This window comes from Cryptomeria japonica, chromosome 3 (genome assembly GCF_030272615.1).
Source record: "Cryptomeria japonica chromosome 3, Sugi_1.0, whole genome shotgun sequence".
Lineage (NCBI taxonomy): Eukaryota > Viridiplantae > Streptophyta > Pinopsida > Cupressales > Cupressaceae > Cryptomeria > Cryptomeria japonica.
In genome coordinates, this window is record NC_081407.1 from 224,432,150 (window position 1) to 224,504,238 (window position 72,089).

Below are 72,089 nucleotides of genomic sequence, written 5' to 3' on the forward strand. Positions count from 1 at the left end.
TTATAATGTTGGATTTCCCAACACTCACTGAGTTCACAGAGGTGAAGGATTTCTAAGGGCTATCTGGGATCTGATATGGTAACGGTTGCTGATATGGTAACGGTTGCATGGGTATCTGCCATGCGAGTAGCGGTAACCAGAGCTAACCATTATATCAAGAGGGTTCACTGGCAGACACCTTGCATGGGGTGATCAATGCCAAGTGTTACCCAGGATTGTGAAGAAGATAGTTGGCAATATCCCTAAAGTCACTGTGGGGTATATGTCAGAAGATACTTCTTCCTGATTGAACGGGCTTGTCGTGAGTGGCCTATAGGCAATTGAGTCAGAATCAAGTGGGATAGGTTGTTTCACTACTTGTGGAAATCCTTGAGACTGAGGATGAACCCACAGTGTAGCATGGGATGCACTGAATCCTCTTCCCAGTTGATTGATGGTATACTTGACCCTGTTGGGTTAAGGATGGACCCATAGTATAGTATGGGATGCACTGAATCCTCTACCTAAATCCATTGGTGCAAATGATCACAGAGAAGAATGGGACCCATGGTGTAGTGTGCAGTGCACCGACATTCCTTCTCTATCTAAGATGCACTATGGACGGGAGATAGTTAGCCATTGAGGATGAGTCAGTCATATTGTCTTTGTGATGCCTATAGAAGCCAATCACTATTATATGTGGTTTTTGTACTTGAGTCAATCACTATTAACTTGTGATGCATGAATATGAACCATTCACTTATCCGTGAAGCTTGTAAATGAGCCAATCACTTATATCTTATGATGCATATATATGAGACAATCATCGTCATTCGTAATGCCTATATGAGAAAATCACTAATGTTTATGTGATGTATGTGTGATCTACTCATTAGGTATTTGATGTATGCTGGAGCTAGCCATCATGTGAACTTGTAATATCTACAAAATATTTCTTTGTATATATGTGATTGTGATAATGTGATAATCCCCGAGTGTAGGAGATGTGATATGACCCTTGCATAAATGTCTACATTGAACACTAATGTTTGTATGCTCATGAATATGGAACCAACACTAGATGGAAATGTTTATCTCTTCTTGCAATGAGGTTAAGTTAAAAGGTTCACTTAATTAATTGTTGGGATTAGAGAGAGATCAAGATCTCTTCAAGAGGAGAGAGTAGTCTCCTGGATGCAAACTACATAGCCTTTGCCTTTCCTTGAGAAGATTTGTAGGCTAGGGCATTAGGAGTGAACCCTTGAGACTAATGTTTGGGTCAGGAGATGACCCTATTCATGGAAAGCTAATACTTTGATCATAAGAATATAACTATAAAGCATCGTCGAGTTTCCACCACTATGGTGATTGGAGGAGTATTAGATTTAGCACTACTAAATCAAATGGAAGATGATCATTCAATCAAGTTTGTAATGGATGCTAAGAGTAATTTAGAAAAATAAAAAATTTCGTGTCCAAGTAGTGGATATTATTGGTGGTGGCACTTCTAAAACAGATTTTACATTTGTTGGGTCAACAAAAAAGCCTCAACTAGAGAAAATCAATCCTAGATGCTTTCTAAATGTGACACTAAAGTCACAATTCTTATGTTATGCCATAACTTAGATTTGTTCAAGCTCGAGAATATATAGATTTTCTCTTATTTTTAACTTAGCTAGCATGTCATCTACATACTCTTATAAGATTTTCTATAACATACCATTGAATATGGTCTTATAATTTCTCTTTAATAAGTTGCCCTACCAATTTTAAGTGGGAATCACATAATCTGATTATTAAAACAAAATTTAAATTTAATTATATCTTGAAACATTATAAATTATAATTTAATTATATCTTGAAACATTATAAATTTTCTATTAAAACCCTTTCCAAAAAATTTAGGAAAATAGAAACTAAAATTATTTAAAATGTTAAACTAATAATAATTATATATTTTTTTCAAACAATAATGAAATACTTAAATTAAAAATAATCTTCTTATTAAATATTTAAAATGTTAAACTAATAGTAATCATATATTTTTTTCAAACAGTAATTTTGGAATTGTTCTCACTCTTAAAAATTCGCTTAAAAGATAAGTGGTGAAATTTTGATTTGAGAAAATAGCTGTCATTCCGTAGTTTAATAAATCTAGATAATAATATTTTATTTATACTTTTGTATTTCAATTAGTGGTTTTTTCTTTCAATTTTTGTGGGAGATTTTCTATTGTAGAATCAAGAGTTTCCCAAAGAGGATATAGGCAGAAAATATTGAGAGCTTCATTGAAAGATGATTTTTTGAAAAACTTTTAACATCAAGAGATTTTCAATATTTGTTGAAGCATTTGAGGTATGATCTTAATGCAGTATGGAATGCGCATTATTAATATTTATTTTTATAATATTTATTATAATTTATTACTAAATTTATTATGGATTAACTTGATGTTGAATGTATTTTATTTATGTCTATTTTTGGATATGGTGTTATTATTCATTGTGGATGGGTTGTTTTCTTGTACATGTTTTTATTCTATTTGTAGATTTGTGATCTTAGTGATATGAGTATTTAAATGAAGGTTCTAGTGTATTCAATGCTTCATTAAGTGTTTCTACATTTGATGTGTTAAATCACAAGATTTAAAATAAGATAAAATATCATAAAATTTTAGTCATGGTATTATGAAAGGTTTGAATAATGATATAGAGCTATAATGAGATTTGATATGGATTTTATTTATACCTTCCATAACACCATGGCTAAATTTTTATGATTCCTGTTGTCGTGTGTTCAATAGGTGGATTACAACTCAAAGTAAAGGAAATGATTAGAATATTATTTTTAATTTAATTAATTCATTACTTTTTGAAAACAAAAAATATGATTATTATTAATTTAACATTTTTTGGAAAGGTTTTTTAAGAAAATTTATAATGTTTTCTAGATATAATTAGATTTAAATTTTGATTTAAAATAAATAGTCTTCTATTTGTTATAGTGTTTATTTTATGCAAGAACAAATCATGCAACTGGTCATCTCTTGATCTATAATTAAAACTCAACATCAGATGATCTATAATTTGATTTCCCTATTCTTATATTTTTGTTATTCATAACTGTTAACACCCATATATTTTTCATAAAATAAACATTATAATAATTAGAAAACACTTACATATAAAACTAATCAAAATGAGGGTTTAATTTTTTACAAAGACAGGAATACTCTACTTTTGAAGTGGATCGAAAGATTCAATTAGTACGAACCTCGACAGAAATAAAACAATCAGATATTGTACCATTGTAATACTAAAAATCTTGAAAATAAAAAAAAAGAAACACATCATATATAAGCTAATATCTATTTTGAAAGAACATGAGAAAAAAGACAAGAAAAAAAAGAAACAATGTGATTCAACTATCTTTAATTTAATAATATGGAATAACAATGCAATGTATTGGTTAAGTGTATAGCCTAAATATAGTTATTAACAAGATTTAAATAGTTTATAAATTTTCTTAATCTATATATTTATTTTGTGGTATTAATGATGTTGAAATACATTTTCCATACATAATATTTAAATACATTGAAGAAAAAATACAATAAATGCCTTCTTTACAAAAGAAATATAAATCACGAAACTAGTAAAGATTATTTTGTCTTAGTTTTCTATTTTTCTATTACAATGTTTGCTCGTTGTATTTTTTGGGGGGTTCAATAGTGCTATGCTTTATAGAATTTCATTTTACAGTTAAATAATTTGTTAGACAATGCTTTGAAATCTATATAAACATTAGACAATGAATGTTTGTGTTTTGATCATAAGTTATGCTATGCTTTATAGAATATCATTTTGCAGTTAAATAATTTGTATTTTAAAAATTGTCTAAATCCTAAACGAAGATGGCCCAGCGACACTGGCAGAGAAGAGAGTCTTTTGGGTAGAATTAGATGGAGTTTTATCTCAATTCCATGATGAGACAATTTTTATTGTGGGGGAATTTGAATGCAATCAGGAGTTCAAATGAGAAAATAGGCGGTCTGACTAGCCTTGGAAGATCCCAACAAGATTTCAATGACTGATTGACAGAATGGAATCCTTGAGGTGGACTGAGGGGACAATGTATTTACTTGGACTAAGAGGAGGCTAGGCTTTAGCCACATAGTAGAAAAGATTGACAGGTTTTTTGGAAAGGGCGATTATACTTCCTTTCTTTATGCTCTGGATTGCAAAGTTCTTAAATGCTCAGGGTCAGAGCATTTCCCATTTACTTTGACTATTCATGGTTCTCTAGGATTCCCAAAACCTCCATTTAGGTTTGAGATCTTTATAAGAGGCTAGGTTTTAGCCACATAGCAGAAAAGATTGACAGGTTTTTTTGGATGGGCGATTATACTTCCTTTCCTTATGCTCTGGATTGCAAAGTTCTTCCATGCTCAGGGTCAGACCATTTGTCACTTATTTTGACTATTCAGGGTCCTCTAGGATTCTAGAAACCTCTATTTAGATTTGAGAATATGTGGATGAAAGATCCCAATTTCTGAGTCCTCATAGATCAATGGTGGAATGAGGAAGCTGGAAGATTTGAATAAAAAGGTTATTAAGGATGGTATGACTCAAGAGGAATTTGTAAAAGAAAAGGAATTATTAGCAGATTATGAGGATATTCTCTCTAAAGAAGAGTTTTTCTGGAAATAGAAATCAAGAGAGAGTTGGCTTCAAGTTGGAGATAGGAATACCAAATTTTTTCATAATGTTACCAACCAAAGAAGAAGAATAAATAGCATTTACGAATTGGAAAATCAGGGGCTTCAAATAATTGAAGACTAGCAAATGATCTGTGATAATATTATTCTCTTCTTCTCCAAGCTACTAAACAATGAATCAGGCTTTGTCCTAGCATACCAAAAGAAGTTTCTTTCAACTATTCCCAAAACTATAACTAAAGAGGAAAATAGCAAATTAAATGAAAAAATAACCGTGGAGGAGGTCTAAAGAGAACTTGATCAATTTCCATCGGACAAGGCTCCCAGCCGAGACGGGTATTTAGCTAGCATTTTCAAGAAATGCTGGCCAGAGTTGGTGGATGCATTGGAGGCTTCAAGAAAGTCTGACAAACTTCTTAAGGAAATTAACAATACCTTCATTACCATTATTCCGAAGAAAGAGAAAGCCATCAAACTTGGGGATTTTTTTTCCTATATCTCTTTTCAACACAATCTATAAAATTTTGTTCAAGGTTATGACAAATAGATTAAAATCCCTTATGAATAGCATCATTTTGTAGGAGCAAATAGGTTTTGTCCTAGGTAGATTGATCTTAGATGGGGTAATTGTTGCCCAAGAAACTATCCACACTTTGCAAAATTCCAATAAAGAAGAAATGATAATAAAATTAGACATCTCAAAGGCTTAAGATAATGTGGATTGGTGTTTTCTTTGTAAAATAATGCAAGCCTTTGGCTTTAATAACCAATGAATCAATTGGGTGTTTGAATGCATTTCCACACCAAAATTCTCAATACTAATCAATGGCATTCCACAAGGATACTTTGCAGCCTCAAGGGGGATCCGAGAAGGAGATTCAATTTCTCCCTTTCTTTACATCATAATGGAAGAAGGATTAGGGAGAGCAATCAAAGCAATGCACCTGCAAAACAAAATCGAAAGTATCAAGATAACTACAAATTTCTGTGCTACTCACCAACAATTTGTTGATGATAACCTTTTGTTTGGAGCAGCTAAAAGAATAGAGGCAACTCCGGTTTCAGAATTATTGATCTCATATGGTAAAGCCTCGGGTCAATCTGTCAATAGAGAGAAATCGGAAATTTTTTTCTTCTCAACCTCCTCTAAGATAGAAGAAATAATTCTTAAAATTCTTAACTTTAAGAGGTGCCTTTTGCCCATTAAGAAACTCAAAACTATGGGACCCCTTGAAAGTTAAAATGGATAAGTCTATCAACTCTTAGAAAGGGAAGTGGCTTTCCTAGGCGGGCAGGCTTGTTATGCTTCATTCGGTTATTTCAGCCTTGCCCATTTATCTTCTCTCCTTTTTGGCTCTAACTACAAGAATGCATGCCTTCAAAATAAAGAAAATGAGGAACTTCTTTTGGCAGAATTCTGAAGTAAAAAACAGAATTGGCCTTGATTGCATGGGAGAAAATTTGTAAACCAAAGGCTTTGGGGGTCTGGGGGTTCGAGATCAGCTTCTCTAGAATCAAGCATTAGGTGCAAAACTTGTTTGGAAAATGATAAAAGAACCCTTGACCAGGTGGGTTAGATTATTGCAAGAAAAATATTTGAATGTAGAAAACTCAAATAACCTTATGAGAGAGATCAATCCTCCAAGGGGTTCCAGGATATGGAACTTCACTCATAAATGCAGACACATAGTGGTAGATTTTGTGTCTTGGGATGTTCATGATGGTCTTTCCTACCTCTTTTGGGAAGACTCCTAGGGAGGGTATCCGAGCTTGGATAGCATAACCTCAATTCAGTCAACCAGATCTTGGTTAAAGCAACATTGGGGCTCCTTAATCAGAAACTATTTAGTTTTCTCGGAGGAGGACTCGTTAATGAGTTGGTCCTGGAAGAGCTTTCTAGGTTTACCCCTACCTCTTAGAGAAATTGAGCAGCTGGTGGATATTCTTAAGGATAGACAATTGGCCTTTAGGAAAGCACATGATTCCCTCATCTGGCTGCCTTCAAAATTGGGTCAATATAATGTTAAATAAGGCTATCATCTTCTCGCTAATCAAATGGAGAATTATGATTTAGGTATTCCCCCAAAACTTTTCTGGAGTAATAATCTGATCCCTAAAGCGGGGCTTTTTGCCTGGCTAGACACTAGAAGGAAAATATTGACTTCGGATAAGTTTAGCAGAATGGGTTTTCAAAGCCCATCAAGATGTGTTCTATGTAAAGCCCAAGAAGAATCAGTGGATCACCTTCTCCTTAATTGTCCCTTTACAGCTAAATGTTGGAGATGGCTTTGTGCTAAATTAGGATGGATAACAACATTACCCAATGATATTGTTTCTGTTTTTCAAGGTTGAAAAAAATGGTAATCCCTAAATTTTAAGGTGTTGTAATTTTGAATAAGAAAGTAGTTTAACATAGATAGAGAGAGAGGTGATGAGAAAGTAGAATACGTAATTCTGAGGCTTCTGTCTTTAGATATCTGATAACGCTATAACTTCACAGATTCAAAGAGATCATCCGCATAACCAAGGCAACCTTAAAGTTTCAAAGAGATCACAGAAATTGTCAAAAACAAAAAGATTGCAGTAATGATTAAAATAACAGGTCAGAAGTCAGTGAATGACATCCTACATCCAAAATAAATATGAAGAGTAAAAGTTCATCAAAACAGATTACTGTGATACAGGAAAGCAATTGTAAAATCTAAAACCTGACTGACAAAAGAAGGAAAATACATACCTTCTAGACAAATATCAGCGTGCAACTTTCTGTTTGTTAAGTGAAAGAGGACTGTGCAATGTTAAACAAGCATGTGGAGCAAGATAATAAGACAGAAGCCTCAGAATTACGTACTCCACAAGGAACTTTCCCATCACCGCTCTCTCTATCTATGTCAAACTACTGTCTTATTCAGAATTACAACACTTTAAAATTTAGGGATTACCATTTTTTTTACCAATTTCATGTTACATAATGTCAATGTATTTCTCCATGAGGGATTATGGAAGTCTTCAGATTTGCTTCAAAATGATTTTTAGTTTAGTTAGACACCAATGGAAGTAAAAAAAATAACAATATCTCCGAAGAGTCTAAATTTTATTATGTCATAATGAAAAATCCAAAACTCAGTCTAAATTTTTTCTTCTCTTATAAACCTGGTAAAATTTCTTGATCTGCCAAAACCGCGATAATGTTTCTTGACCAATTGTATGTTTCTAAGGAGAACATAAAAATAATTGATCATAGTAAAATAGCACATTCTATCATTCCAGATAAGAGTCTGAAATTTTCAATAGAATAAAACTAATTCATTATAAGACTCACGCAGGCTCATCTTGACCCTTCATGTAATGTTATTGTTTTTCTCAAAATTATTTACAATAAATTTCCTCCATCGGGATGGGGTGGATATAATTAGAATATTTTTTTGCACTTCTACTATAAACATCTTCTACAATAAATTAGGTTTTCATCTCACCCTTGGCATTGCCCAGATCAGGTCGATCATTCCTAGTGGAGCCGGATCTGATTATGACCTCCATAAATCTCTTGCAAATATCATGCGACCAATGTTTCCAGTAGATTCATCCTACCAAATTCTTCGCATTATGCAACAATTAGTAAATAAATATTGGTCACAAGACATGGGACCAATATGTTATGTAGTATTTAAGTATTTGGTCGGATGAATCCAGTAGAAAAATTGGTTGTATGATATTTACAAGAAATTTATGCATAATCAGGTCATAATCAGAAAATTGGTTGTATAATATTTACAAGAAATTTATGCATAATCAGGTCATAATCAGATCTGGCTCCACTAGGGGTTGTAGACCAGATCTGGGCAATGCCAATGGTGAGCTGAAAAACAAACATAAACCAATGCAAAAGACTGTTTAGTTGTGTGTTGCATCAAATAACCTTCTCAGCAAGCTAGTTAAGCTCAAAAACCATCCATGATGTAAGAATCTCTGCAAACCCACCTTTATTTTGTGCTTCCTGCATATGCATGAGATGAGTTAGCATATGTAAGTTTAATAATACAATTATTTAAAAAAAAGAATATTAAATATATTGGAAAGAAAAAGTATCATATAGAGGGGAGAAACAAAAGAAATAAAAAAATATCATTGTAATGTGAAAACATAGAAAAAGATGAATCTAAAAGCGAAAGGATTATTAACTCACATGTATACTTTCCTCGATCCATTGGAAGCTTTTCATCATCACAACCTTACAACATAAAAATTTTGAACACTCTCTACTCTTAACCCACAAGGTTACATCTTCTAGACCATTCAAACAAGTGAAGGCTATGAAACAGAGGAGAGCACATTGAAAAACAATGATTAATAGAACAAAATAAATAGTTGAATCACTAAATGGAAATTACTCAAATAAATAATTCAGCATTACTAAATAGTATGTTGTTTCAGCATTACTAAAATAATATCTTTTTTCAGCATTACTAAAATAATATGTTGTTTCAGCATTACTAAAATAAGTCCAGATATTAATCCGTCAGTTAAAAATGTTATATTATAAATTTTTAAATTGAACTGTAAAATAGCTGAATTCCAACCCTAAAAAGTGAATAATCTTTGTTACCTGGACCAAAAATGCTTTTATTGATAAGCCAAAAATGCTTTGTTAACCAATATTTTAAAAGCAATTTTGTATGAATTTGATGAAGTTACTAACATTTCCACCATCTCTTCCACGGCATGTGAGATGAAGTTGGTTTCATTTACTAACATTTCTGCCGTTAACGTTTGCAGCAGGAAGCCTTCTTCCATATTCTATGGATGTAGAATTACAACACATTAAAATTTAGGGATTACCATATATTAAACCAATTAAGGATTTCTAGTTTTAGTTATACACGAATTGAAGTATAGAAAAATGATATCAAAGGATTGAAACAATCTCTGTCGAGAACTGGAAACACATTTTATTTTGTCACAATGAAAATCCAAAACTTACAGGGGGAGGAAATCTTTGACAGAGAATCTATCTTTACATGGAGAAGAGGAAGGATAGATAAAAGTCACAAATTTCATGAACAACAATGAAAATTCTTTATGGAAGGTTAAGGGCATTAATGCCCCTAACAAAAGCCGCTTGGTCAAAAGAAGAATTCTTCTGGTTAATGTCGAAATTATAGTGCTCCAAGAAACTAAACTCTCTCTTCTTCAAGCTGAGTTCTTTTCTCAAAACATAAAGAATCATTACTGTGGCTGTAAAGGGGAAGCAGTTCAGGCGGAGGGTGCCTTGGGGGACTATTAATCTTATGGAAACCTTCAGTGATACAAGTTCAAAGAGTGGCTTTTGGTAAGAATTGGATGCTGGTTGTTACAATTCTTCCTCTTAATTTTCATTTCTCTTTGATTAATGTTTATGGCCCAGCAATAGTGGCAGAGAAGAAAGTCGTTTGGGAAAAAATAGATGGAGTTTTATCTCAATTCCATGATAAGACAGTTTTTATTGGGGGGATTTTAACGCAATCAGGAGTTCAAATGAGAAAATAGGCTGTCTGACTAGGCTTGGAAGATCCCAGCAAGATTTCAATGACTGGATTGACAGAATGGAATCCTTGAGGTGGACTCACGAGACAATGTATTTACTTGGAATAATAGGAGGCTAGGATTTGGCCACATATCAGAAAAGATTGATAGGTTTTTTTGGATGGGTGATTATACTTCCTTTCCTTATGCTCTGGATTGATTATACTTCCTTTCCTTCCTTTCCTTATGCTCTGGATTGATTATACTTCCTTTCCTTATGCTCTGGATTGCAAAGTTCTTCCATGCTCAAGGCCAGACCATGTCTCACTTACTTTGACTATTTAGGGTCCTCTAGGATTCTCAAAACCTTCGTTTAGGTTTGAAATATCCCAATTTATTAGTCCTCATAGATCAATGGTGGAGTGAGGAAGACTTTGCAGGCTCTAAGTTATATAAGCTAGTCTCTAAGCTGAAATTCATTAAGAGAAAACTGTTAGATTGGAATGCGGAGCATTTTAGGAACATATTTGAGACCAAAAGAAATCTGGAAAATATTTTAGGAATTATTATCAAATTATGAGGATATTCTCTCTAAAGAAGAGCTTTTCTGGAAGCAGAAATCAAGAGAGAGTTGGCTTCAAGTTGGAGATAGAAATACCAAATTTTTTCATAATGTTACCAATCAAAGAAGAAGAATAAATAGCATTTACAAATTGGAAAATCAAGGGCTTCAGATAATTGAGGACCAACAAATGATCCGTGATGAAATTATTCTCTTCTTCTCCAAGCTACTAAACAATGAATCAGGCTCCGTCCTAGCAGATTAAAACAAGTTTCTCTCAACTATTCCCAAAATTATAACTAAAGAGAAGAATAGCTAACTAAATGAGAAAATAACCGTGGAGGAGGTCAAAAGAGCCCTTGATCAATTGCCATCGAACAAGGCTCCTGGCCCAGATGGGTATTCAACTAGCTTTTTAAAGAAATGTTGGCATATTATTGGGTCAGAGTTAGTGGATGCATTGGAGGATTCAAGAAAGTCTGGCAAAATTCTTAAGGAAATTAACAATACCTTCATTACCCATATTCTGAAGAACGAGAAATCCATCAAACTTGGGGAATTTTTTCCCATATCTCTTTGCAAGACAATCTATAAAATTTTGACCAAGGTTATGACAAATAGATTGAAACCCCTTATGAATAAAATCATTTTAGAGGAGCAAACAAGTTTTATCCCAGGTAGATCGATCTTAGATGGGGTAATTTTTGCCCAAGAAGCTATCCACACTTTGCAAAATTCCAATAAAGCAACAATGATAATAAAATTGGACATCTCAAATGCTTACGATAATGTGGATTGGTGTTTTATTTGTAAAATAATGCAAGCCTTTGGGCTTTAATAACCAATGGATCAATTGGGTGTTTGAATGTATTTACACACCAAAATTCTCAATACTGATCAATGGGATTCCACAATAATACTTTGCAGCCTCAAGGGGGATCAGACAAGGATATCCAATTTCTCCCTTTCTTTACATCATAATGGCAGAAGGATTAGGGAAAGAAATCAAAGCAATTCACCTGCAAAAAAGAATCGAAGGTATCAAGATAACTACAAATTTTTGTGCTACTCACCAATAATTTGTTGATGATGACCTTTTGTTTGGAGCAGCTAAAAGAATAGAGGCAACTCAGCTTTCAGAATTATTGATCTCATATGGTAAAGGCTTGGGTCAATTTGTCAACAAAGACAAATGAAAAATCTTTTTCTTCTCAACCTCCTCCAAGATAGAAGAAAGAATTCTTAAAATTCTTAACATTAAGAGGGGCCTTTTGCCCTGTGTTTATTTGGGAATCCCAATAGACAATTAAGAAAATCAAAACTATGGGACCCCTTGAAAGTTAAAATGGATAAGTCTATCAACTCTTGGAAAGGGAAGTGCCTTTCCTAGGCGTGTAGGCTCATTATGCTTCATTTCGTTATTTCAAAATTGCCCAAAAGAACCTTCGGCCAGGTGGGTTAGATTATTGGAAGCAAAATATTTGAGTGTAGAAACATCAGGTAGCCTTATGAGAGAAATCAATCATCCAAGGGGTTCCAAGATATGAAACTTTATTCTTAAATGTAGGCACATAGTGGCAGATTTTGTGTCTTGGGATATTCATGATGGTCTTTCCTACCTCTTTTGGGAAGACTCCTAGGAAGGGTATCCGAGCTTGGATAACATAATCTCAATTCAGTCAACCAGATCCTGGTTAAAGCAACATTGGGGCTCCTTAATTAGAAACTATGTAGTTTTCTTGGAGGACTCTATAATGAGTTGGTTCTGGAAGAGCTTTCAAGGTTTACCCCTACCTCTTAGGGAAAATAAGAAGCTAGTAGATATTCTTAAGGATAGACAATTGGCCTTTAGGAAAGGACATGACTCCCTCATTTGGCTGCCTTCAAAATCGGGTCAATATAATGTTAAATAAGGCTATCCTCTTCTCACTAATCAAATGGAGAATTATGATTTAAGTATTCCCCAAAAAAAATTCCGGAGTAATAATTTGATCCCTAAGGCGAGGGTTTTTCCCTGGATAGCCACTAGAAGGAAACTACTAACTTTAAGTAAGTTTAGGATAATGGGTTTTCAAGGCCCATCAAGATGTGTTCTATGTAAAGCCCAAGAAGAATCAGTAGATCACCTTCTCCTTAATTATCCCTTTATAGCTAAATGTTGGAGATGGCTTTGTGCTAAATTGGGATGGATAACAAAATTATACAATGATATTGTTTCTCTTTTCCAAGGTTTGCCAATCAATCCACATAATAGTATCCTCAGCTCTTTATGGAAAGCCAACCCTTCTTGCCTAGATTGGGAGGTCTAGAAAGAGAGAAATAGGAGAATTTTTTAGAATAAACCAAAGAAACTGGGTTCAATTATGAACTCTCTCGAAGTATCTATTGTTGAGAATATTAATAACAGGTTTTCTTCAGATCTATCAGCTAGCAAAAAGAGCTTCACAGAAAGTGATGCTCAGATCAGATCTAGTTGGCCAGGGATCAAGATTCCTTCTTTCTTAGGGGTTCTAGGGACAAGTAAAAGTGAAGCAGTTTGGAAACCTTCCTGATGAGGGTTGGCTGAAGCTTAATTTTGATGGATCCTCTCAAGGAAACCTTGGCCCCTTGGGGGTTGGTTGTGTTATAAGGGACCATGAAGGTAGTTTCATTGGGAAGCTTGCAGTGCCAATCCTGAAAGATACTAATAATATGGCTGAATTTACGGCTCTGTTGATTGGCTTGCAAGAGTATCTCAAGAAAGGGATTAGAAAGATTGAAATAGAAGGAAATTCAACCTTAGTTAAAAATGAGATAAGGGTGTCAAGTATCCCAAACTAGAAACTCAATACTTTGCTAGAAAAATGCCTCTATATTCTAGAGAAATTTGACAATTTCACTTGTAAACATATTTATAGAGAAGCCAATTTAGAAGCAGATTCCTTATCAAAATTGGAGGCATAAGGTATTCAACAAACTTTGTGGATAGAGGATTTCGGCCTTAAATAATTGTTAGCAGCTAGGAATTTGGTTGACAGACATGTTTCTAGTAGCAAGAAGAAGCTTAGTTGAGGTCCCGCACAACTAGGTTTTTAGCAAGAGAAAAAATGAGGTGTTGGAAGTCATGTGAGAAGGAAACCCAAAAAATGGAATATAAATTTTCAAATGATGTTGTAAGATTTAGATTTACCCATGAAACTTCATTCGTAAGGTGTCACACAACTTTTTGGAGCTGAACTACGGTTCTTAAATGAATTGTATGCTTTTTTCAACAATTATTTTGGTCGGTATCTAAAGTTGACTACCTTACTTTATGCCATGGCTTTATTATGGTCCACTTGGCTGCAAATAGCATTTCATTTTCAGAATTATAAAAGGAGGTCTTTGGATGATGACTTCAAGGTGATTGTTGGAATCAACTCTCCATTGTGGGCATATGTTGTGGTCATTTTGCTTCTTAATGTGTCTAGGTCGTATGCTCACCTTTGGCTCTCTTTCATGCCCTTATGCATAATTCTATTAGTTGGAATGAAATTACAAGGCATAACAACAAAGATGGCCTTAGAAATTCATGGGAGGCATGTTGGAGTCAAAGGAATCCCACTAGTGCAACTGAGTGATGTATGGTTCTGATTCAATTGTCCAAAGTTGGTTCTCTCTATTATACATTTTACTCTCTTCCAGAATGCTTTCTAGATTGCTTTCCTTTTATGGATATGGTATAAGTTTGGGCTGAAGTCTTGTTTCCATTCAAATTTCCCTCTTATCATAATCAAAGTTGCAATGGGGATCGTTGTGGTCTTTTTTCTTCTTAATGTGTTCAGATGGTATGCTTACCTTTGGCTTTGAGTGATGAACAGTTCTGGTTCAATCACCCATAGTCATTTCTCTCTATGATACATTTTAGTCTCTTCCAAAATGCTTTCCAGATTGCTTTCTTTTTATGGATATGGTGTAAGTTTGGGTCGAAGTCTTGTTTCCATTCAAATTTCCCATTTTTCATAATCAAAGTTGCAATGGGCATTACCGTGCAATTTTTGTGCAGCTATATTACACTTCCTCTATATGCACTTGTCACACAAGGGTCTCACATGAAGAGCCTTATATTCAAAGATCAGGCTTGTGACAAAGATGGGGTCTTTCTTTTGCAATGTAAACTACTCAAATACTATCAGACTATTGAAGCCTTAATCAAAGATCTATCATATCCGTACATACCCTATCATCTCATGTTTTAATGTGATTGGATGAAGGTAGAACCTTAGCATCAATATTATGACTGTTCTTTGTAGCCAAGAGGCAAAGAGGCCTAACCACAGCTATGGCGGTCTGATTGTTACTATTCCTCATTTCTAATTGTTTGTAGCCTAGGGCTGATTTACAATCTGATCTAAGTCCTTATGGGATAATTTGTACACAAGACCAAAGGTTTTCTTCATTCGATTCTTTCCTTTCAATGCCCTCTCAACCCAATTTTTTAAAATATAATTTTATTAATAAAATTATTATACGGCTATGGCCTATTACTGATAAAAAAAAACTCAATCTACAATATTTTTCTCTCGTCTTAAAAACTTTTATCGATAGATGGATGATTTTCCTGTTTTGTCAAAAACCTGGTAAAATTTATTGATTTGCCAAAACCCCGATAATGTTTCTTGATGAATGGTATGTTTGTAAGGAGCACATAAAAAAGAGAAATTTATCATAGTAAAATTACACTTTCTATCATTCTAGAGAAAATTCTGAAATTTTGAATAGAATGAAATTAATTCCTTATCAGAAATAGACAGGCTAGCATTGACACCTATGTAATATCATTGTGTTCTTTCGAATTTTTTACAATAAACCTCTTCCATTTGGATGGAGAGGAAATAATTCAAAGAGTTTCTCCACTTCTTCTTCTTCTACAATAAACCTCTTCTATTTGGAAAGGAATTACTTTAAATAAACCTCTTCCACAATGAACTAGTTTTTCATCTCACCCTTGGCATTGCCCATATCTGATTATGACCTGATTCTACATAAATCTCTTTTAGATATCATGCAACCAATCTTTCAAGTATATTAATCCAATCAAATACTTTTCATTATGTAACAATTATGTTTCTCTACAGGGAAGGCAAGGGAAGAGATTCCCTGAGAAATATTTTGGCCCAAGCATTAAGTGATCATCTTCTCCCATAGAAATCTGCATCTGCAGTAGTTCTCCAAGACTAACACACAACAGCCAGACTGCACACATATTTCACTGTTGTGAAGGAATGAATTGTTTGAATACATATTTCCTCCTCTTGAGATCTTGAGTTACTATATCAGTGTTTTTCAAAATTTTAAATGAACTCTCCAATAGTAGTACCAGATCAATAGAGAAAAGACATTGACAATTAAATATGCTACTACTATCAGAGAGATCATTTTTAGTAACTCTTTGTAGTAACTTGAGATCTCAAGAGTGGGAATGAAGGATGGCGCTTTGTTGGAGGAGTTAGCAAAAAGAACAGTATTTCAACAATTATTTCCTTCAAAACGGTGAAAGAAATCTACTGCTGATGATTACACAACGCTTCAGCCGAAACATTTCTACTTCAAAGAAAGGTTGCATTATATCTGCAAGAGATTTATACATAATTAGGTAATAATAAGATCCGACTCCACTAGGAGTGGTTAACCAGATCCAGGGAATGCCAAGGGTGAGATGAAAAAAGAGACATAAACCAATGCAAAAGACTACTTAGTTGTCTTCTACAACAAATGACCACCTAGCTGAAGCTCAAAAACTATCATTGATTCTGAATTATTAAGAAAAAATCAATGATAAAAATGATAATATTAAGCTCCTCTATCAAGATGCAAAGAAAATAATTCTAAAGTTCTTAATTGAGATAAATCTATTATAAAAATCTTGCAAAACCCGCCAATTCTTTTCTCTCCCTGCATATGCATGAGCATCACTTAGCATATGTAAGTTTAATAGTAAAATATTTCTTAAAAATAAAACTATTAAATGTATTAGAAAGAAAAAGCACTAAATAATGAAATTTAGAGGGAAGGAACATAAAAGATTAAAAAAATCAAAAAATCATTGTAATGTGACAATATGTTAAGATGAATTTTAAATTGAAAGGCTTATTCATTCACCTGTATTGTTTTGTGTTGATTTGCCTTGGTCTGACCATACTATAGAGTGTTTAGAAGGGAAAAAATCATGCTAACCCTGTCCTTTTAAGAACCCTACTTATTTTGAGAGCAATACATTTTTTCATTGTAAAGTTCTTTGTTGTTTGAGCAATGTGATCCTGTTGAGTTGTATCTACGAGTATGTGAATCTTAATGCACCCTCGTGTGATAGTGATTTGTGTTATGAATATGTGCATCCCCCTATGAGGAAATCCTCATTAGAGCTATTTTTAGTCACCCTTGTATTTGTGATGGTGTAAAGGACTCTTATTTTATGTGATCATGATATCCTCAATAATCCTTGATATTGTGATCTTATGTTTATCGAGACCCTTCTAGTGTATGTGAGTAGAATACCTTTGTGTTTGTGACTACCTTGTGAGTGTGACTATGTAAGTGAAGTTGTGCCATTCATTAATGTATTATTCTATGGTCATAATATTATGTCCCTCTGCATATGTTTTCTTGCATAATGAAATGTTTGCATAATTCTTCTTATTTAAGAATATAATTACATTGCATTAAAATAGTAGTGATTGGAAGTAAGTAGAAATCATGATTGCATATATTGTTGCATAAATGTTTCTTAAAATGAAGTTTAGGATAACACAAGCATCTTTTGTGGTTAGTGTACGTTCTCTAACTCATCCTGAATATTGTACTCTCAGGTGTTCTGTAGTGGTTACTCCCTCATTTGTGGCTAATATTAGTCACTTAGTTATGTGAAATTCATTTTTGATTGATAATTTATCATGGTTTTAGCAAGTTCTCTCATGTCATGCATGGGATAGCATTGAAATTTTAAACTTTATTATGCCTAGAATCAGTCATCGAACTCTTCTATCCATCTATTTTGTGACACTTTTTGCACTTAATTTATTCCTGAAATTGCACACACTTCTTGATTTAATTGAATTGGTGAAAATACCCCCACTAGGGTTTTCTCTTTTACAAATATCAAGGTGACTATTCTAAAGGTTTCATGTTGCTAGTCTTGTTTGTGTTTTAAGTGTTGTATTCTATCATATTTATAATGAATATCTAATAGTATGTATAAGGGAGGACATTGGATACAATTTAACACATGTGATTGTTTTTTAAATAGAATTGTAATTCAACAAAAGGATTAAAAGGTGTTTATATAATTGATTGTAATTGAAATTATTTTGAGTATATGAAATGGTTAGAAATATGCGACTAAACAAACATGAACCTTCTAAATATTGCATTAGGGAAGATCATGATGACTAGTAAATTATGTTGTATTCAATGAATGATGACTGCATATTTTTGGTAATAATCCTTAAGCAAGAACACCTATGTTACATTCTAATGAAATATGTATTTGATGTTGTATTATTATTGGATTATGAACTAAATAAAGTAGGATCATCACATTGTGCTTACTATATTTTTGTATAAGCTTGTATTGGTAGCAGTACAATCATGTGAATTCTTCTTGTTAAACACTATTGTTAGTAGATGATTAGGTGTGGTTTTATTCACCTAGTACATCTATTTCTCTTTGTATGATCTCAATATCATGTACTACCTATGCTTGATGCCTTGTAATGATTGTAGTAGTATATATGTTACCATTCATCTTGTTATTTTGTTGCTTATGGGTACTCTATGTGTGACTTAAGATGCAAACTCCCTAACTACATGTATGGATGACATTGTCAAGGTATGGGAAATATCCTTAGATATAGTTTTGTGTCTTATGATAATATGTATATCTAATTTATGTTTATATGTATATGCCATTTTCTAGTTTTCATTTTAGAGATTGGTGTGAGTTGGAAGAGTTCTCTTTAGTAAGTTTATCTTTTCTATATAAGGTAGGAAGTAGATGTTGTGAGGAAACCTCTTGAGTTAACAAATTGGCCTAAGGAGAGATCAGAGTGGTGCAAAAGAAGAATGTTGGGATTGTTGGGAAAATGATGTCTCAACCTTACATTTAAATGAGGTTATTATTTGTAGTAAGTTTTTGTTTGAGCATGAAATCGCTCAAAATTTTCCGCAAAGCTTTAGGTTGGCTAGATAAGCATGCTGGTAAATCTTTGTCACAAGATCATTGCTAGTTTTCAAGATACTAAAGTTTTTGTTTTTGGAAGGTGCAATAAAAGGTTTAAATTTAATTTTGAGGACTTTAGACCCATCAAAATGTACTAAAAAGTGGGCATAATTAGTGTAGCAAGTTACAAGGTGATAGAGCATGTTGCAATATTTTTGGTGCTTCAAATGGTTCATCAATCGGACACCTAGTTTACAAGTTATGGCCTCCAAATGTTTGGAATCCATAAATAAGAAATATAAAAATGTATCAGACACATAAATGAGCTAATAATGGGAGGTACACATGTTGATGTGTTTTTTGACACATCATATGGCCTCGAGATTGGACATAAGGTTGTCTCTACTTAACTGGGTGATTTTAGCCCATGGTTTTGTACTACCATTTGATAGTTTCTTGTATTGTGTCTCCTATATATGAGGTGCATGAGATATAGGTTGTGTGTAAGAGTCTAATATTTATTGAAATACCTTTTAATCTTTGGTTGGTGCTACTCCTACAAAGAGCTTTCTTTGCAAGTATATTGTAATTTGTTATTGGTTTCTAAATAATATATTGGGTGGCCTTTTGAGTGCGGTATTTTTCTCCCGAAAGGGTTTTCCCCACGTAAATCAATGTGTTGTGGAATGAATGTTATTATTTCTATTTCTATTAAGTTTCTATAATTAGTTGTAATGTTCTATAAATTTATTTGCATTATCCTCCTCTCAAAATTAGTGTAGGAAGTTGTTCTACCACTTAACTTCTTTACAAGGATGCCTTGAGATGAGGAAGAGTTGGTTGAGTTGTGTGATGTGGTCTAGACTTATCGATGAATTGAAGGGTTTTTTTTATGTGTTGATATGATTGATAGGTTTTGTACGATATATGCCTTGTTCTTTTTTGTAGGCTTCTAGGAGTAAGCCTTGTTCTATGGGGGAGGATGTAGTGTCTCTCAATGCCTTGTATCTAGGACTTGTTGCTTTGACTTGTTAGACTATGTTTTGACTCTTTATGTGTTATTTATTTTGTTTCTTTGTGTCTATGGATAACTTTATGTGATTCATGTTATTGGACTAATTTATATGTTGTAAAATATTATTATTGTTATATTTCATTTGAGATGAATATATTGATGTTCGTGATGGTTTACTAAATGACTTAGATTATATATTGGTCATGTATTATGGTGTTGTATGTGATGCTAACCCATGATTAGATTTTATTATTTGATGATTGATTATTGATGATATTGATGTTTTTGGACTTTATGTGTAGAATATATCATTGTTCTATTGTTTTCTTCATGTAGGGTGAAAGGAATGATTTTGTATTACTAATTTAGAGCCCCATACGATATCATAATTTCCTTTCACTAGATGGGACTATATATATATATATACAACATGTTTTGGTGTAGGATGGTAGCTACAAGACATCGACTCCACCTAGCATGACAGGTTTGAGCATGTATTTCATTCCCAATGGTTGTACATGAGATAGTACAAGGCCCAAATGTACCTAGCCCTAACCATTGTCCTAATCTAGGGATAATTATTTTGTTTTTATTTTATTCCATTAAATTTGTCAGTGGTAGGTCTAGTTTTAATGTTGACATTATTTTATGGTGTATTTGAGCGTGTTTTTTATTATGGGAAAACAGGTTTTGAGGGGACCCAAAACCCCTTACAATAAGTTTTGAAGGGACTCGAAACCCTCTAATTTTACCAGGATCTGGAACCCACAGCACAATGCTGCCACATAAATCAAACCATGCAAACTAGCAACCCTAACACAGCTAATCTAGCAAAAGCCAGCCGAACACCAGCATTGCCACAGGCGAGAAAAAGCCAGCCAAACACTTAAGATATGATCAAGACAAAAAAATTGTCCACACCGAAAAGGATACAACCTTAACCTTAAGAAATAGTGATGAGGGTTACCAAGCACCCTTAACCAAACAACATGGATGTTCTCGACTCTCTTAACCTAAGATAAAGACTCCAGACACCAAAAAACTAGACTAGCCCATAACCAAAAAAAAACCATTGTCTAAACTGGGCCCTTGAAAACTATCAATTTCTAGCTAGACAAGATTAAACATAAAAGACAAAACACGCTGAAAAGAAACAAGGGGATTTTGGAAGGCTTCCGTAACCTTAGACCTGGCTTTTGAAATGGCTCCCAGAACCACAAAAAAGGGTTTTAAAGTGCTCCCTCAACCACCTTGGACTGAAATAGAGGCCTTCAAATACCATCATCCAAGCAAACAAACAACACTGAAATATCCACCTCTATAGGAGAAGACAAAAGAGAGATTGAAAGCATGGATCCATCAACCAAAAAATGACCTGCCCCAAGAAAACTAGGCTCCCATAGCTTGAAGAGATGGGTTTAGCAGTGGCACTCATAACCACCAGGACGAAGCCAGGAAGAAGAATAGCTTCCAACTGTAGAAGAAATTTAAGCAACGTAAGAAAAAATCCATTTCTCTTAGCTGGAACAGAGGGTTTTGGCAGACCACCATAACCTAAAGATCCAGAAAAAAGATCTCCTCTAGAACCCTAGCAATCCTGAAAAAGGACAACACCAACCATTCACCAACACCATCCAACCTCCATGGAAACACTAAAATTGACCTCAATAGGAGAGAAGTTGGCTCCAGCACCATCCTTCTGTGCCTCTGAATAAGGAAGGGCCACCTCAATAAGGCAAGCTAGAGAAAACCCAAGCGACATAGAGGGTGCGTACCAACAGAATTTGTAAATAGAAGAATGACTGGGATGAAGAGGACAACCCCTCAACATGTCTTCAACAAAGATAGATGAAGCATAAAATAAATAGATCACTCCCACCCTCAGGGCCTTGAGCCAAAGTTCCAGAAAGAACATCTCCTCCTTGGTAGAAAAAAGAGCAGCAACAGGCAAAAAAACCCAAACGCCTAGGCCCAGAACATTAGAAGTCAAAACCTCATCAAGGAGGAGAGAAAAAGCACAGAAAGGGGCTTCCCCAGCCTTGAGATTGTCTCTTATTGGAATTATTATTTTATTTTTTATTTGAATGGGAGTTAATCATTAGTTTTATTTTTAGTGGATTTTTATATCATTGGAATTAATTATCTATTGTTTTCTTTGTTGTCAAGTGGAAGTTGACTATTTTTAGAGGATTTGTAATTGGTGAATATAATAGTTATTTATTATTGTTTAATTTCTTTATGGGAATTTTATTTTTTGAGTTAATTAAATATTATTAATTTAACTCTATTTTTATGATTGTCGAATTAGTGTTTCTTGTGAATATTTTTAGTGAGATTTATTTAGGTGATTGAGTTTTATTTATTTTAGGGGGGAATTGACCATTTTTATTTATGAAGTTTTTTGGAGAAGAAATTTATGGTATTTTTGTGGAGAATTTGGGATGAGATTTTCTGTGTTGAGGAACTAGGGTACGGTTTGTAGTTTGTTTGCACTTTGACATCAGAATTGTATTGAAGAGTGAATTGGATTTCTTAAGCTTGATTGATTCATAATTTTGGTTTCTATTTTGAATACATTTTGTGTTTTCAAATTCAACATAAAATTCTCCTTCTCTCTTTCTTTCATAGGTTTCCAAGTAGGTTTCTATTTTCTCTATTTGATTTTAGTTAGATTTTGCAATTTTGAATATAAATAATTATTAGGAGAATTGGGATGATTTTTGGATTCTATTATTTATCCAAATTTAGGTCATTATTGTGATTTATAAAGAGTTGTGTTTTGTTTGAAATCAGGTGTAGGGATTGAATGTTTTCGTGAATCAAATTTTCTCCATGTTTTATTGGAATCTCCATTTGAATCTTTTTGGGCTATTTATTAGTGATTTTAAGATGTCTCTAATGGGTTTTTGTCAAAATTTGATTTTAAGTTGTTTTGTATGTTATTTCTCTATTTTCAACCACATCCATAGCTTTGGACACCAATTCCTTGACTTCCATAACCACCCGTGTGACTTCCATTACCACCTGTGTGACTTCCATGACCATCCTAATGACTTCCATGACCACCTACGTGACTTTTGTGACCACCCGCATGACTTGCATGACCACCCACACAACTTTTTCTAAGTTTGATTAGTTTGTATATTTGACCTAATTTGAGTTCTTAGTTAGTACTAGAGTCTTAGGTGACCATTTATCTTGTCAGTTTTGTTTTTCATGTCTTATTTGGCTTAATTTGAATTTTTTAGTGTTCATTTTCCCATTCTTGAATTGGCTTGTGAAGAGGAATAGTTCTTTTGGGATTATGACTCAGTTTCAAGACTTTATGTTTGGATTGGTCTATGTATGGAAGTCCTATTTATCGAATGTGCTATCCATTTTTTTATTATCGATTCTTGATGTTCCTATGTCTTATGTTTCATGATGCCTGTTTCAAGCCTTAGAGTGTAGGATATGTATGTGCATCAAAGGAGAGTGGCTCAATATGGTTGCTAAGGCACTAAGTGGCTACCAGGATAACCTAGAGGTGAGTATATTAATAAGTGATAACATTAATTAAACTTTGGGATGATATTTATTTTGGTTTTATAGAAACTGCTAAGATAATATTGTGCCCTACTCATCGTCTCGTGTGTGTGTATAAGAAAAAGGTGAGATTGGGAAGGCCTGTCCACATTTTGAGGTCTTGCATTGGCAAGCATGTCCATCTATAGAGTTATTGAGTTGGCCTGATTATGCAATAACTTGTCCACATGAAATGATTGTAGAGTTCTACATGAGTTATCCATGGGGGCCAAGGTTTGGAGTTAGGAGAGGAGTCAAACTACTAGGATAACCCATGAGAAGCTAAGTGACGACACTCTTGCCTTATGTATCCTAGTATCCCATTGAACCATTTGTTTGTGGAAACCTCTGGGAGTTTTGTAATTATGAATTAATTTTTTGGTAATATTTAGTTGTTATCTTTATCTTCTTGTCTTTGTGAAGTGTTGTCTTATGTATCTTGGTTTTGAGTAAAACTTATTTATCTCTTTATCAATAGTCTTCTTGTTTCTTGTTTATCGATTGGGGCCTTGTCTCTTTCTCCTAGCATGGGTGGTGGGCCTACAGGTTCCACAGGGTTGGGTAGCATTAAGTTTTCATCCTTTGGGAATATTTTGGTGGACTTTTTCATGTGCGGTTGGATGGATCTTTTCCATGTGCTTTAGAGTATCTTCATAATTTAGTTGCAAGATGATCTACCATTATGTTGTTATTTGTGATGTATCTTTTAGAGATGATGAAATGGAATTTGTAACTATTTATTTGTATTGGTAACTATAAAAGATATTTAATATTATTCTAAGTAGAAAGGATTGTAATAGAACTATTATACTAGATGTAATTATGTCAATGGATGCCTTGCAAGTGAAGGAGTTATTTGAATGACATATATGTTGTTATTCTTAATGAAGGTACAAGAATACAAAAATTCCAGTAGGAGAATATGTGTACGGGGAGAAGATTACAAGAATATTCCTTTAGGGTTAGGGTTATCCTTTGTTAGCCGACTTTGTATGTTGCCCTAAAATTGCATGTTATAAGCAACTAGAATGCATAAGGCAACGATATATTGTTGTACTAATTTACTAGATAATAAGAAAATATTGGACGACTGTGTTCTATGGATGTATCCCATCTTGGGTGAACCACGTTAAATCCATGTGTTTCTTTGTGTTGTGTTTTTTCTTCATCTTTGTGTGTATGTATTTTCCTTAACCCTAACAACTTCTTGCAGAAGAGAGAGAGTCAAGGAATATCTCTTAGGGTTTCTATTCCTTTGTTGTAATATAGAGAAGGTGTACAAAATATGAGGCAATAACCAACTATGCTAGGATATGAACAATGAAACCAACATAAAATAAAAATGTAGAATCTAATTGAATTGAAATAGAGAAAACGAAGACAAAGTAGGGAGGAGAATCCAGATGTGCACTTGTGCCTAAAAATTGGAGCTAACTAGGCATGACTAGGGCACTAGGCACCTTGGTCCCTGTCAAAACAAAGAGCGAAAACTGCTGGATATGGAATTTTGAAGACTTGAAATGCGTAACTGCCCAAAAATGTAGAAAAACTCAGAGGACTAGGGTGCCATACCCTAGTCCCAATAGGACCAGGGTGCCACACCCTATTCCTTGAAGACTAAGGTCAAATTATGAGGTTGGATACGTATCTATGTGTTCTGTCACTCTTGAAAGTCATGCATGCACTGGGTTCCTGTACCTGCACCTGCAACTTGAAAATGGGTGTTTGGGTAGCTATATAGGGTTTTGTCTTAGTCAAACCCCTTGTTTTGGTGGTCTCCACCTTCAAAAAAAGCCAATAATGTGTTGAAAATGTGTTTACAGGAACCTTGTGTGAATGCAAGACCCTAAATGAACAAGAAAGCAGATCTCTAGAGTTCTACCCTAGGCTTTGGAGAGTAAACCCTAAATGAGTGTAAATGTAAATGTAAATGCTTCAAATCATGAATGCAATAATGTATCTAAAGAATGAATATAAATATGAAAATGAATGTTATGAAGCTCATATGAAGACATGAAAATAACATTAAACCATACCAAACCCTAAGGTAAAGGTACAAGCCAATTGATAGTCGGTGATCTCCTATTATTCTTCAATATCTTCAAAGCTCCTAATTAATGTTGAAAATGATTGATGAAGGATTGATAAATACTTTATCAATGCTTGATTTTCCGATTGTAGATTCCACATAACCTGAACTTTCACTTCATAATAGGCTCCTTCAATTGCTAGAGAATTGAATCCTTCAAATGAGGAAATGAAAGGCTTTATGTAGGAGACTGTAACTTTGTTTTGAGTCATAGGCCAACCTAAAAATAACAATTCCCACCAATGTCTTCTATTTTGATATTAAAATACCACCAAAATATGCTCCCAAAATTTGGGAAGAAAAACTTGGGACCAGTTAGGTAGCTACCTAGTTTGAACAGACAGTCCAGCCAACTTTTTGCCAAATTTTCAGGGAAGCAAGATATTGTGATTTTAGAGAAAATTCCAGAGAGTTTTTTAGTGGCAAATCTTCACCAATTGGCAAATTCTATGTTTTTTTTTAGGAAATGGCGAATAGTCTGGGGCAACATAGTGATCAAATCGCCCATAATTTTGGGGTTAATGGTACACTATATTCTGGCTTCACCATTGACCACACACCGTTCGACCTCCATGCCCATAATATTCGCTTGAAATCACTCAGACATGGTTATTAGATCACCTTTTTTATTTGCCAGAAATAGTAAAACAACCAGGTATCCAGGACCTAATTCGCCAACGATAAATTAAATGTTCATTGCATGTATCGGCCAAATTTGCCAATATCAATTAAAACATTATAAGCATTCGAGGACCCATTTCACCCCGCTTAAATCAAGATGCATTTTGAAACATCCACATAATTCACCAAAAATGCAATCATGGATTGATATAAATACACTCTTTCTTACAATTTGTTCATGTCAAATTAGTAAATTTGGGAGATCTCGATTCGCATTCTGCAATTTGATTTGGAATGTCGAAGTTCATTGTAGGGCGGAGGGCTAGAGTTACAATCCTACAACACAAGAATTAGGGCATTTGAAATAAAAGATCAAAAACAAATTAGATAAAAAATTTGAAACTTGCTTGAGGTTGTTTGTAACTCAGTATAATGTTAGAGATTTTTCATATGATAGGGCACTGGCAATCTAGAATTCCATGCGTGGAAAACGAGGGCTGTGCAACACTTTAAAAGTTGGTGGTGCTAGTGCTAGTGCTAGTGCTAGTGCTAGTGCTAAGATAAATGATGGATTGCAGACTCAGAGTCAGCATGAAGATGAAGAAATGTTTGAATATGCAACTCAGAATGAAGATGAACTTGTTAGTACTAGTTAGTTTCCGGATCTTAAGTCCATTTGGGATATAGAAGCCTCGGACTGAGTCACTGGAGTGAATTAGCAGTCAGTTTATAGGTATTTATAATTATATTACAGTTCTTGAGTCATATTACAATTTCAATTTGCAATACTATAGTTGTCATTGATAATTTTTTGATATTGTATTCCTTGAATTTGTCAATCAAAATGGACACGTATTTCATATTATTAATTGTGAATTTGAATTATTAGTAAACAATTAGAATTTATTTTCTGAATTATTAGTAAATTGGTTCCACATTATGGTGAACATGAAATGCAACAATTTGTGTCACAAGATCCATAAAACTATTCATATTTCATAACTATTAGAAACTTTCTACTATTCTACATTAAATGCTTAACATTATATTCATGGCGATTAGGGTTTTGTGTTTGTTTTTTGTCTTAGTTGGCTAGTAAACCGAAGTTGTCATGCGTTGAAACTCTGAGTTGTCTTCTTTTTATTTGTCCATGTCAATATCAAGTGTGGTCAAATGGTTGGTCAGACAATGAGACATGTTTAATGTTTCATCTCTAAGTCGCAGATAAATTTCATGTTTAACAATTTAAGTGGCGAGTTAGCGAGTGTTGGTTTGGGTTTAAATCGCGAGGTCTCTAGTTTTTTCGGTGTTAGCATTTTATGTTAGCAAGCTAGAGATTGTTAATGAAATTGCTATGGTTGTGAGGTCTCAAATTGGTTTGATGCCATGCATTATAACCGTGAGAGTTAGCGAGTAAGTCATTAATGGTTTGTGTGCCACTACTCGCACCTGTTTATGATGGTAATTAACATAAAACATCAATTTTTGTTGGTACTCACTGGGTCGCTGCAGTCAAGAGATAAATAGTTTTAAGATTTTATGGTTATCGCTAGCTCGTAGGTCCTTTATCATCAAGTCAGTTTAAGTCGTGAGCTTGCGAGTATTGGGAGATTTTAGTAGTCGCTACCTCGCAAGATGTTTTCCACTTGACCATTTTATGTTGCGAGGTTGCGATTGGGTGTGATTTTATGTTATCGCAAGGTCGTGAGGTGTTCGTGGTTAAGTCATTTTAATTTGTGATCATGCGATGTGGTTGGTATCGCAGGTTAGTTGGTTTCATCACTTGCTTGCATGTTTTGAAGTTGTTTACCATTTTATGTTGCGATCTAGTGACATGTAGGTTTTGGTCTGATTTTGTGGTCATCGCATGCTCGCGGGTTTGTAAGTCTTAAGTCAAAAAGTGTTGTGAGCATGCGATGGCGATTAAGTGTCTTGTTGTCATGGGATCGTAAAGGTTTAAGTCAAGTTAAGTTTCAAGTTCTCTCTCTGTCCCCCTCTCTCTCTCTCTCCCCCCACTCCCCCCTCTCCCTTTCCCTCTCCCTAATATCATATACTAATTTATTTATAACTTAATATATTAAAATATTATATATTAATATATTAGTAGACATTAGATTAATTATGTGCAAATTTAGTTAGTGAATTTACTTATTAAAATCGGATATCCAATTTCTATTGTAAAATTTTCAAATTTCAAATTTTGGCTCGGGAATGCTTTGGGATTTGGCTTGGAAGTGACAAGCCTGGAAAGTCAATTGAAAAAACATGTTTTTCAGTATTCCTTGATTTTCCAGACTTTACACTGGTGGTTGATGACTTTTTTTGCAGCCAAAATTGATAAAATGAAAAGGGTTTTTTAAAGATGTTCTCATCTTTCCAACAATATAAGGCTTGTCTTATTTCGACTTTAATAAATAATAAATTTTTATTTTTTAATTGAATTCTGACAATAGTCATGATTGATAGACTGATTGAAAAACACCCATAACTTTCAAATGGTATAACATTTTTTGAATCCGAAACATGCATCACATCCTATGCTTCGTCTACTATAGGGAAAAATAAATAAAAAATAAAAAATTCATAAGGTTTTGACCAAGTTAAGGTGGTCAGACGTAGGAGTTTCTGAATTTCTGAAAATTTGTAGTAAAAAAAACATAAATAATTATTTACTTTATAAAAAATTATAAAAAAATGTGTGTCACATCCAGACATGAGTCTAATACTTATATTATAAATATTATAAAAAAATAATTATGATTTGATTGTGATTAGGGTGGTCAGACACACATCTACTTCTTATCTTTTTCCTGAAATTTTAGTACCACTGCATTCAAATTTGAAATTTTCATCAAATAGGTTTTTTTCTTTTCTGAAAAACAACTAGTATCTTAGAAACTACATTCAATTTTCTAGAGGTTCTCTTCTTACATATTTTAAAAATAATGTTCACAACTTATTCAAATTTTCATGTCAAGTTGAATAACTCTGATTTTCTGAAATTTCATTGCCACTTAAGGGCCTGTTTTGGCACACCATGATCCTATACATACCCATAGACTCAGGAACCCCAAACCTAGTTATCAAATCATCATAAAAGTTCAAACAACCGACTCATTGGACTTTATTAGAGCCACTGCTTCAGTCTATATAGTAAAATAGTTAGTAGCAGTAATAACCCACATATGCCCAACACTTGATGGTGGATTTATGGGGCCAGTAAAATCAATTCCCTATTTTATAAAAGGTTGATCTACTTGGATAGGTTGTTGTGGAAAAGATGACAACCTTTCTTTACTTGCGAACATGGCACACTTTGTGTACTTTCTTTCGCAAGCATGCACATCCTTGAATAATCTTGGCCATTAATAACTGACCCTCATTACTTTCTAAGAAGTTGTTTTAGGGGCAAAATGATCCCTTGAAATTACATCATGAAACACATGCAGCAGTTTATCAATTTGTTCATTACCAATACATATCAAGAGGACACCATTTAAATCCTTTAAAAATAAAACATTATCAATAAGGATATAGGGAATGGACTGCAACCTAAAGCACCTTCTCTTTGCTCTGTCTAGGCTTGGTGGGCACTCACTAGTTTGTATAAAATAAGTCATGTCTTTGATCCAACTTGACTCAACATTTTGAGGTTCATCATTTAGGAGAAAAACCTTCTTTTCTTCATGTTCTGAGTCATTCTAAGATGCTGCAGCAGGTTGCTCACACAATCCATTTCCCCTAACCCATTTTGTTATCTTGATATCCACATCATACTCCATGCCTTTAGTCACCCACCCTGCTCTTTTCTCACTCAAATCTTTGGTTAACAAGAACTATTTTACACCCAAGTGAGCGACCATTAAGTGGATCTTATTGTTAGAGATCATGTATCTTAATTTATTTAAACTTATAATGATTGAAAGATCATGCTTTTCAACAAAGCTATATGTATGTTCATACTCCTCTAAACCTTGGCTAAAGAAGGCAATAGGCTGCTCAAAGGCTTTGGCATTATATTGCACCAACATAGCATAAATAGTGTCCATACCTCCATAAGCATAAAGGATGAAGTCCCTGGAAAAGTTTGGATTTATCAAGGTGGGTGCCATAGACAATGCTTCTTTGATGGCCAAAAAACCATCTTTTGTCTCTCTAGTCCAGCTAAAAGTTGCATTTTTTCTTAACATTGTAATTAGAGGTTTTAATAAATTAAGAATATTTGGTATAAACCTTCTAACGAAATTAATTCTTCCAATAAAACTTTGCAGTCCATTTTTGTGATTGGGTAGAGGAAAATCTAAAATAGCTTTTACTCGTTCAGGGTCAATTGAAATACCCTGTTTGAACACTATGTGCCCCAATAACTTACCCTCTTGCACCACAAAAATACAATTTTTTGGATTGAGGGAAATGCCATACTCCCTGCACCTATCAAATACCTAAATGTTTTTAATCCCCAAATGGAACGTCTACTCTCATGTTTGTGTGGCTACCAAGGCAAGCACTATTCTTAGATTTGAAATGCCTAACTATTGTGCATAAAATTTGAAGTCCAATATGTGGAAATAGTCCTAAATGTCTCAACACAATCAATTTGTATTTCTAGGCCATGTGACACATATGGACATGTCATAGCCCAATCACCCAATGTTGCAAGATGATTTTGCTACAGTTTTTTGTTTCATTAACTTTTTTTATTATTATTTTGGAAGACCCTATTTCTTCTACCAATATGTGTCTATCTATAGTTTGCAGGGATTCGTAGATTGGTAATTGACATCCTAATAAATCTCACTAGGAAGGAAAGGAAATCAACTGCAAGAAGGTGTTTTCAACTGACAAGGGCAACATTTCCTTGGTTTCTTGATTATCCAGGCGTAAAATGTTTCTTATTTTATTGATATAGGGTTGGCAAGTTGTTTAACAATAATTCCTTACATTCTCATTTGGTTTTCCCTTTTTGTTTACCGTTATATATTTCCATTAAAACCAAGTGTATATATATTGGATGAGGATAGTGCAATGCTAAAAATCCTAGCTCCAACTGTTTCATTCCTCTATATATCTATGTATTTTCTTGAACGAGATTATTCAGGGTTCCTAAGACTTTGTTTCATATATAATGATCAAGAGGTTTCCCTATACATGCAGTTGCATGTACACTTATAAAAGTAGGTTTCATCTGGTTTAATTGATGCCACATAAGATTGTTGGTATAGTATTCCTAGACTATTATGAAACAACTGATGCATACACCCTCTTATTTCTTTTAACAAGGTAAGGATAGATCCTTAAGGCACTTACAACTTCTTATTCATTCTTTCTCAAAAAATTTAGCAAGGCCCTGCTTAAAAAAAAAGTAATAGGTACAAAGAACTAAAACTATAACCATATTCAGAAACATGTATTTGTGGCTACACTACACTTACATGCAATCAACCTACAAAAAAGGAGAACGCAACTAATAATATGTGCTCTTCCAATTGTTTTTTTCCTTTACTTAACTTTCATGAGAAAAGGAGAACAACACAACTAATAATATGTGCCCCTATAGTTATTTTCTCCTTTCCTTAACTTTCCTGACATAATGAGAAAATAACAAAAATATATTGTATATAAGAGTATAAGAATCCATCCATTTATTTATTATTTTCATTTTTTTTCAATATATGTCTATAAATCATCATATGTGTTATAATTTGTTCATTCTACATACCTCATTATTAAATTTTTGCTCTCATTTTGAGATTTTATTGATACAAATGTAACATTGACATTAGTCATAGTTGGGGTTTCTATTTTTTATTTTTCCTTGAACTTTTTATTTTGGTTCCCATGAGTGTCTGCCTTCTTTTCTCTTTTTGATCCTATAAGGGTTGATCCATAAGTCTTCAAGGAGATCCCTAGTACTTGGGTAACAATTTTCATTCCTTAAAAAGTTGGGATGCTAGTTTTAATTTGAGATTTCTTCCTATTTGGTTCCATCTTATGTCCTGTATCTCAACTCTTGTGAGTCTCAAGTTTTTTTTCATAAAAGTTATCATTTAGTGGATTTTTGTTTCAATTATTCTTTCTATTTGGATTTAAGCCCTCTCTCACTTTATGAAAATCAAAACATCCTATCAAAAACCAATTATGAAATTGGCAAGGCAAGAGATAGGAAAGTACGGTATGTGAATATAATAGATCACAAATTAATGGAGTCTTTATGGAAAAATCTAGTCATATGGACATTAATAATATATAAAGACCATTAAAGCTGATAGGGTACCATAGACCTAGAAATAATGCACTGACCCTAAGAATGGGAGGGTAAATCTAATTATGCTTATTAGATTGACAAACTAATTAACACATCTAGATCAATGTATGCAAACATAATTAGAAACCTATTAGGGTGAAAATAATTTCATCAATAGCAAGATGAGTAAACAACCCCAAATCTTAAATACATATATAGAAACCATGCAATAAATTTAATAGTTTTGTTCTTCCTCTAAAGTTACTTGAGTACGAAAATAATTTAAATTATGTAATTTTTTTTAAAAAGAGCACAACCAACATAGTGTTAATCCCTTTCTCTATCTGCTAGTCTTAAACCACACACATTAAGCAACATATTAAGTCTAGAGAATGTTATTCAACTTTGAGTGTTCCACACTTTAAATCCTAGTAGTGTATTCTTAGTGTGACCACATACATTAAGCAAAATATTAAGCCTAAAAAATGTCAGTCAACTCTAAGTGTTTACTACTTTCAAGCCTAGAAGTGTAAGCTTAGTGTGCATGGTTTGAGTTATTTCCTTTCTCTATTGAGAGGTCAAACAATATAATTTGACCAATAATAAAAGGAAAAGCTTTGAGATTTGTTCATAGGTCTAGTTCACTAGTTTTAACAAGTTTGCGTATTTTGAGTTGTGAATATCTTCATAAGAAGAAGGAAGAATTATTAGCATAGAACTAAATGATCCATCCTTATCTAATTCCATTCATAAAAAAATACATCATGTATCTGTTTGATTTACTATGTTTTAATAATACTTTTAAAATGGTTTGTTAAAAATAGTTATTATGATTTTTCATAAACCCCTATTTCTAACTATTAATTACTAAATTCCTCTCTAAATTGATAAAAAAGGTCTATTATTTATTTATTTTTTATTTTTTCTCAAAGGAATTTTCGTGAAAAGGTAATGCCGTTCTAGAAAAAACCATACAAATCTATTAGAATAGATCACCTCCTCACTATTAAAAGCATTAAGACATTTCAATTAAATATTTTGGTTGACTAAAAGTAATAGAAAAAGTTCAATGGAAATCATTACTGGTCTTCCAAACAAAACTAGTAGAGAGTGCTTGTTGAGGGTGCCATGGAATCCTCACTACAAGCTAATCTATGTTTGTAAAACCTAGGGACATATTGTAAGAATCCCACTGTTCTATAAGAATAGAAAGAAATGTGGTGCAAGCTAGGAATTGATTGTACTACACGTGAGTGTTGCAATTCCTTTCCCAATAATTATCTACGACCTTCTCAAAGGATCTTTTCAAACCTTGCCCCCTCTTCCTTTTGGGTTTCAATATATATATTTTGCTCGTTGTGATTCTGTAAATCACAAACTAGTCCTAATGGGTTTTGTCAACAAACAATAGCTAACTTGTAAAAGCCTCTTCGTCTATGATTTTTGTTCTGGTATTCTCTTTCTTTTCTTATTCAATAAGCTAATTGCTTCTTTGAGATTAGAACTAGTTAAAACTTCAAAACAAAATTGAGTGGTGGTTAAAAACTAATTTTTGAAATCATATGATATTCAAATTTTTAAATAATATATATTTTTTTGCCTAATAGTTTTTGTTTCTCAATTGGAATGCCTTAGTCAAAGATAAGTGTTTCAAGAATAGGTAAAAGATTTTATCGATTTTATACAAAACCTCCCTCTTCCATCAAAATTAATTACACAATTTATATTTTAACCTATTTGAGATGACCATTAGAGTTTTCTTTAAGCTGAAATCTCCCCATCTCCACCCCTCAACCAAAACAAATCCAAATAACTAACAAGGATTGTTCACATTTGTTTCAAGGAGATGGAAGCGATGTGTTGACCTTCCTGATAGAAGATGTCTTTGTGGTTCTTTAGTGGACTTAGGTAAAGAACTGATCTACATTGCTAGAGGTTGTGACAAGAATGGTGAGATTTTGTTTACAACAACAGTTTATAATATAGAGGAAGACATGTGGGAATATCTTTCTCCCATAATTTGGGGCGACAATGCATGTCACACTGCGTTTGTTGATAACAAGTTATATATGATGAAATGTCATATTAATAGGCAATATGTACAATGTTATGATCCCAACACACAACTATGGAGAGATAAGAGCAATGTCCATGTCTTTGCTTATCATAGTTTCAAATTTGGCTTTATGAATCCATATTTACTTGCATTGGGATGGTTAGTATGTGTTTGTGATGGAAATGTTATAGAGTTTGATTATGTGGAAACTCAAATCCATTAAGTAGTAACACATTGTTCTTAGTTACTCATAGTTGAAGGTATGACAATGTGGTGTGGGTAGATAGTTATATGTGGAAGAATTATCGGAGGTGACATAGCATTTTATCTTTTTGAGCCTTTCATAGTTGGAGAGCATGGACAAGTGGGAAAAGAAGATAAGTGGACTCTCCTCAGCATTTGGAATTCCATGGAAATTTGTGATCTTCTCAATTGTTGTGGAACATGGACATTGTGAATTTTTTCACTGATATCCTGACCTTAGGCAAACACTTTTAAATCTTGGTGTGTGATATTCAAGCAGTCCTATATTATTATAGCCATACTCAGGTCTTTTATAATGGCTATTATATTGAATGGTTAGGATTGTTGGTGTAAATAAATATTCATTATGGATATTATTACACTTTACTTAAGTTAACTTAGGATAATGCATCTCTTCATAGTTTGGATTTGAAACACTTAGGGAAGTGTGCACATAGGGATAGAGCTTGTAGGAGAAATTCCACCTTTTGTGGTCTTGTTTTGTTGTTACACTCCACATTCGGTGGGTCATCCACCTCTTGTGGAATATTATATTATTTCTCCTACCTACCCCTAGTATTTCTTACCTACCCTTGTTTCTCATTGAGCCACATGTCATGATTGTGTGCTCGTACATCCATATGGCCTTGCCTATATAAGAAGGCCTATATTCGTTGTATTGGCGAATCCAGTTGATCATTTTCATATTGATGAGAATATAGTTTGTTCTTGTCATTCTTTTATCTCTATTTTAGTACTTTTCATTATGCCCTTGATCTTGGCAAAATCTCACATTGTATCAGAGCCATTGGGGCTTCATTGATTGATTTTTGGAGACATCGTGGAAGGCTTCTATTTTCGGATCTAAGGGACTTCATTTTTTGGAGGCATCTTAGAGCATTTTCAACCTCACCATTGCATCCGAGAGGCCGTTTCCATAAAAATCGAGTATAAATTTGACCTATTTTGGCGAAAATCAATTTCCAGTTTGAAAATTATTTTTTGAAAAAAAAAAAAAAATTGAAAATTATTTTTGGGATGCATACCTTCTGCCCAGTCAGCAGCGCATAGTCAGTGCCCAATCAGCAACACCCAGTCAGTATTTTCTTTGGAAAATTTTAGACCCCTCTCCGTTGAACAGTTTGGATTTTTGGGTCAACTTTGGAGGCCCATAACTTGCTCAATTTTGCTCCTTTTTGGGTGCAATTTTTTTTGATTTGGGATATTTTTTCGTGCTCTTCGCAGTGCTGTTGTTATTTTATGGTTTTGGTGCATAGGTTTTTTAGAAGTTTCAGATTCTCTCAGTTGTACCTATCTAATCCTCAATTCTGCAACTTCAAAGGACTCGTTTGAGCTCATACGACCTCCTTTTCAGGTGCCATTTTTTTGAAAGTGCATGTTTTTTCATCTACTTTCATAATCTATGATCAGATTTTAGAGATTTTAAGTAGAAATTGTACTTTCAAATATTGGTCTTATTTGGCCTATTTAGTACTTGTAAATTGCTTGGATCTTAGTTTAGATCTCTTGCTTTATTAGTTTGAGTCTCTTTTGGCCTTATTGAGGTAGTTGTAAAATTGAAATCAGAAGTCCACTTTCCCATTTTTTGCAAGTGGCCCATTGTACATGCACTAAGTATAAAGTGCCAAATCATCACTTTTGGGGGCGTTCTTTGATTGAGTGAATTTGGGGGGGTGTCTTGTGTGATTGTTTCTCTCTTTCCTTGTACTCTTTCATTTTTGTTGCAATGAGTCCTCATAAATTTCCACCTTTAACTCCACATAATTATGCATCATGGAAAATTAAAGTATGAAGCAAATTAATGGAAAAAGGTCTCACGCATTACATAGATGGAACAATAGCAGCAGCACCTGATCCTAAGGTTGATACTAATGCTCAGTTAGAATGGCTCACTAAGAATTGCATGGCTCTTGGAACTTTGCGCAAGTATGTATCAGATGACCTCATCTTTCATATTGAAAAGTGTACTACAATCAAAGATGCTTGGGATATGTTTCAGAAATTGTATGGTTAAGTTGATGAAATCAGAGGTTATAAGATTGACAATGAGCTCACCAACTTGGATCCCAAGAGTTTTGATACAATCCAAGATTATGTCACCAAAGCAAATGAGCTAAGAGCAAAGCTTAAGGATTGTGGAATTGACAAAAAGGATGCTCAGTTGATATTCAACTTGTTGGACAAGCTTGCACCAGAATATGGAGCATTTGTGTCTAGCTTCCAAACTCATCGTTTGACAGTGGGGAGTTCCTATGTTATGCCTTCATTTGATGCTTTTCACAGAAATGTTGATATTGGAACAATCTAAGTTGTTGAACATCTGGCTTCTCAAGTCTTCAAAGTCCAAGGCTTTGGTGGCTAATCAAGAGAATCAAGGAAGTCAAGGCAAAGATTCCAACAAGAAGAAGAAGCAATCTAAGTCACAGCCACAACAGGAAAAATGATAATCATCCTCTCCATCACAAGGCAATTTTTCATCCTCTTCCAAGAAGGGGACACCACCTAAGAAAGATAAGCCAACTTGTGCATATTGCAAGAAGTATGGTCATGATGAGCATCGATGCCACACAAAGCAAGTTGATGAGTTAACTAATCTTCTTAAGAAAAACAACATCAATTTGCCATCCACCTACACAAAGAAGGATTCATCTCCTTCCTCTTCCTCACAGTCTAAGGGAAAAGGGCAAGCATTTGTGGCTACAACAAGTTCTTCACGGCAGTGGATACTTGACTCAGGTGCCTCATATCACATGGGTTCTACAAAGGAGCAGTTTTCTTCATTGGAGCCATCTAAGGTACCTCACATTTACATAGGTGATGATACACAAGTAGAGGTTGAAGGGAAAGGTTCAGTTGACATGGATGATGGAACATTTGAGAATTTTCTCTATGTTCCTAACTTGTCTACCAACCTTCTCTCTATTTACCAAATCACTCACTATGGGAATGGGAAAAATGTTGAGTTTACACCAGATTCAGTTGTGGTAAAGGAACTTGATGATGATGCCTTGGTAGCAGTGGGACAAGTCAATGACAACTCAAGGCTTTATTCATTCTCCCACTTTGTGCCAAGTTCACCTTCTAGGGCCTTGCTTACTCATTCAAATTTTGAAAGTAAGCTATGGCATGAGTGGTTTGGTCACCTCAACTACCACTATCTTCAGCAGCTCAGCACTAAAGACATGGTCACAGGTCTACCTCGAATTAGTTTTTCAAAGGATGTATGTTCAGGGTGTTCCATGGGCAAGCATCCCGAGGAGAAGTTTGATAAGGGGAAAGCTTAGAGAGCTTTGGAAGTTCTTCAACTTGTTCACAATGATGTAGCAGGTCCATTTCCAGCACCTTCATTTAGCAAGGCCTGCTATGTCCTCACCTTCATTGATGACTACTCTTGCTTCACTTGGGTCTACTTTCTCATTCATAAGAGTGAAGTATTTGATAGATTTTAGGACTTCAAGACTCGTGTGGAGAAGCAATCCGGGAAAGTGGTCAAGATTCTTCGTACAGATAATGGAAGGGAATATGTGAACAAGAGACTTGAGGATTTTTGTACATTTGAGGGGATTGATCTTCAGCATTCTGTAGCATACACTCCATAGCAGAACAGAGTTGCAGAACGCAAGAATAGAACTCTCAAAGAAATGGCTAGCTATATGATTCATGCACGTTCTCTTGATCCCACCTTTTGGGCCAAGGCTATCAGTTGTGCCACACACATCCAGAATTGGGTTCCTCACAAAGATTTGCAAGGTATTACTCCTTTTGAGGCTTGGGCTGGTAGGAAACCAATTGTGAGACATTTCAGAGTCTTTGGGTGTCCAGCATGGGCTCGCATACCTCCACAAAAACGCAAGGCATTGGAACCTCAGAGTCAGCCTTGCATATTTGTTAGATATCCTAAGGGTGTTAAGGCATATAGATTGATGGATCTTGAGACACATGAGGTGTTCATTGAGAGGAGTATTCACTTTGAGGAAAGCTCTCCTAGCTTATCCTCTCTACCTCCTCCACCTTCCTCCATTGTGGATAGTGATGCTAGTGATTCAGATGATGAGACTCCTTCAACTTCGACTCACAAGGTTACACCTCCACAGGGTCCACTTGCAGTTGAGGAGACTCGTTCTCCACCTCCAGCTAGACCTCGTTGGGCTCGACAGACACTTGAGTTCGTAGGTTCTCTTGTTGGGGATCCTTCAGATACACAGAGAACTCGATCACAACATCAGGATCTTCCACATGCATTCATTGCTACTGCTTCTGATCCACAGACATTTTGGGAAGCATCAGGGGTTCCTGAGTGGGACCAAGCTATGGAGGAAGTGTATAGTTCCTTGATGAGGAACAACACATGGGATTTAGTCCATCTCCCTAAGGGGAGAAAGATGGTTTGATGCAAGTGGATCTATCAGAACAAGTATGTTGCGGATGGTAGTATGGATAAGTATAAGGCTTGGCTTGTTGCGAAAGGTTTCTCTCAGGTTGTAGGTTTTGACTACACTGAGACCTTTGCGCCCGTAGTCAAGATGAACTCCATTCGCTTGACACTTGCTATTGCTGCAGCTCATGGTTGGGTTGTACATTAGATGGATGTGAAGAGTGCTTTTCTTCATGGTGACCTTGATGAGGAGATTTATATGGAGCAGCCACATGGTTTCATCCAGGATACTTCCTTGGTTTGCAGACTAAGGAAATCTCTCTATGGCCTTAAGCAGGCCCCCAGGGCTTGGTACGCCAAGATGGATTCCTTTCTTCTCTCTGCAGGGCTCACCAGGTGTCATTCTGATCCGAATGTCTACATTTTGCAATAGGATGACTCTCACTTGATACTTGTGCTCTATGTTGATGACTTGATCATTACAGGGACTACTGCATCTATCATTAGCAGGGTCAAATCTGCTTTGCATGACAGATTTGCTATGACTGACTTGGGTCTTTTGCACTACTTTCTCGGGATAGAGATTTCACAGTCACCTTCTGGGATTACACTATCGCGGCCCAAGTATGCTCTTGATCTACTTGCATGCTTTCATATAGCTGATTGTAAACCTGCACCGACTCCCTTTCTTTCAGGAGTCAAGCTTGAGGCTCAGTGTTCTTCTCCACCAGTTGATGCCACTTTGTATTGTCAACTTGTGGGTAGTCTCATCTACTTGACCCATACACGCCCTGATATTTCATTTGCAGTTGGCATGGTTTCCTGCTTCATGAAGGAACCACATGAGCTTCATTGGAAAGCCACCAAACGCATCCTTCATTACATCCAGGGTACACATCACTATGGGATTCACTATGCAATAGGCACAAGACTTCGCCTGGTTGGTTACACAGACTCCGATTGGGTTGGCGATCTTGATGATCGTAAGTCTACTTTTGGTTACAATTTTCACCTTGGTTCAGGCCCCATTTGTTGGCAGAGCAAGAAGCAGCGCTATTGCTCTTTCTTCGACTGAGGCTGAGTATCGAGGCATTGTTAACACAGTGACTGAGACCATTTGGCTTCAGCAAATTCTCACAGAGTTTGGGTTCACCACTCCATGACCGACAGTTCTACATTGCGACAATTAGAGTGCTATTGCTATCTCGAAGAACCCGGTCCAGCACCAGTGGACCAAACACATCGAAATTCATATGCACTAGATCCGAGAGCTGATTCAGGAGCAGGTCATTGATTTGCAGTATTGTCCTACAGCGGAGCACGTTGCAGACATAATCACCAAACCTTTCACAGAGAGTAAGTTCCAGCAGTTGCGAGTTGTCTTGGGGGTGCAGGATGTGTCATTAGGGGGGGTCAGCTGACTTCTCCTTCCTCTCTTATGGGGGGGACTTTTTCCTCTTTGAGGTTTTCTCCATCTTCTTTGAGAGTCTTTTGTACATTCATCTCTCTTTTTGGGGGGAGTTTTTTCCCAATGGGTTTTCTCCCTTTCTCTGTTTGTGAGAGATTGCTTTGCATAGTTTTGCTTGCATTTGCATATTGTACATGGGTGTACCTATCATGGCCTAGTAGTTGGGACCCATCTTGCATTGTTGACTTGAGTCTTCATTCCCCTAAGTTTCACTTAAGGGGGGTGTTGGTGTAAATAAATATTCATTATGGGTATTATTACACTTTACTTAAGTTAACTTAGGATAATGCATCTCTTCGTAGTTTGGATTTGAGACACTTAGGGAAGTGTGCACATAGGGATAGAGCTTGTAAGAGAAATTTCACCTTTTGTGGTCTTGTTTTGTTGTTACACTCCACATTCGGTGGGTCATCCACCTATTGTGGAATATTATATTATTTCTCCTACCTACCCCTAGTATTTCTTACCTACCCTTGTTTCTCATTGAGCCACATGTCATGATTGTGTGCTCGTACATTCATATGGCCTTGCCTATATAAGAAGGCCTATATTCATTGTATTGGCAAATCCAGTTGATCATTTTCATATTGATGAGAATACAATTTGTTCTTGTCATTCTTTTGTCTCTATTTTAATACTTTTCATTGTACCCTTGATCTTGGCAAAATCTCACAAGGATGATCTCAAAGATTATGGCAAGAAATATATAAGATTTGAGTGACTATAGGATGGAAACCCTTTGATTGCAAAGGGAATTATTATTTAGAAATTATATTTAGTGGCATTTTTCAGTGGTTTCCAAGTAGAATTGTGGATTTCTGGTTGATTTGAACCTTGTAGATCTACTACAGTAGTATTTTATTAATATTGTTGTTGTAATCATATTTATATTCTTTTATTTTTATTTTTAATATAAAATAATATAAATTTGTAGGGTTTTGAGTAAATCAGGTGCACCAAATTTGTTGTATTTTTTGAGATTGGTGTAGAATTTGGGTGTTGAAAGAAAAATCATTTTTTGTTGTTATATATAATATTTGAAACCTTATTATTTTATATTTAATATTGGAAAATTAATCTTTTGGATGTTTCACAAAGTTTCATTTGTTTTGATATTCTCTTATTGAAGTTTGAAGCAACATATTTTTTGTGGATTTGTGCAAAATTTAAGAAATACAAAGTAATAGACTTTTTTTTGTTTAAAGATAAATTCTAATACATGTATGTCTACTTTTCATATAATAAAATATTTTATTAATGCTCATTGGATAGCTCATTAATTTTTTGTCCTCTCAATTGATTAGTTTTGGCGAGTTTGGCAAACTTTAGCATATTACTTTGTGAATCCATTTTTAGACTTGAAATTGTTATAAATTTCTAGTTGGGTGTATTATAGTGGCATTCGAGCTAAGCTATTGCTATCTTGTAAGCTTCATACTTGCAAATCATGGAAATATTTTATGAATCTATTAATGATGATCACATGAGGAGAAGTACCTCTAAAGGGAAGAAATTAGTTGTCAACTCAAGGATAGATAGAGACATTTTCCTACCCGATAGTAGATAGAGCCATTTTTCTACCTGATAGTAAATCAAAAGGATATTCCCCTACCATTTAATTACAGATTTTCTCAATTAAATTAGTTTCCAAATTGTATGAGAATTATGTTTTTTATTAAGGAACAAATAGTTTTTTAGAAGACCCGAAACCCCTTTTAACAAGTTTTGAAGGGATCTAAAACCCTCATATTTTTCATGGACCCAAACCCCAATGGAGAAAGCTACTATAGGATACAACATAGACAACTAGTAACCCACCATCTTCCTAGTATCAAATTAGAAATCATTGAAGAAATAGCTAAACAAACAAGAATTCTGAAGCCATTATCCTAAAAACTTAGATAACCATGACCTAGGGGTCTTTTAGGCCCCCTTAACCTTAATAATGGGTTTTAACAAGGCTCCCATATAATTAAGCTTGAAGATTACCAGAACTAGGAATATCATACCCTCCAATCTCTCCACCTCAATAGGAGACAAAGGAAAGAAATAAGTAGAAAGATCAGTCTTACTACCCAACCAGCTAAAAGCCAGCACAACATCAGCTCCGCAACAACATTTTTGAGCTTAAACAACAACATCCACCCCCACCTCAATAGAAGATAGGTCATCTCCAACACCATCCATATTCACCTCTAAAGAAGATAGGGCCACCTCTAGAGGAAGAACCAGAGAAAACTAGGTATGTTAAGGCAAAAGGTAAGAAATAAGGGGGAAGCCAACAAAAGGGCTAGAAAAGATAGATACATTCATTACTGCCCATGGGTAAGATACTTTAAATAGAAGCATGGGGAGGTATGAGAATTATGTTACAATCATGTACATGTCATATATTAAAACTGTATAATAGAGTGAGTAGATAAAAAAAGTCCATATAAATTTTGCAATCATATACATGCCAATAATTTAATTTTATCCATTTATAAATCAATAAAATGGTATGAATATATTGAACATATCTAATTAAGATATGCTAGAGATGTTATCTTCATGATGTTATTCTAACCTTTGTAATAAATCTAATAAATTAAACTAATATTTTTTACATCTTTTATAAATACATTGAAGATATTTGTACTCCTTTTTTATCCAATTTTTTTTAATAACAAATACAATAATATTAAATATATCTATAATTTATGTAACAATATAGACCCTCTGAAATAATATTTCTCTATCTCCCTCTCTATATATAATTTGGTCTAACAAAATATTTAATTTTTTTTAATATTATTAATTAGTTATTACTTAATTAAATTTAAATAGATGTTTTCTCTTTTTAACTATTTCTATCACTTGTTTCACATATTAAAGTATTAAATTGTTTATTTTATTTTATTATAAAATAAGTCTTGTAAAGATTGTTTTAATTTTGTTTATTTTGATCAATTATTTGTCATTCTTCTTTGAAATAAAATAAAAAACAAAATAATTATTTATTAAGATATTATGCATAATCATTAGATTATTTGTTTGAAATAACATAAGTTGATAAATAAATTATAAAATCAATTGTTAGGAAATATAAATTATGGGTTTTTCATGAAAAAACAATAATAATAAATGATATTGTTCAATCTACCCTCTATAACCATTGGATCAATTATTTCTATAATATTAGTGTGAAATTATAAAAATAATCATATAAATTTCCTCATTCTCCTCTAAATATATATAAAATATTTTTTCGTTACCTATTGGTCATAACCATTTGATCAGAACATCAATAAGTGTCTAGGCCCTATCTTGATTTACTCAACATAACCATTTGATGAGTTATTTTCCATGAAGAATAAGATTAGTGAGAATTTATAGAAAAACTCCTTGAAAATTTAAAGTACCCTATTTAACAAGTGGATCACTAGATAGGTCAATCTTGAATAGATAGGGAACATTGGATAATGAGATAGGAAACCATTGGAAAAATGAAACTATTGATTTTCCTTAGAATTGAATAATATTTTTATCAACTATGCTTCTTAACTATTGGAACACTTCTTTGTCACAAAACATATTTTTAGTAGAAAATTATAGAAATAGTTACACAGAAATCTTAAAACTATCCTTTATAAGAGTTGGATTGTGAGATAGGAAACTCTTTCTCCTCTAAAAATGTAAATCAAAAAAAAAAAATCCTTAACAATCCAACAAAACCTACTTACACAAAACATAAGTTTAGTGGAAAGTCATAGCAACAACTCCTTGCAAACCATAACTATCATATGCAACCATTGGATCATGAAATATTAACTATTTCATCACTTATTTTTCATGAGACACAAGTTTGTTGAAAATTGTAGCAACAACTTCTTGGAAATATTAACTACCTTATGTAACTATTAGGCAACTTTTTAAAAATTGAAACTATTGGCTGGACATAAAAATAAAACAACATTTCTCTTACCTACCCTTCTTAACTATTGACCACCCATTTGTCATGAGACATAAGCTTATTGTAAAATTATAGAAATAACTTCTTGGAAATATTGGCTACTTTATGTAACTATAGGATCATGAGACAGGCAACTCTTTGAAACTTGAAACTATTCGTTGACCTTAAAAATAAAATAATATATCTTTTACCTACCCTTCTTAACTATTGGACTGCTTATTTCAAACCATTTAAATTATCTACCTACCCACTATTTATTTGAGTAATTTCTATTTATCTAGGCAACTATTTATTTTGTTCCATTCATGATTGTTTTCTAATGTATCCTCCTCTATCTCATGGCCATTACTTGATTAAATCATCTAGGAGGTGTGAGAGCTTGTGTGCTAGGACAAGAGTGTGTGTTCAATTTTTTTATTTTTCTGGAATGTGCATGAAATATTTTGAAAAATGAAACAATGAAAATATTTCAATGGACTGAGGAAAGTATAGAGGTGAGTGAGTAAGTCTTTCAATTCAGAATTCATTTCTCCAATTTATCACATTACAATGATATTTTTCTTTCATCTTTTTAAATGTTTCCTCTAGATTTATTTCTACTATAGTACTTTTTTTTCCTAGTACATTTAATAATATTATTGTTCAAAAATCATTTTATTATTAAACCCACATGCTAAATCATTCTCATGCATAGGAAAAAAGAATTGTGAGTTTTGCAAGGACTCTGTAATAGATGTTTAAGAATTGAGAAAGTTTGAATTATTTTCTTGACATCTTGATAAAGAAGGTTTATTAAAAATTTGTTGTGACATGCCATGCAATGTATTGTTTTCAAGAAATGGGAGGAGGGTAGGTGTAGGCGAGATTGTTTTTGGTTGTGGATATAGTGTGTATTCATTACATTATGAAAAACTGAGAAAATTCTTTGTTTGATGGAAAATTGCAATTATTAGAAAAAAACAGAACTACAAGTCTTGTGATTATCTTATTGATATAATTCTCTATTATATTATAGATAATATATGTAAATTACTAATCAAATTGTTGGCACATATATAAATTTGAATAGTCCATGTGCTATAGTAAAAAGTATTTGTTTTTAAATGCAGAATTAGGGTTTGTATGAAAACATAAAATTTTATAGACAAATGCATAATATATGTGTTTAACTTTTGTCTATTTGATCTCTTAAATCTTAATAGTTGAGAGAGATCTATTGAAAAAAAAATTTAGATAATATTGAATTCGTGAATTAGATAAAAAACTATTTCGTGAATTCGTGAACTAGTAAGCGGGCTTTGTCATGCATTAATTAATGTACTTTCCTGTATAATCATGCATTAACATTTTCCTTTGCATGCCACCGAGTGTTTGGATTACATTAGAGTGAATTAGAAAATGTTGAATTAATTATGATAAGGTGTTTCTCCTCCTTTCTTTTTCAATTTCCTCAGTCAAAAATTGGATGATTCTCAGTATTCCGAGGGTAAAACATCTGATGAGATCCGTTAGGAATGTTAAATCTAATTGTTTTGTTTCTGTGAAAATTCTCAGTAGGGTTTTTCGATCCATGCTAGAAGTAAAGGGGTCCTTATGAACAAGATCACGAGAGAAAAGGCGAGAGGATGAAATAATGCTGTTTGTAATTACTCCTTCACTTCTCTTTTGGATCGAAAGACCGAATTAATACGATCTTCGATATAATGCTGAGAATTTTTACAGGAACAAAACAATAAGTTTCATATTCGGAACAATCTCATCAGGTGTACCATCGTCTACTTTCTTGCCATGCAAAGACCCAGAAAAGGACATCACAGTTGGAGATTGAAGGGTAACCTGTTTGCTGCTGCTTATCATTAGATTGTCTCAGAAGCAGAGTCATATTAGAAAACCTATTATCAATTTATCCAGAGCTCTCCAGTCAGTCGAATTATTATGTTGTTTATCTGAGTGAGGATTGGCATGGCCTTCCATGATTACATCGCGGTATTGGACCTCAAGCTCCTGTTTACATGCGAAAGTATGCTGATCTAACTCAGGAAGCATGTCAAGATTGGTTGCCACAGAGGATTTGATTTTGGTGTGAGTGATTCAGAATTCCACAGGCGACCATTTTCCCCCTAGTATACCTAAGCCTATCCTATGAAGGGATTAAGGTTTTGTTATGTAAATATGTATTTTTTTTAATTTTGTATCCTTTTTATTTTTTATATTATTAAGTGGGTGTTAATTAGGGTTTTTAAAATGACAAATTTTAGATTTGGAATTAAGGGGGAATTTAGAGTCATATTTGTATTTTGAAAAAAAAATTATTTTGACAAATAGAATTTTAATGCGAGATAATGTATGAGTTAATATCTTGTTATAATGTTTTTAAAGTACTTAAAAGTATTTGGGAAGTGTCTAGACCCTCAAAAAGTAGCTTAGAAGATAAATGATGAGATTGAAAAAGTAAATTTTGATTTGGAGGAACAAAGTCAAAAACTCATTCTCTGGGTTTAATGAATCTACGTAATTATTGTCTATTTATATTTTTCATGGAGTTATATTTTTCGTTTTCTTTTCTACTTTTCTAGAAAAATTACTAGTTTGAATCAAGAATTTAGTAAGGAGAATATAGGAGAAACTATTGAGAGCTTCAAAGAAGAGCTGATTTTTAAATAGGTTTTAACACTGAGAGCTTTTCAAAATTTGTTGGAGGGTTCAAGATATGATCTTTAATATATTCTCTTATATAATGTATATTCATGATGTTGGTGATATAATTTTGAGGCACAAGTATCTATATTTTATATGATTTGTGGATTCATGATGTTGGTGATATATGTATTTGAGGTCTTGCATTTTATGTGTTAAATCATAAGGTTAAAAAGAAAAAATATCATAGAAATTTAGCCATGTTGCTATAGCAAGTATGAGTAATGAAGAGATTTCATGTTGTTTTATATCCCTCATTGCCTGTGAGAGAAGCCAACCATCAATCTAAGATACATTAAAAAAAACTAGATTTCACATAGAATAAAGGATATACAAAACACACTAATATGCAAATATCAAAACGTATGAATCTCCTCAAAATTCATAGCAAAGGGGAATCAATTAAAGAAAATATAAAATAACATCAAATGTCTTCTTTTCAAACTAACCAAATGCACCTAAAACACATAAAAATTCTCTATCTTTATTCATATCTTCCATAACACCATGACTATAATTTTACAGTTCCTTTTTTCTTTTTAGATCATGTAATTTAATATATTGATTGCAAAGACACTGAATTAAGAATTAAAGACACTCTAACCTCCACTTAAATGCTCATATCACTAAGACTACAAATACACAAATTGGACAAAGTTATAAGCATTCATTATTCAAAATTAATATAGATTGCAAACATTTTATAAGAGTGTATACCTCTACCAACCCTATTATAAGAGCCTAGATATTAATAATACACATTTCATAATAGATTAACAAATATTGAAAAGCTATTGAAAAACTCTTTAAAAGTAATCTCTTCTCCAAATCTTTCAATCTCTTCCTCTTATATTCTCCTTGAAAATCTATTAATTTTCAAAATAAAAATCTCTGAAAAAAGAAAAAAGGAACTAATATAATTTCAAGAAAAGTAAAATATAAAATAATTTTCTAGATTCATTGAACCGAGAGAATGAGTGTTGACTTGTTTCTCCATATCAAAATTTCCTTTTCCAATGTCAACACTTGATTAGATATTAGATATTTTGTGTCTGAAGAATCAATCATCCTGGCTGAAAAGTTGTTGTTGATCTCAAGTAACAAATTATTTCTGTTTCTAATGGAGAAGGTTTATTATAAACATTTTTAAGAATATTACTTGTACTACCAAGATTAGCTTCGGTAAGTCTAACAAGAGCTGCAAGCAGCGAAGTTTCTGCCGAGAGTCATTGCTTGTGACTTGTGTTTTTTGTTTTAGATTTGTGATTTTGGTGCTGGTTGGTTTGTAATTTACTGAAAACTTAAATGCTCATATCACTAAGACTACAAATACACAAATTGGACAAAGTTATAAGCATTCATTATTCAAAATTAATATAAATTGCAAACATTTTATAAGAGTGAATATACCTCTACCAACCCTATTATAAGAGCCTCATTTAAATAATACACAACTATAGAAAAGCATTAGATAGCAATAAAATACATTCAACTTAAAATCAACCCATAGAAAATGACATAAATTATAATCAACATTATGAAAATAGATATTAATAATACACATTTCATAATAGATTAACAAATATTGAAAAGCTATTGAAAAGATATTTAAAAGTAATCTCTTCTCCAAATCTTTCAATCTCTTCCTCTTATATCCTCCTTGAAATTCTATTAATTTTCAAAATAAAAAATCTTCTCAAAAAAGAAAAAAGGAACTAATATAATTTCAAGAAAAGAATAAATATAAAATAATTTTCTAGATTTATTGAACCGAGAGAATGAGTGTTGGCTTGTTTCTCCGTATCAAAATTTCCTTTTCCAATGTCAGCACTTGATTAGATATTAGATATTTTGTGTCTGAAGAATCAATCATCTTGGCTGAAAAGATGTTGTGGATCTCAAGTAACAAATTATTTCTATTTCTAATGGAGAAGGTTTATTATAAACATTTTTAAGATTATTACTTGTACTACCAAGATTAGCTTCGGTAAGTCTAACAAGAGCTACAAGCAGCGAAGTTCCTGTCGAGAGTCATTGCTTGTGGCTTGTGTTTTATGTTATAGATTTGTGATTTTGATGCTGGTTGGTTTGTAATTTACTGAACTTCTGCACAATTTGAGAAATCTGGAATCTAATGCTTGGAAAATGCACATCAATATGTGTGGCTAGCCAAAAAAAAAAAAAAAGCATAAAACAACTTCTCATAGCTTTGATTTCACAACAAAGTAATATCATCTATAGACAAAACACTATAGAGGAGCAAAAGGAGAAAATATGTATATATATTGACATGTGTTTCTAGAGCATTTTTTAATTGATTACATGGTATTTAAATTGAAAGTTTTTGTCCTGAACATTGTTTGTCAATTGACTGCGTACAAAACTAGTATAGTGGTATTCTGAGTCAATTTCTTTGTAGACTTTTCTGGTTGTCCTTAGCGTCTCTATAGGTTTTGTGATTGTTTTCATCAGCGTACAAAACTAGTATAGTGGTATTCTGATTAAATTTCTTTGTAGAGTTTTCTGGTTATCCTGAGCTTCTGTGACTTGCAAAATGCATTAAAGTTGGTAGTTAGCTTAATCAGAAAGCTTGTACCTAAATCTGATCTATGAATTGGTTATGTTACATTATCCTAGCATACAATGAATATGACTATTGTTACTAAGGCAATTAGTTTGCTGGATGATTTTCTCTGAAAAAGATGGATAGAATTGTTTTAAAAACCAGTGAGTTTCAGTCATTCATAGACAATACCAGAAGATCCCCTTCCACAAAACTTTTCTGTTGGAGCAGTGTTTATGATATTACAGTGGAGAAATAAACATTAGGTGCTATAAATCCAAGATGGAAAAACGATTCAGCATGCATACAAAGAATCATAAATAAAACTTATTTATGGCTAGAGTATAACAAATTATAGCTGATATTAAATCTTAAAGGTTTTGGCAGTACCTTGACAAAAAAACATTTGGTTGGGCAAAATGTTCTTTCATATGGCAATCTAGTCTCATAGGCTCTGCAGTTTTTGCACAACAATTTATTTAGATGCAAAATATTATTCTTAAGCCATGTTATTTTATAAATAATGATATTAAAAAAGGTGGGTTTGAGAGTGTTACTTCATTGTCGTCCTTAGCAATGTGAATAATAGAATTGTTCATTGCAATTGTGAATGTTGCATCCATTTGGAATTTGCGCATAAGGAAAACAACTATTGACATGTCTTTCTTGTAATGAGCAAATGGGATTTTGGCAAGCTGAGGAAAATTTTCTTGCAAGAGTGTGGTGTGTAAGTTACAATCAATGGTACTAGTTGCAGTTTCTATTGTGCATTGCAAGTAAGGTTCGTAGGTGAATGGGGTTGAAGTGGTGAAAGTGAGACATTGGGGTGAGTTGTCAGTGGCAGTGGGAAGTAAACGGACAATGTGGTGGTAGATGGAACAGAGGGGCTGGTAGGGAGGAAGGTGAGCATTTTTGGTCTTGAGGGTTCTAGTGAACAAAAGAATAATGTTAGTGTGGGGTAAAAGAGCAATGGTAGTGTGGGGTGGAGGAATATGTGTAATTTAGGGAGTACGGAAAGTGGTGGTGTAATATAAATTGTTTAAAATAAGCACCTGAATGTTGGATGAAGCCATATTTTGAAGAGAAGCTTTGTTGCAGTCATCATTGAGTTCATCAACAAAAGTTGACAGCATTGACTTTAACAGGTGTGTTCCGCGGGCACCATTGCGTAAAATGTTCTTGAATAATAAGAGGGGCGATGTTGTTGTAGGAAGAAGTTGTTGAAGAGTGGCATAGACATCCGAGTGTTTTTTTGGCACTATGAGCTACAAGGAAAAGAAATGTGTTAAATGGCATAGCAAGATGATTATACAAAATGGAAAATGAATAATTTAGTTTTTGGAGAGGGTGCAAAATATCTTATAGTGGCTGTGTCAGAGGCGGATTCACCATCTTTAACCAGTAATTGATATTCTGTTGGTTCCTCAGTATAACCAGCGACAAGAACAGCCAATGAACCAATTGAGTAAGTGTTAGGTGAATCTATGAGCTGTGCTATAGTTCTGTCTGGTGTTAGCTTGCGTTGTTTGCAGAATTTTCCAATGCATTCAATTGTTGTTTTTGCAGTTAACTGGAGACAAGAATCAGCATCACCTCTTTCGTATTGGCTTTTCTTTTTTATTATGAATTTTGTTAGACAAACACTAGCAGCAGGCAATAGTTGTGAAAGGAATGAATCAATCAACTTCTTGTTGATATTTACTATTATAGTCATTTGACCATGACTGTCAACCATGTCCCATGCACAATCGGTGCTTTTATTTGGCCTACAGGGTTCTTGTTACAATCTGGGTCGTAAGTTACAAGAACATCGCCTTCAAATGCGACAACAAATTACGTTGTACATATTTCAACGATTCTTGATATATGCAATGGTTGCAATTTTAATCTGCAATGAAATGTAATGTTTCAGTTTTTATAGTATAAGTAGAAGTGAAAGAAATACTTTAGGAATTTGTAACAATAGTTACTTCTTTGGTTGAGGTTTGTCAGTAGAACAACTTCCGCTATCTGGAGGGGCTTCTTGGGCATCGAGAACTGTTTGAATGCTGCTAAGAAATGAATAAGATAGTTTAGTTTCTGATATAATAATAAAGAGAAAAGACGCAAGAGAGTGTTGGTGAAAATGTAAAGAAAAGAAAAGGGGACAAGAGTGTGTAAAAGAATTACATATTTTCTTGTGATTTTCGTTTGTTTGACGGCAATTGATCTTTGGGTGTTGGATTATCCATCTAATCCTGTGCAATAAGTTTGGCTCATAGCAAAATGTTTAAATTTTGTTGCTGGCTATAGCTGTTGCAGCTGTTGGTGCATATGACTATTTAAATATTTTCAAGTAAAAAAAATCTTATAGCTTTAACAGTCTATACAATGGTGTTATTCTAAGTAAGGAAAATCTGATATTGAACTTAGGAATAAATCTACTTAATTGTGGAAATGGTGCATTTATGTCCATCAAATATTTGGGTATATTCAATTTAGATGATTGGCCCAGTTTTTTTTTGTTCGTTTTTTGAGGCAAAACGATCAAAGATCGTGAAGAAACAGTTTTGAGTTAGGATAGTAACAAAATTTGTAGCAAGCTCAAGTCTTATGCAGGGATCAAAGATGTGCAAGAAGACATCTTCAACGGATCAGCTCTTGTTTGTGAGGTTAATTTGTTGTGTCTGTAAAGATCAGGTATTAAAAGAAAAGGCAACTAAAACTTTGCAGACACTACATTCGAACAAATGACATGCTATGTACCTTGCCATTTGTATGAGAGAATCACGTGGTATTTGGAGATGTGAAATAAAGGCATGTCATCTGAACAAGTAGCAGTATAGCAATAGAGGTGAACTTGGATGTGAAAATTGGCACTACAATTTTCTTGGCGAATTCCTGTGCCTATAAATGATGTGGAATATGTGAAATCTTCACTGAGCTTGTCAAACAAACTCTTGTTTTTCAGGGCCAGAGGGGATCGTTTGAGTATGAACTTGTGTCATAGCAAAATGGCCTGCGCAAATATTGTTGCATTCCCATTCCTCCCTACAAAAGAAATCATCAAGGTCCTCATGTTCACACAAAAAAAGAAAATTTTGTGCACTATTGCGGCACCAGATGCCAATCTTGTGGTTACTTCTACTAGCTCCCAATAGATCACTCAGGCTTGCATGATATAGTGCATGGCAATATGACAAATGTAAGATTCATTTTAGAGGGCGAAGATATTGATATTAAAGACCGCAAGTATAAATGGGGAGAGACAGGGGAAGCAGAAATGTGTAACATGTATTGCAAGAAACAGGGGTGAGGACATAGCCATTTGGCTACTTGCCTGGGCTCCGCTAGGTGTATCGACAACCTCTATGATGGTTCGAGGCATGAAACTGTGAAATATGGACCTGATGTGGATGTTTCCAAAGATGAGATGACTCATGGGACTTATTGGCAGTATGTCAGATTTGTTGACCCTTGCACAGAAGAAGAAAGGGAAGAGTTTGACTGATGTAATCACTATTCTAAATCTGAGGGGCATGAAACAGAGTCGGGTACTTTTGATGGCATAAATAACTATTCAAGGTGAAGTTGTTATAACAAATAGGGACAAGGAGCTAATTAGTCAATATATGATTGTCTAAATGCAGTCAACTGATCTGTGCCAAGACATAAAACAGAGCAAGTGTTGGAACTCATGCACACATTTCAAGTGGCAAGCCCATAAGTAATGTCTGCAGAAGAGAAAAGGATGATAAATGAGTAAGTTATGTGTGCCCAGGTCTGAATCAGCAAAGGTTGAGTTTGGGCACTAATGTCTAATGGCTTAGCCATCTCCAAGTTCCTCTGGCATGTTTTATTGCCGGTTCAATCATCAGCAACTTCCTCCCACGTTTTAAAGTCGGCAAACAAATCCAAAATCCCTTCCCAATAGATAGGAATGAGTGATAGGGTTTAGCCATTGTTTACCTCTGCCAAAGTATCTACGACATGCAACGAGTGTGTCTGATTTGAACAGAGAAGTTTTTGAGTGTAAAGGCTACTGTTTAGGGCCTGCTTCAGTCAGATCTATGGGGATTAGTCATCATTTCAGCATGTTTTCAACCCCTAATAACCATGGATTTTCAAATACAACAGTAGTTTAGATACCTTCTTCATTGCAAATTTCGTGGTGGCTTCCATATTTTTGTTGCTAATTTCATCAAGTCTGAAGTTACAATTTTGGAATTCTTTAGAAAACATGATGGATTGTAGTACAGATATTGTTTCAACTTTCAAACTTCCCAATGGACATTCATGTGCAAGTTACTAGTTTTAGCAGTAATCATATCTGGCTACAATTATTCTCGATGTTATATTCCAAGGCTCCAAGCGATGGATAAGGATCTATTTTAGACTGTTTTAGTTAAGTTGTATTTTATAAGCTATTTCAGTTCAGGTATGCTTTAAAATTTGTTTCTTTCTGTTTTTCCTACAGCTCTTGAATAGGTTTGCCTTCATGCAATACTTTTATTGATATTTACTTAGTATTCTTAAATCCCTAAAAGTTGTTTATTTTAACTTTATAAATAGATGCTTTGAGTACATAAATTGTTACTAAGAATTGAAACTGGGCTTATGATACAAAAATTCAAAATTCTTATTCAGCTTAACTAGGCTGAAACTTATGTTTGTAATTTCAGTAAATAAACTGAAATGAGATTGCAGTTTCCACCATTAGGTTTCACATAATATCTTCAATTGGAAAGAAAAGCCCAAGTTTTTCATTGATTTTAGTATTTAGTAGTTAACTCAACGCAAATATTTGCACTGAAAAAGAAACAATTAAACAAAATCTCTACGGGTGGAGGTGGGAGTGGGAGTGGGTGGGGGATAGCAACCTGATTGGTGTAGGCCCAGCAGCTTCGCACATGCCTCAGTACATGGACGTAGAATAGAATTAAAAAAGTGGACACCATTTTGTTCTCCAAATTAGCAAATCATGAAAACCAGGGATTGCTGTCTGTTTGTCTTGTATCACAAAGACAACTCACTCAGTAATTTGAAAATTCTTCTTTATTTATCAGTTAGCTCAAGAAGTTCTAGTATATCTACAAAAAAGCAGAAAAGAATGCTGGCAGAACAAAGTAATCTGTTTCATCCTTGGAAAGCTCCCAAGCTTTTTGCCAATTGCTCCATTGATGGGTTAATGACATTGTAGACCAGCCAGTAGACTTCCATTGGAGTTGTAGTCTGCTCCACCCAAAAGGCATGGGATAAAGAGGACTGATTAAACACCATTCAAACCTTACACCTAAGCTGAAGGAATTAGATATGATGTGGCGTGGCCATCAATGCATTATTTATCAAAACACCCTACCAAAAAATATACTACCAAGCTTATTCAAATAACGAGCTATTGAATTTATGACTAAGCTTTAGCCAATTTTCATTCAATATTAGAGAGTTAGCTGAAAGTTACTTCTTAGAATAACACAAAGCTATCAGAAATGCATATGAGACTTAAGGCTTCATCTAGAGCCCGTTGATACCCAGGCAGCTGGGAAAAACAAAATCCTCCAGGAGTAGCTAAAGACCTAATTATCAATGAAAAGGGCCACAATCTCCCAACTAGTGAACCGATTATATTCAAAATTTTGTTCCCCTAATGACAAGTAGGATAATAGACAAAAACTTCTACTCAGGATATCCATATGAAATTATGGAAATAACTTCTAGCAAGAATCTTTGTTCTAACAATAGAAAAGGTTGAGATGAAACTGACTTATTAGAATAATGGAAAGCCATCAGAATTGCATGACAGACAGATAGAACAAATAAGCATGTCAAAATATATGAACAGAACAATGTCCTATTGGTGCACAGGAAGAAGATCCAGAAAAATAGAACAATGTCCTATTGGTGCACAGGAAGAAGATCCAGAAAAACCTCTGACAAGCATTTTCACACGAAAAACATTGACTTTATTTTGATTGATTTCAGTAATTAATCAATGCTTTGTAATTGCAATAGGTCAGCAGTGAAGTGAATCTATGGGGCCAAATGATAGTTGTAGGCAATATAAAAGCTCCGTACTGGGGTTTAGCCAAACACTTCCCAGACCTGGTAGATATGCAAAAGGAATTATGCAGTATGTGATGCAGCTATGAGGGTTTCCAAAATAAAGCAAAAAAATACTAAAACAAAAAAAAAAATTCTTGTAAGATTCAAATTGTGGTTCCATTTCTTCTATGAAGTTGTAAAGTTTGTTTAATAAGTGAAAATACTCTGATTACCCGTTGGACGAACTCAACAAATAAGCATGTCAAAATATATGAACAAAACAATGTCCTATTGGTCCACAGGAAGAAGATCCAGATAAACCTCTGACAAGCATTTTCACAAGAAAAACATTGACTTTATTTTGATTGATTTCAGTAATTAATCAATGCCTTGTAATTGCAATAGGTCAACAGTGAAGTGAATGTATGGGGCGAAATGATAGTTGCAGCCAATCTAAAAGCTCCATATTGGGGTTTAGCCAAATACTTCCCAGACCTGGTAGATATGCAAAAGGAATTACGCAGTATGTGATGCAGCTATGAGGATTTCCAGAATAAAGCAAAAAAATATTAAAACAAAAAAAAACACCACAAAGATTTCTTCTAAGATTCAAATTGTGGTTCTATTTCTTCTGTGAAGTTGTAAAGTTTGTTTAATAAGTGAAAATACTCAGATCACGGATATTTGGACTATAACTTTGGCCTTAAGTTGCAGTGTTTGCTGCCACAGCATCCTAGATTCGAAACGTGGTAGATATCTGATCCTTCTCATAAAGAGGCGTTTAAAGTTTACCTTGTAAATTTTGATTAAGTCATCTTGCAAAGTTCTTAACAGAATTTAATTAACGAATTAGAAAATTTCAATTGTCTTATGCTTTGGCCTCTGACAAGGATTTCTTAAATATCTCCCTCTCTATGTTCGAAACTGACTCTGCTCTTCCTTCCTATATCCAGCGCCGTTTCAATTCTCAAATATATGTCTCTATGTTCCAAAGTAACAGAGTTATAAAGAGACAATACACTAAATAAAGCCCCAAACGGATGATGGCCATCATTTTCGCTCTGATCATTCTACGAATGTACCTCACCATGTCATATTTATCATTGACAGATCAAGTTCAATGGAGCAAGAGCAGCAGCGGAGACATAGACAGAGAAGACGGCAGCAGAGCAAGAGCTGAAAAGCGGAACTTAGGCAATCAATCGACTGGTAGAGGAAGGACAATCTTCAGGCAAGTCGGCATGAATGGATCCTCGTTCGGATGGAAGGAGAAGGGAATAGGTCGGATACTGGCTCCTTGCCTCTCCCGGGTGGTCGAGTGGAGCTAGCAACAGAATCCCTTGTCTCTATCCGGGAAGGGAGGAATGGGAGAAATGTACCCACTTGGCTCTGCCATTGTTCTTCGGCATTGATTTATTAATAGATGCAGAGGTTCTGCCATTGATGCCTACTATTCTATGGGGTGGGGATAAGACCCAGGGAGGGCTTCGATCGAACGACATGCTAGGGAAGGGCCAATCAATCTCTCTGAAAGTTACAACCTCCAGTGGTTCGAGAGGTGTAGGGGTAGCTTGCCCTTGACAGGTGGGAATAAGGACATTGGTTATGGGGCCCCGAGGCTCTCAGTGAATGTATTTTATTCCACTCCCATCCGATGGAGCCGTCCTAACCATAGTTGTAGGCTTGGATGCGTATATGAGGCGATTTTGAGATTTATACAAGTCCGCCTCAGAACAATTTCTGATGATTCTGTATCTGTGGTTCTGTTTGATGCTAGCGCCAAGGTAACTGTAGAGATGGAGGATATGCAAGAAGGTGTTGTCAATCGCCTTCTTCAGTATTTCCCTGGTAGAGTAACTAACTATTCATCAGCATTAGATGCTGCAGAGACACTATTAATTAAAGGAACCCGACATCATTCAGTGAACGTTAAAAAACCAGTAGTTATCTTCCTGAGCGATGAGGGAAATTATCGTGGAAGGGACCCTTATGTTGTGTAAAAAATCGTAAATGCTTTAAAGAAAACTGTAAAGAAACTCTAAATTTACTCAGGAAATCATACCTAAAATGTTTGTGGTCTTCTTTAATCCTCTTCGAGATTGCCCAGAATAATGTATTCCTTTTCTCAGTTAGAATCTGCCTGGGCATAGTAGTTTTGCATGTCCAAAATGAAAACTTACGAGCCATATGTTTGCATGCTTTGTTTCCCGCGCTCGTAATCTCTGCAGGTCTTTTCTGGCTCGCCATCTGTTTGAAGCAACCGTCAGGGCTCTGCTTTGACGGCCCCTGCAGCCTCTCGAGGTGTGCGTTCTCTCTTGTTGAGAACCGCACAAAGCCCTGCAGACCGCTGCAAACCGCCAATGTATCCAATATGCCAATGCTAAAAAAACTTGAGGATAAAAATTCGCCTAAATAATTTGCATCTTTTCTGGACAGAACCAAGGAAACATGAAAATCTTTGCAACAAAAATAAATATGATTGGTTGTTTTAGCTCAGATTAATAAAGGGTTAGCGAAAATAGCCTCCCCTATAGTTTCCTGCAAGCAGGAACTAATAATGAATTACTTTTTAGGCTTTTATATGCAATAATAAACTGTTTTATTTTTGTGTGTTCCCTAAAAACATACCATTATCAAGAAACTTTGTGGGAGTTTTGATATACCAAAATAGTTGATTTATTGATAATAGTCTTTAAGACGGGAATTTTTTTTTATGAGTTTTGAATTTTCATTATGACATAATAAAATGTATTTTCTTTTTTAAAGAAATTGTTTTCATCTTTTGATACTATTTTTCTGTATTTTCATTTGTATTTATTTAAATTACATTGACATTATCTAACATTAAATAAATATTAAAAATGGTAATACCTAAATTAAGATGTGTCAATATCTAAAATAAATTGATAATATCTAACATTTGATGATGTAAATACATTGTTGATATGTATCTGTTAAATGCCTTCTAAAAAATTTAACCAATATAATGATATTATGAGAGAATAAGGCTTCATGCTATACGTTTCTAGGTTGATGCGCAAGAATCCATTTCACATGTTGTTGTACTTTCATCCGGACTTGAGAAACAAAGTCGTGTCATGGGCTTAGTGAAATGGGGCTAGAATTTTGATTATGGTAATTATTATAATTTCATTTTTCAAGGTTAAGTATTCAATGATAACTACATTCTAATTGACACTTAAAAGGAGTAAAAAATTATTCAAACATAAAAAAAATACAAAGTACATGCATTAAATAGCCCTATCAATCATGACTAATTGGTCCAACTTTTGAGATAGATCTAGGAGTAATTGTCCTCTATCCACAATATTCCAATTGTACATATTATCATAAGCCCATTTGGCCAAATAGTATACAACTCCATTCCATTCTCTCGGACATGACAGAAAGTCACATATTCCAAGGAAACACACAAATGAAGAATCTATTTAATAACCAAAGAAAGATGCTAGCAAGCATCATCTAACCTCTTCATATTCAACAAAGTCACCACCACCTAAGAATCAGATTCATAGATGATCTTTCTCCACCCAAGAATGCTACTACGCTCCACAATATATAAAATGGTAAGACCCTCCATCAAATTGTTAGAATGTAGATTGTAAACCGAAAAGATAAACTAAACAATACTAGAGCTATCTCGCCCAACTCTACTAATACCAAAATGACTAGGCTTTCAATGAGATGATCCACTAGTGTTGATTTTCAGAACTCCTTGAGGAGGAGGGCACCAACGCCCCTCCCTGCTTATCTTTCGAAGAGGATGACAACATATATTTTGCATGACTTGTCCAACAAAATTTGAAACATCTCCCTAAAGAGGAAGACCGAGTCAATTGCAAAAGACATCATCCCTTCGATCCACATGTTCAACCAAATCACACAATATTGAGATAGTTTCACCTAAAGAATGAATAATTTTCTAGCACAAATGTTGGATAACCATCTTAACATCTTGAAACATGCTACGATTCCTCTCTAACCAAATATTCTAGATAATGAAGGTAGGTCCAAGAGCCTAAACAACTTGAAGAAATTATGTCTTAATTGGGGCCTTGTCCTAGTGAGCAAAAAACTCAGCCAATGATGAAACATGCTAGCAAGCCTGATTCCTAACACCCCACTAGAAGTGCCAGATTTCCTTAGAGAAGGAAAATTGGAAAAAGAGATGAGAAACACCCTCCTCATTATTACGACACAAAATAGACATTAAAAATTATCCCATGCTTGCACAAATTATCCCAAGTAAGACACCAGTTTTGGACCACCAACCACATGAAAAAGTTGCACTTTGGCCAAGAGAATTTGTTCCAAACCTGTTTTCACCCTTCATGCCTCCAAACTATTGTCTATCAATTATAGATAAATATAACTAAGATTAGGGGCTATAGTTATATTAGTATTATAAATAAATTAAGGTTGCACATTAAATTTAAGTAGGGTTAAGATTAATTTATAATTATATTTATGCATTCAATAATATCTACATTCCAATTCAAGTTATAGATCAACTAGAAATACATTATGACTAAGATTAGATATAATTCTATTAGTATTATAAATAAATTAAAGTTATGCATTAAGTTTAATTAGGTTTAAAGTTAATTTAAGATTATAATTATGATAGAGACAAAATAAAAAGCCTTAGAAATTATTTGGTTTCAAAACAAGACATAATTCAATATGTAAAATTAATTTACTCTTAGAAAATGAGCTAAAAAGAAATCCCAATATCAAAAAAAAATTAAACGAAGGGAAGACATCCAATAATAGCAAAAACATTCAATTACTAATTAGGAACTCTGAATTTTTTAATTAATTGATTTGATTAATATAATTTAGAGATAGAAATAGTCAATGTCATTTGAAAAATGAAACATAGAAATATATGCATTGTAGGTTGAAATTATATGTATTGTAATTTGATTTAATGTTGATTTTGAAAAATAAGATTGTATTAGAAATAGTAATATATATTATAATATTATCAATTCTATTCCACTTATAAGAGATATAATATGAAATTACACGAGGATAGTCCCAACCTAACTACAAATATAGTTCTAATATTATTATAAATAAAAAATCATCTTTCTACATATTATTATTTTTTATTATTATAAAAATAATCTTGTTCTATTTAAAAATATATTTTATTTATATATATAGCATAAAAAAATTACGAAATTTATTTGTTTTCAATTGAATGTAAATTATAATAAATAAAGGTGAAATTTTATTATTAGTTTGCATGTGATGGGTGATTAAGTGTTCAAATTCAATTTTTATTAAACATATTTTGAATAGTTGAAATTTGATGATTGTTTGATGATTTTAAATGTTTTAGTTACATTCTATTATCCATACTAATAAATGTATGATATATTAAATACACTTAAAAAATTAAGTTATAGTTGAATTAGAAATATGCTTAGATTTAAGATTAAGTTAGGGTTAGTGTGATATAGATAAACATTAAGATTCTTATATTATTGTATTTTAATTATTATATTATAAATATATTAGTTTGGATTATGGTTAAGTTAGAATTATGTTTAAAGTTGGTGTTAGGTTAGAGTTAGGTCAAATATGTTGAGGTTCAATTAGAGATATGATTAGATTTAGGATTAAATTAGGGTTAGAGTCATATTAAAAAACATTAGGATTATTATATTTATTTTTTTGCTTAGTAAAAGGCGAAAGTGAAAAAGTCTATTAAACTTTATTAAAATAATCATTACAGAGTTTTATCCCATAGCCAATCACAGTATCAGGAATGAAATAGGGCCTATTATACCTAGATTATATAAAATATAAAAAATATAGAAGCAAAAATGGAGAACATGATTTCTATGGGAAATGAAACAAATATTTTCTTTCCTCTACCCTTATTGAAATTATTTGGGTACGATATATCTATGGGTTGTTTTTGTTGAGCATGTTCAATATACTTTGATGATGCTCCACTTGCTCTAAACTCATCTCCTATGTTGAGCATTGTTGTTTCTTGGATATGAGGTTGTCATTTATGTCAACATATCCTTATGATTTAATTGATCCAGTTTGAAGTATAGTTTTTTTTATCAGTACTTTGTAGAGTTCGGTATTTCTTCCGGTATATTTTGGTGTGGTTAGATCTTGAGTTGAGTCTTTGGGAGATTTTTTTGGATGTTCATGTGTATCTACATTTTAGATGGTTCATGATTTGGTGCTCTGCAAGCTATCATTCTTGTCTGAGTTGTTGCTATTTGAGTGTTCTTGAGTTTTAGATGTTGATCGATGAAGATTTTATAAGTGGTATAGGTGCAACTATTGTTGATGGTTGTAATGTTTTTGTTGGTGTTTCCTAATTATTTCCTATTTGTTTTGGTGGTCTGCATTGATTATTGTGTGCGTTATGTTGGTTCACAAAGCAATAGTCCTTGAGTCCTAGAGGAATTTCCACTAACTCATCAACAAACTCGGGGAAGGGTTTTGGCCAACTTGACAAGACTCGATCACAAGATTAAGATCTCCTACTCTTTTGGCTTCATGAGAGAAAGGTGGGTAAGCCTATGAAATGTCCTATAACTTTCGGCTTCAAAACACTCTTGATATTACATGTTACAACAAATCATCCCAATGGAAGATACTAAGGAGGATGAATACAATCCTGGTTATGGCTTTAACCTTACTTTGTAAGCATCTAAGCACTCATTGAGGAGGTTTATACACTAATCATACTACTAATGTCGAAAGGAATGTAGAAATAAAAGCAACTTTGACTTAAGGAATGATTCTGAAAACTAAAAACAAATCCCATGACTAGTGTCTTATTAAGGCATCGGAGTCATTCTACAACAAGTAGCAAGTGAATCCAAATAGAATGAACATAACCAACTGGTTTGAGTGTTGATGCATGATATCAACATTCTCTGTTGAAGCTTTCCTGCAACCATGCTTAGAGATCCCACACATACATTATACCATTCCTCATTCTACCTTAGGCATTTTAATCACTTTCTTGAAGAGAATCTGAATGACAAAATGACACCAAACTTGTTGGGACAAAATAAAATGATCCTTGATCATATATTTCATAGAATGAGAACAATACATGAAGGAGATAGCTTGAAAAAAACTCATAAAATTTGCTTGTATACTTACTATATCTATTTGAAAACAATAGATTACATGTTGAGAATAAAAATTCTAAGCTACTTTAGCTTAGAACTGTGCATGGAAGTCTTCCTTCCAACACTTACAAAAGTTGTACTTAGAATAATCTCAACTTAGAGGAAAAGAAGAAGATATATAAAAAAGAGAAAAGCCAAATAGAAGCCCTAAAATAATCTTTGAGAAGGCTTGTATTCAACTCAAAATCTGCAGTTAATTCTCATTGGCCCTACAAGATTTAAAAAATCTACACAATTCTCTATCCCTGTCCTCTCTTCCTTGAGCTTGTTGTAGATATTTGAAAATTTGGAGAAATCTCCCTCTAGTTGCTTGCCCAATTACAAAATCTTCTCATTGCTCGAAATTTTCTTTTTCTAGCAAGTTGTCCACTTGCCTTGTTGCACACTGTTTACACACTTGCCAATGATTTCCATATGTAACCGCTATCAAGATTGACTAAAAAAGTCATTACTTTTCCTTCTGCTCTTGAGAACTTAAAACTACCCTCTTTTAGTGAAAGAAAAATCTGACCTTTTGCTACACATCTGGACACTTGGACCCAAAAGTGGCAAAAAGATCCTTGCTAGCTAAAAATGACACATCACTACTCTTTTCTGCACTTTTCTTACCCAAAAATATTTTTACTCATGTAAAAAATAATTTTAGATTAGTTAAATTCTTCCCCCTATCACTGCAACATTTTGTACATTGACATTATAAATCTACCTGAGTAAAAACAAATTCACCCCTATATTTGATTTGAAAAATATTCCCCTGCACATAAGTAATTTTCATTTTACTAGTTGTGAAAAGTAACTCTACTAGGCCCCTTATAAAAATTTATAACCTGGATGAAAAATAATCATTATCAGGTGAAAATCACTCTCCCTTCCATGCAAATTATTGTACCCACCCTCTACAACACACTTTGATTGTTCCTAGCATACTGTGAGGCCCTACCCCGAGCCCATCATAGCACTTATTTATTTTTCACTATGGACTTATAATTTGATACATTACTTTGATGCATTATGGATTTTGAGACTATGTGATAGATGATTTGATAACATTAGATATGATTTATCCCATATTATGATTGATTTTAGTACTTATGTTAATGTTATGACGAATCATGTATGCATGCCTAGTTGATGATCTCTTTATATGATTTCAATGATGTTGCAATTTAGTAAATGGTTGCTTGTACTACCAAGATTAGCTTTGGTAAGTCTTGTAGGATTTGAGAAATACAAATCCACAGAACCCAAAAAAACCTGCATGCAAGAAACCTGTCACAGAGAAAGAGAGAGAACGAATACAAGGGTTTTGACTCTGACAAAGAGAAAAGATGTATTATCAGAGAAAAATGAATCAAGAATATGAATAATACAAGAGATCAATCCTTATAAAGGAGATCAACACCAAAAGAAAAACCTAACCCTAAGGTGTGTGCATTTAATAATTAAATATTAATTATTAAATGACTAATATGTGCATAAAGGGAAATCTTAAGAGGAGAGTAAAGTTAATTAATTACTTTACTCTAACACCCCACCTTAAGATGAGCTACAATGCAGCTACAAACAATGCAGAAGAAAGCAAAGGAACTACAATGCAAAAGAGGGTCCTGGCAACAAGGCCTGATGAGGTACCCGAATACAAGAAAATCTCTATAAAGCGGAGTAAAGGAGAAAACCCAGTGGGAAAAAACTCCTCTCCAAAAAGAGATACAGAAACATGCTGAAAAAAAAAACATGAAGGAAGGAAGGCTTCACTGAGACCCCCCAAGGGAAACTTCCTTCACCCCAAGCATAGAGCGCAGCTAAAGATAGTGCATGTGGATTTCAATGTGCTTTGTCTACTGATGCCAAAGGTTTAGTGAAGATGTCTGCAACCTGCTCCTCTATAGGAATATACTCCAAGATGAGAGAACCATCCTGAATCAACTGTCTGATGAAGTGCATGTGGATTTCAATGTGCTTTGTCTACTGATGCTCCATTGGGTTGTGAGAAATATGAATGGCACTCTGATTGTCGCACCAAAGAGTAGTGGGACAATCTAGAGGAAACCCAAACTCTGTCATCGACTGCCGAAGCCATAAAACCTCCTAACTGGCTAACACTGCTACACGGTACTCAGCCTCTGTAGATGATAATGCAATAGCAGACTGCTTCTTGCAAGACCATGTAATAGGACCAGAACCAAGGCAAAAAATGAAGCCAGAAGTAGACTTCCGATCATTGACATCACCAGCCCAATCAGAGTCAGTGAAGCCAATGATGTGAGGGGATCCTGAAGTGTAGTGAATGCCATAATGTGTGGTGCCCCGAATGTACCTCAAAATACGTTTGGCTTCTTGCCAATGGCTCTCATGAGGATCATGGGAGAACCGAGAGACAAGACAAACCACAAAGGAAAGATCCGGACGAGAATGTGTCAGGTACAACAAACTGCCAACCAACTGCCGGTATAAAGTGGGGTCTACTGAAGGAGTAGAGCAAGTGGAAGACAAAACAACACCTGACTGAAATGGAGTGGGGGCAGACTTGCAATCAAGCATTCCAAATCGCTGAAGCATATCAAGAGCATACTTCTCCTGAAATATGGAAATCCCATCCGAAGACTGAATAACCTGTAGACCCAGAAAGAAGTGCAAGAGACCAAGATCTGTCATCTCAAACTGCTCCATCAAAGCTCTCTAAACACTCTGAATCATGGAGGATGAACTACCTGCAATGATGATATCATCTACATATAGCACAAGAATCAAAAGATCACCCTTATGACGTTGAAGATACACTGTGTGATCAGAATGACAGCGTGTGAAGTGAGAGGAAAGCAAAAAGGAGTCCATCTTCTCATACCAGGCCCTGGGGGCTTGTTTGAGACCATACAATGAATGACGAAGTCTGCAAACCAAAGAAGTGTCCTGCACAAATCCCTGAGGCTGCTCCATATAGATCTCCTCATGCAAGTCTCCATGCAAGAAGGCACTCTTCACATCCATCTGAAACACTGTCCATCCCTGTGAAGCTGCAAGGGAAAGTACAAGCCGGATAGAATTCATCTTGGCGACGGGAGAAAAGGTCTCAGAGTAGTCAATACCCTCTACCTGAGAAAACCCCTTCACAACAAGATAGGCCTTATACCTATCAATAGAACCATCTGCAACATATTTGGTACGATACACCCACTTGCACCGAACCAACTTTCTTCCCTTAGAAAGAGGACAAAGATCCCAAGTATGATTCTTCATCGAAGAAGAATACTCCTCATCCATGGCCCTATCCCACTCAAGGTGTCCTGTCGCCTCTAAAAACTTTTGAGGATCATCTGAAAGGGCATGACTCAAAAGACTAGAACCAGATGTCTGAGCACGAGTGCGATGAGTATCTGAAGGATCACCTGCCAAAGAACCAGCGCATCAACAGTATCACAGGCCCACTTCGGCAAAGATGGAGCAACTGGTGGTGGTGGAGATGGTGGATCATCATCTACATCATCCTCAAGAGATAATTAATCCTCAAGAGATGAAGAGGAAGGAGTAGGCAATGAGGGAGAAGCTGGGGATGGAGAATCCATCTGAGGATAGCACTCATCAAACTGGACATCCCGCCAAAACAGGACCTCTCGGGAATCAGGATCAAACAACCTGTATGCCTTAACATCCTCACAGTAGCCAACAAATATGAGTGGTCAGCTCTTCCTCTCCATGGCGTTCCACTGAGCATCAGGAATAAATGCCCAAGCCTCACTACCAAAAACTCGGAATGTAGAAACATCAGGCTTGACATGGGTCCAAGCCTCCTCAGGAGTCATATGTTGCAATGCCTTGTGGGGCATCCGATTCTGAATATAATTGGCACAATTGACTGCCTCAGCCCAAAATGAAGAACTCATAGCTCGAGACTGTATCATACAATTAGCCATCTCCTGTAAGGTTCTGTTCTTTCTCTCAACAACACCATTCTACTGAGGGGTGTAAGGAACTATAAACTGATGCTGTAAACCATGCTCAATGCAAAAATCTCTGAAAGCCTGATTTACATACTCCCCCCCATTATCGGTGCGTATCCGCCTGATGGAAAGTCCAGATTGCTTTTCGACAAATGTCTTAAAAATCCTGAATGAGTCAAAGACATCAGACTTGTACTTAAGAAAGTACACCCATGTACGTCTGGAGAAGTCATCAATAAAAGTGAGTACATAACGGGCCCCTGAAAGGAAGGAGTCGAAAAGGACATAAGATCACTGTGTACCAACTCTAGGGCTGCCCTAGCACGAGAGGCTCGACCCTTAGGAAAAGGATCTCGATGATGTTTGCCAAGGACACAACCACGACATACACCATCTGTACAAGAAATCTGTGGAAGCCCAATCACAAGTGCCTATGTACTCATCTGCTATAGATATCTGTAATTGACATGGCCGAAATGCTCATGCCAAAGCCTGCTCACTGAATCTGCATGTGCTATAAGAGAGGAACCAACAGTGTCTGAACTCTTAAAGCCATCAAAACTATATAAGTGAGATGCAGAATCCACACTCCCAGTAGCCACAACCAAGTCAGGGTCATGAAAATCTCGAATAACCATATCATGAGGTGAGAACTCAACTATCTTACCAGAGCCAGAGTGGCAAATCTGATAAACGGATAGAAGGTTTGTCAAAATGTTAGGAACCAAAAGCACATCCTGAAGACAACCACCATCCAATGAAACAGTACCAGAACCCTAAATGGAAAGTTGTGCTGAGTCACCAACTGCAATATGTCTAGTGCCTGTAGGGGCAAGAGCGGTGACAAAATCCTCTATGTGTGTCATATGGTGAGAGGCACCAGAATCTAGAATCCAAGTGGATGCAGAGGATAATGCTTGTGCAGAAAGAGCATGACCTTTCCCTGTGGGCTGTGAAGGAGGCTGTGGTGCACTGATATTATGCTGTTGCATGGCTTCCTCCAAAGCCTCTAAACGTTTCCAACACCTAAAAATGGGATGTCCTTCCTTGCGACAAAAACTGCAAGGATCACCTGATTTCTTCTTAGTCTTGGAGGAAGACTCACCAGACTTTGAAGATTTACTTTGTTTAGAATTTGACTGAGGTTTTGAATCAAACTTAGGTGGTGGCTTGGAGGGATTCTCACTAGCCTCTGAATCTTTCTTAGGCTTCGGTTTCTGCTTCTGTTTTCCTTTGGAGGACTGGGCTACCAATGCTTGGTTCTGTGAACCTGAAAGTGAATCCAACTGCTTAAGCTTAGCTTGCTCACGAGTCAGACAATCACAAAAGACCTCAAAAGAAGGCATGACATGTCGAGCACCCAAGGCATCCATGGTGGAATAGAAGGTCGAAGAGAAGATCTGAAATGGACCCCGAAGCTTGGAGAGAATCAGGAAAATGCACTCTGTATCAGTCTTAGTCTTACCACAACCCTGCAAGATAGATCTTTGCTGTTTGAACTTCATCAGAAAGTCCTCAATAGAAGGAAACAAATCAAGTATCAAGGAAGTTAACTCTACCTCAAGCTGCAAAGCTCTGAACTCGTTGACAGTACCAAAAAGTCCTTCAAACTTGGTCCAAATGGCTCGAGGAGTGAGACAACCCTCAAGATGAAACTAAAGACTGTCAGAAATGTGTAAAGCCATCAATCCCATAGCCTGATCCATATTGTTCCTATGCTACATAACCTTAAAAGGACATGTCAACTGAGGTTGAATCTCATCCAAACAAGACCATAACCCTCTAGACTGGAGAATAGTCATCATGCGACCCTTCCAAGTGTGGTAATTGTGCGGTGTGAGAGAGTCAATAGGCTTGTTGGCCATCCTGTGAACTGTGCCTCAATTGCTCTGAATGTTTTAATTATTATTAAGTGGTCTTTCAGAACTAGACAGAAGATGTAGAAGGGGTTTGATTGTTTTGTCAGGGGCGGCGCGTGAGCGGCACGCAGCACGCGGGCAGCGCTTGGGCGGTTACCGCCGGTGGCCATGGCCGAGCGGTGGCCGCCGGGCTGGGCGGTGGCGGCGCTGGCCGTAACACTGGCTACGTCCAAAATATTAAAAAAAACTGCATTTTTTAAATATTTTTTTGATTTTTCTTGAAATTTTTGCCTCGAAATTAGTGCCCTAGGGCCGTACGGGCTTGGGGCAAAATTTTTTTTTGCCTTCTGGAGCAACTGTGTCCAAATTGGACAAATTTTATATCGAAATAGGGGATTTTGGGCACTACGAGCTCAACGGTGAGGTCCGTTTGGGCTCAAAGTGTACCAAAAAAAAACCCCCCTATTCCAAAATAAAAAACAGAAGACAAAAACAGATCTGATGCAACCAAAACCTGGATCTCAAAATCTTTCAAAAGTCTGAACAAGCTACAACAGATCCTGCTCTGATACCATGTAGGATTTGAGAAATACAAATCCACAGAACCCGAAGAAACCTGCATGCAAGAAACCTGTCATAGAGAAAGAGAGAGAACGAATATAAGGGTTTTGGCTCTGACAAAGAGAAAAGATGTATTATCAGAGAAAAATGAATCAAGAATATGAATAATACAAGAGATCAATCCTTATAAAGGAGATCAACACCAAAAGGAAAACCTAACCCTAAGGTGTGTGCATTTAATAATTAAATATTAATTATTAAATGACTAATATATGCATAAAGGGAAATCTTAAGAGGAGAGTAAAGTTAATCAATTACTTTACTCTAACAAGTCTAATAATGAATTACTCTTTAAGCTTTTGTATGCTAAGTCTAATAATGAATTACTTAATTGATAGTGGAGCCTCTCGACATTATTAGATTATACTACATAGTTGGCTTTTTCTTGCCTCAACCCTTTTTTTGGTTACTTGTTGTAACAATGATTGTAGCCTTCAATTGACGTATACTTTGTAGGAGATCTACCATCTTAATAGCTATTATAGTTAGCAATATTTGTTTATTTTTTATCCAATTAGATTATTGTGGTAGTACTTGTATTCTCATTGGAATACCATCATTCCCTTGCCATAGCTTGCTCAACTTCTACATTTGCATCTCTTTGTCATTCTTTCTCCATGTGTGGGTCTCAATATAACGCCTTTTTGGTTTGTGCTCTAGTGATTGCTAAAACTTCATTGTTTTTCCCTTCTATATTGATCATGTTAATAGTTGCCTTTTTTATAGGAAATTAGCATCTTCGTGTCTCCTAGTCCACACCATTTGCAAAGGAGTCCAATCTTGTTTTGGTTGTTGGCATTGTGTTGTCATTGATGTCAACCAGTATAAGATGATCATCGGTAGATGAGATATAGGTGCAACCCTGATATGAAAGAGTACATGATATGATATCTTGGATATCACCTTGTGCTGCAGAACACTAGTAAAGGTAAGGAATATGACCTCAGGAGTCACCAATACACAAGTTAGTGCCTGACTTGTGTGATGAGATAGAAAGGTGTTTGAGCGGTTGTTTGTGATGAAGAGGCAGAATGTTATCTGAATCACATCAACACTGGTAGAAAAGAATGAACCAATATGTTGCGAGGTTGCAGAACTACAGGACCCTCACCAGTTGAAGATGTAGTCATCATGAGAACCAATGACTAAACAGTAATTTTGTCCACATTAAATCACATGTGCCTGTTTGAAGATATGATACACAAATAGGGAACTCACGTGAGTAGATGATAAGGTGTTACTCCACCAAGTAAGTGGGGCTTATCTCCAATATACATTGAGGCATTATAGTTTGGTGAGATAAGAGTGAAGAGGTAAAAGAAAGGACTTGAAGGATCACACTAGATCCACCGGTGAATTGAGGGAATGTCTTAAGTGCATGAGATCAGGGTTATACACTGGATTGACAAAGAAGCCATGCTGAAGAAGAGTGATATGTTTTTCATTCAGACAAAATGGTTGTGCAGATACAGTCAGAGGAGAATGGTTTGATCAATGAAGGAGTCTAGCAAAGGTTGATGACTGGTGTCATTGAGAGCGATAACCAGTATGTAAACCCACTGGTAATATGAGCAAGGTGCAGATGCAGATGACTCTCCACCTTAGGGAAATGAGAAAATGTGATTGCTCAAAGAAAGACATGTATGATGACTAGTCAAGGTGTTCCATCCATAGTCTAGCAAGATGCAGACATGATGAGGTTACCAGTACAGTGTGTGATACTAGTAGGGAAGAGGAACCAGTTGAGTGGCTAGTTGGTGACCCCATTTGGACCAACATGAAGTGCCAAGCTGGCAGTTAGTCAGTATGAATGCCACATGGAGTCAATGTGGCAAACCTTCATTTGGATAAAGACAGAATGTACATCGACGGGGTTGTTGTAGGGTTGCTCGACTTTAATGAAAGGTCACACAAATCACGAGACATGCTACAGAGTGATTGCAGGGGTATTAGGCTCGAGGTCTAGAAGATAATTATGAGTCAGCTAAGAGTGATTGAGAAGATCGAGGCGATAGAGGAAAAGGCATGAGAGATCTTTTGTGATTGATTAAGGGATCAGCTATTAGGATAAAAAGCAAGTCACCAGAGATGTAAGGCATGATGGAGGAGATGCAAATATGATGAAATTGTGCAATTGGATGTTAGAAAGATTAGATCATCCAAGATCTGATTGAATTTGGTTTGCCTTGATGATGGTGAGGAAACCCTAACCGCCTAGATTTTGAATTGGTTTTTGGAGGAAAAACCGGTCTATAAGTGTGAGGCCGAAGAGAATGTTTAGTGCTACTGAATAATAGAATATTGTGTGATTGTGAAGTTGAAGACTTTTGCAAGCAAGATAAAATCAGCCAAGTGCTCAACAAGCATCTGTAAAGAGAGTGGGAGTGAGAGAGAACCTGGTTGAAGCAGTCAACCAGTTGGATAGAAGAACCAGTAGTGTTCTACTGGCAATGCAGAAGTGAAGGAGGTTGTAGAGAAGTTAAACAAAGAACTGGCTGAGAGGAGAATCGGTGAAAAGCAGAGAAGTGAAGAGGAGAATCACTGAGAGCAGTATAGAAGAGAGATATACTGGTAAGTCTTACCAGCAGAGAACCAGTAGGTGAAGAGCAG

General features: G+C 34.7%; 1 pseudogene; it reads left to right on the forward strand.

Moving 5' to 3' along the window:
- Positions 1-13,846: 13,846 nt before the first annotated feature.
- Positions 13,847-46,444, forward strand: LOC131874049 (MLO-like protein 10; annotated as a pseudogene).
- Positions 46,445-72,089: the final 25,645 nt, after the last annotated feature.